The sequence below is a fragment of the Tiliqua scincoides genome, chromosome 3, assembly GCF_035046505.1.
Source record: "Tiliqua scincoides isolate rTilSci1 chromosome 3, rTilSci1.hap2, whole genome shotgun sequence".
Lineage (NCBI taxonomy): Eukaryota > Metazoa > Chordata > Lepidosauria > Squamata > Scincidae > Tiliqua > Tiliqua scincoides.
Genome location: NC_089823.1, coordinates 17771047 through 17842930, shown reverse-complemented (window position 1 = coordinate 17842930; position 71884 = coordinate 17771047). Strand labels below are relative to the sequence as shown.

The window sequence follows — 71884 nt, the reverse complement described above, 5'->3', positions numbered from 1 at the left end:
TGACACTAGTGGCCAAAATTGTGAAAACCTTGGTATTTTTGAATAATACCATCATGTTATATACCATTTGATGTTGCATTTAATGCAGAATGCAGTGAAATAAACAGCATCAAAATGTATCAAAAGTTATAGCCAAATAACCAGAAAATAAAAACACAAATGCAATATGTAGAAAAAACTGGATTTTCTTGACTCAAAACTGACCATTGAGACTGATTGTTCCAATAGCCAATTAGGTGTTATTATGATACAGTAGGAGACCAATGGGGGGAGCCTGGGGGAGGGGGTAGAGCAAGTGAGTGGCGAGTTGCCGGTGGAAGGAGGCAGATTTTCCCCCATTTTCACTTTTTAAAAAGCTCAGGAGTGACATCACTTCTGGGGCATCATTTTGAGCTTGGCACTGGGCTACACGATCATTAGCTACACCACTGAGAAAGGCAATGCTCAAATGGACAACAAGAGGCACTTGGCATCGTGGGTAGACTTGGGTTTCTGAAATCTTAAACCCACAGAAGATCAGTTCTGGTTTTTTAATTTCCTTTCCATTTTTTTTTAGGATTCATTTACTTCTTTTCAGGCCCAAAAGCCTATAAATACGACAAAGAAAAGGAAGATGTGGTTGGCGTTGTGAAATCTAGTTCCTGGGTGGGCTGCTGAAGATGTTGGATGAGCATGAATAGCTGGGAGATACTGAGAACTCAGAGCATATCAACCAGAGAACCAGCCACTCTTACTACCTGTTGCTTATTCTTCCACAGAGCAATGACAAAGCAAAGGGATGCGATTACTCAAGTCCAGAAAACAAAAAGAGTGCTGCCCATTCCAATAAATGGCCCCATGGAATTTCAGAGAGATTAAAAAATTCCTCAGTCAATAGATTTTATGGGTATGCCCTTATATGAGTTCAGTTACCTCGTAAAGGTCTATCTGATGGGTTCAAAGGTAGCAGGGGAAGAGATACATCTTAAGTGATGGACATCTTTACAACGATGCTCAATTTTCAAGTTCTCTCTCCCTCTTTTTCTAAAGAACTCTTTGATTCTCCATACACAGTTCTCAGTCTGACAGCTGCATATCATGTGTTCTGTATTGACCATTGCAGTTGCCATGAAATCTCACCGCAGCATGGTTTTTGCTTGCAGATTTCCAAACAAAGTCTTCTCAGGAAAAAGAGCCTATGGAAAAGCAGTTCCATCTAGAACAGGGGTGTCCAAAGTTTTTGGTAGGAGGGCCACATCATCTCTCTGACACTGTGGCAGGGGCCACGGAAAAAAGAATTAATTTACATTTAAAATTTGAATAAATTTACATATATTTACATAAATGAATATATTAAAGATGAACGTATATGAATGAATGAAAGTCTTGCAATAGCTCAAGGCCTATAAAAGGCCTTGCACAAAGCAAGGCTATCCTTTCCTTTGCTGCCGCTGCTGCATCACAGATGTGAAACAGCAAGCAGTGGAGGAAGCCCTCGTTCCACAGCTCATGCGAGAGGTCAAACCGTCATCTTCACGCTGAGAGCAGTTGCGTCGGGCCAGTGCGGGCTCCAACAAATCTCCAGAGGGCCAGAGGCTCATTGGAGACTGGGGGCTCCCTGAGGGCCACATTGAGAGGCCTCGAGGGCTGCAAGTGGCCCCAGGGCCGGGGGTTTGGGCACCCCTGATCTAGAAACTCAAGCCATAGTGGCCAAGTCTGGTTCAGTACTGGATTCTTTCTCCAACCTGCCACCTCTTCTCCCTCTGCTAGATAGCTGACCCTTTGCAAAGAGGCTTTTCTTAAATGTTTTCCTTAGCTTCAGATGCCTCAAGGTATACTGCTCTTTAAGGCATGCATAATGGTCAGGAAATGCAGGGCTTTCGTCATGTTGTGCTGGGACATCCTCCAGAACAACACTGGGTCCCTTCCCCACACATTGTGCACTGAGCTTTTGCATCTTCCTAAGCTTACAGGGCAGGTGGCAGTGACAGCACCTCCCTTTCTCACCCTTGGAGGGGTAAAGAATTAGAACTGCAGCTGCCACATCCTTCAGCAGTAACTCTTTCCCCTCCTACCCTTGAATTTCTCCTAAAAGCCCTTGCAATAAGGGGAGAAAGCCCATTGGCCACTGACACGAGTGGCAAAGTCAGTAGCAATGCAATTCAGTTAGCTGACTTGTTCCACCGCTGCCACTATGAAGGGGTTGCTCAGGTGGACAGGTGTGGGCTCTTGGGTCTATACCTCCCCTGATGTGATATGATGACACCTATGATATCAGAGCTAAGAAAATGGTATCCTGTTTGGAACACGCCCTTTTAACAAAATAATCACCAGAAACCCCACGGAATAGTTCTTTTAAAGGGGGGGGGGGAAGCACACCCTATGACTCACAGATTATTTCATTTTCATAAAAAGTTGGTGAATTTCACTTCAACATATTTTATCTTCTATAGTCCCTAGTTTTAATGTCCCAAGGTGATACTTGTACCAGGAGGTCTTTTAAATCATGTAATGGTCCCCTAATGGACCCTATCCATAGCTGATGGGCCCCACATAGGTGATGGGGTCCATGTGCTGCCTTTGAGAAGCCAACAAGCTGGAGAAAAGGCATACTTCATTCCCATCATTGTTCTCCTGCATATCAGAGGCATACCACTGCTGAACCTGGAGGAAGTGCATAGCCATCTTACTAGTAGCCACTGATCTAAGAATTTATGCAATCCTCTTTAAAGTCATCCAAGCCAGTGGCCATCACCATGTCTTGTGGCAACAAATTCCACAGACACATTATGTGAGAAAAAGTATTCATTGGTGAGTATTCCTCTGAAGTATTCTATCATCAGTCAAGACACTTGATCTACCACTTAGGCGTAAACAGCCACAGACTTAAAGGTTTTAAGTCCCAGTGAGTTCAATGGGAGAGTTAAGTACGTGCTTATTCCAGGGCTTTTAAGAACAGCTGATCTGGTGCCACGTATTTGAGATCAGTTTCTGACAGAAGCAGAGCATTTTGATGCTTACGTGATTGCTGTGGAATGTCTCGTATGGGGAATTCATTTGTGTTCTTTTTTGGTCTTTTTTCTGGAGACATCTAAGTACATTCTTCTGTCAGGTATTAAAAAAATAACAGGAAGTATGTCTGTTGCTCTGAAATGTGCTAAGCACATTTATTTGGAAGTGAAACACATTGAACCTAGTGGGACTTACTTCCAAGTAAACAAACATAGGATTGTCTCGCACAAGGAGTTTGTTTTCCTGTCTTATGTGGAACAAACACAGACTTGTGAATCTTCTTGGGGCCATTTTTTCTGTTCAAATACATAAATAATATGCTAAGAAATGAAGTTTCTGCCTTTAAAATTAATAGCACAACAGTGTTTTACATTGGGTTGTATCGTACCCATAGTAACTATCATTTAGCGATATGTAAACAGACCTATATGCATGTACTAGCCATAAACCTTTGGCTTTAAGTGAGTGATATGATAATAATGCTACTGTAATTATGACATGTAAAAAGGTAAGCACATAAATGCTTTTAAAGCCTGCTTTCTTCCTGTCTCTCCCTGGTCCACCTTTCTTTTTTGGCAATTAAATCTTATTCCAAGAGTTGAGAATAAATGAGTCGAGAATAAAATGGTGAATATTATAATGCCATTGTACAAACTGACACACGTGGAGTATTGTGTCCAGTTCTGGCTGCCACATCTCAAAAAGGATATAGTGAAAATGGAAAAGGTGCAGAAGACAGCGACCAAAATTATTACTGGGCTGGGGGCTCAATCCTAGCCAATTTTCCAGCACCAGTGCATCTGCAATGCAACCACGAGGTAAGGGAACAAATGTTCCCATACCTTGAAGAGGTCTCTGTGACTGCCTCTCCACCACAGGATGCACTGCACACTCCATTGGCATAGCTTCACTGGCACTGGAAAATTGGATAGGATTGGGACCTAAGACACCTCCCTTATGAGGAAAGGCTACAGTGTTTGGGGCTCTTCAGACTAGAAAAATGGTGCTGGGGGGGCAGGGACATGATTGAGACATACAACATTATTTAGGGGATGGATAAAGTGGATAGTGGGATCTTCTTTTCCCTCTCACACAACACCAGAAGCAGAGGACATCCACTAAAATTGAGCATTGAGAGAGTTAGGATAGACAAAAGGAAATATTTCTTTACCCAGTGTCTGTGGAACTCTTTGCCACAGGATTTGGTGATGTCTTCTGGCCAGGATACTTTTAAAAGGGGATTGGATCAATTTCTGGAGGAAAGTCCATCACAGGTTACAAGGCATGATGGGTATGTGCATCCTCCTGGTTTTAGAAATAGGCTACCTCAGAATGCCAGTTGCAAGAGGGGCATCAGGATGCAGGTCTCTTGTTGTTTTGTGTGCTCCCTGAGGCATCTGGTGGGCCACTGTGAGATACAGGAAGCTGGATTAGATGGGCCTTTGGCCTGATCCAGCAGGGTGGCTCTTATGTTTAATGTCTACTGCCTCAGCTATAGAATTATTGTAGACTGCAAATAGAACTGTGCAATCCTGATGAAGAATAGAAACAGCTGGGGCAACAAAAGCACAGAACATGACAGCTTTACCCCAAGCCACTGGAAGTAAAAGAGGGGTTTGTTCAACGCTACAGTCATCAAAGCCAACCACACTGAACAAACTTATTGGCAGCTCAGGCCTATGTATGTTTATTCAGAGGTGCCCCCACTTCATTTAACAGGGCTTATGCTTCCAAAAGCACCTAGTTTGAAGATAACAGCTTTAAAGAGAGTTTTCAGGGTTTCGGTCATGAGAAAAAGAAGGAAATTCTGACTACGATGGAATGTTTCCACAAACAGCTTGACTGCTGAAAACAATAGTTAAAGTACTTCCTGATCTAGGGGTTCAGTCTGTGACATGAGCCTCTTAGCATTAGTCAGATTGGGTTACAAAATGTTTAACCAGTCAGGTACCTACGTGCATATCGCAGAGCATGTCGAGAGAGTGACCAGAAATTTCTTAAGGACCCAGTCAAGTATGAGGGAAGAGGCACACTCTGTGGTTTTACTGTAGTGGACTCCTCCCCCCCCCAAAAAAAAATATTGTTCTCCATTCATAAGAATTTCATTAATAGATAGTCACATTATATAACAACTATTATTTCAGACATCTGATTTTTGAATCAGATCCTTACATCTTACTTTTGAATTGTCTGAAGCTACCTATCCAACACCCTTCAGAGATAGTAGTAGTAGTAGTAGTAGTAGTAGTAGTAGTAAGAGCTCAATGGTATTGAAACCAATGGTCTCTTCTAAGCAACCACAGAGCAAGCAGTAGCCAAGACAAATGAGCTTGACATCCCTGTGCTTACCAGCTAGTCACTGGTTAGTCCCATAAATACACCTCACCCACACTATGTGTATGATTCAGGGCCAGCCCCATAATTGGACAGTCAATGCAGGCCAGACTCGTTAAGCGGCCATCTTCTAAATAACCGGTGCAGCTGTTTTAATTCTTGTGTGCATAGTCTAGCCAGATAAAACACATATGACTGACCCTATGGCCAGGATTCATGTATGTATGAAACTGTTGTCTACTGAGTCGGATCATTGATCATTCTAGCTCAATATTGTCTACAGACTCTCCAGGGTTTCAGGACAGGGTCATTCCCAGACCTGCCTGAAGATGCCAGGAATTGAAACTGGGACCTTCTGCGATAAAACATGTGCTCAGTCACTGACATATACGTAGTATAGACCCTCCCTCAGCACAAGCTGCCACTGTTGAGCATCAACACCACAGCCCCGTGTAATGGTAGAGGGGACTTGGGAGAATCCTCAGTTCAGGCAAGCCCTAATCAGACCAAAGGCAGTCATTGACATAACAGAACATTTCATCTCCACACATCATATGCATATTTTTGACTATGAGCATTTCTGGACATGCCAGTGTTGTGAAGTGTATGTTTAAAACAAACTGTGTTTTGGAATCTTCTCCATCACATGGAAAGAGATGATGTGAAAGCTGTATTTTGGACACTAAAATGCTGCAAAGGAACACTTGTGGTCAATGTTGATCCCACATGCAAAGTCATGCTTGATGGCCTGCCCTTTCTTTCAGAGCAATTGAAAAAGAGAGCACATCTCCATCACCATACAAAAATTAGGTAATGATCATTTGGTGTGAACTGTCTCACATCTATAAGAACTCTCTTTATCTGGCAGGTACATGATTTTTGAAACAAATTCATGACATCCTTTTAGTACATAGTAAGGCTGCTTGAGGCTGCTGGAAACCTCCCATTCTTCAAAAGCTCTTGATCCTTCTATTATCATCTTAGCATTCCCATAAAATGCAACTGCTCATAAACATATTTCAACATTTCTGAAAAACCATGTGAGTCACTCTCTGGAACACCACATCAACTCCAATAAAGCCTGTGAGATACAATCAGAGAGATCAATTATCATCACGCAAGGTCTTTTTCCTGGGTCCTTTTTCCTCTTTTGTCATATTTTGGGTTTCATTGCTGTTTGCTATTACAAAATGGACTGGAAAACAGGCCTCAGTGCCAAGCACGTTACGAAATTCCATCTATGAAAACGTATTTAATTCATTTCTTATTTCAGATATTTATACCTCACATCTCAGTTTTCATTTCTGAAACTGCTTGCAACATAATGAAAGACACTGAAGCACAAAACAGACCCAAAAAAGTTTTTAAAAATCCCAACAATGTAAGCAAAAACAGAACAAAAGTTATTTAACTCTTACTTGATCAAAAAGTGTACGTTACCAGTGCTGGGTGGGTTGCATGACACCAGCTGCAAGGAAAAAAAATTAATCCTTTTGGCAGTATAAAATATACTGTAGCAGAAATAATGGGGTTTATATAATGTTAGTGATAATTTCGGTATGAACAAAATGAAACAATGGCTCAATCCTATGTGGGTCCTCTGCTGATGCAACTCATACTCCATCAGTGGAAAGCTGGGCTGCTGGTGCTGTAGCCACAGCACAAATGGCTGCCAACTGCATGTACACCACCAGAATATCCAGCCACCACCAGTAAGTTGGCAGCAGGGGTGGGCTGCGGGTGCAGAGGAGGAGGATCAGGGTTGACTGGGAGTATATCGGGGAAGGGGGTCAATATTGGTGGCGGCATCTCTGCCTAGGCCCCCTTTCTGTCTAGACATGTCACTTGGACCCACTTGGCTTGCACCAGTGAAAGAGCTTCTGCAGATCCTAGTAGACCCATTGGGGACCATGGCACAGTGGAGTAGGTAAGTAAACATTTATTTATGGTCCCTGGTCAGCCTATAGTAAGCAGTGGAGCCTGCAGCAGCACCACTATACCCTATTTGCTAGATTTGAGGATAGGATTGGGCCAAAAGAGATGTATGTAAATTTCAGTAGTACATTCTATTCATTTGGGCTAAGAAGGATCCCAACACCATCACAGTAAATACTGGAATTAAAATTAGAAGGAGGCAGGAGCTAGAAAGACCAGAAGTTTGGAAATAGATGGAGCATGGAGTTGTAGAGTGATGATTTTTGAAGTCAATTTGATCCCACTGTTCACAGATGTGGGTTAAGCCCAATTTTAAACAGTTGAGGGAAATAGAATCAAGGGGTACTACTAAGCCTTATTAAACACCTGTGCAAACAGCAAGGGCTTCATCAGATACCTGAAAGTCACCAAAGAGGGCACTAGGCAAATGGACAGGGTTCCACAACTGCCCAGTTGCAAGCAAGAAGGCCCTCTGTCTTCTTTCCACCCTCATCACCTCAGAACGTGTGAGCACTGACAAGATCTAGAACTTAGCTGACAGGTTTGTGTGGAGTTAGGAATCCTTCAAGCCTTCAGGGCTGTGTAGGAGAATGTCAGTACCTGGCATATACAGTCTTTATTGCATTTAATACCCTGCCCTTCCTCCAAGTTGTTCCTTCCTCCAACACATGTAGTTCTTCTGCCTCTTTTGCATCCTCACAACAACCCTATGGTTTAGCTTAGGCTGACTGGCCCACAGCCACCCTGTGAGTGAGGAACTGAACCCAAGTCCCCCACATCCTAGTCCAGCCGTGTGCAGCCGTGTGCAGGCTCTGAAAGCAAGCTGGTAGCCAGTGGAGCTCTTTAAGTAATGGAAAACTATGTTTCTGACTATCGGTACCAGTTAACAACCTTGAAGCTGTATTATGAAAATTGTCTTACAAATTAAAAGGATTCCCTTATGTCTACTTCACACATAGCACAAGTCTATGCATGCTTATTTAGAAGTCCTGCTGTGTATGATGGGGTTTACTCTCAAGTAAGTGTGCCTAGCATTACAGTCATGATCGACTATCCTGGATTGTAGATATAAGGTGGTACAATAAGCTGTACCACTTGAGGCTGCAGGTGTGGAATTTCTTCACATTAATAACTCCCTACAAACAGAAAGCTAACATACCCCCCTCCTTTACCAGCTGTGCTGCTATTTTATTTTATTTATTTTATCAGCTGTGCTGATATTTTTTTATATGTGGAAGCATATAAAATTGCACACACACACCCCACTTTGAAGTAGTACACCTGAGCATCCTTCCATTCCATTCAGTTTAATGTGAGGACTGGTAGGTCCTTGTTTCAATAAGGGGTGCTAGCCTTGGCAGTCTTGCTTAAGAACTTCATAAAGGACAGCAGACTTTTCATGGTCTTTTTACCATACCCTTCCCTGCATCACACCTCTCTCCATTTTAACCATTGCTAAGTCCCTCCTCTGTCATGACTTTGTTATCTCTTCCTCCATAAAGAATGTGTGACATCTTTTATGAATAGTTCCTTCTCCATGGAATCCAGCATTAAGAACATAAGAACAGCCCCACTGGATCAGGCCATAGGCCTATCTAGTCCAGCTTCTTGTATCTCACAGTGGCCCACCAAATGCCCCAGGGAGCACACCAGATAATAAGAGACCTGCAAGGCCTCCTGGGAATTGTAGTTTAAGAACATAAGAACAGCCCCACTGGATCAGGCCATAGGCCTATCTAGTCCAGCTTCTTGTATCTCACAGCGGCCCCACCAAAGCGGGGGCATCAGCGCTGTACAGCTCTGTACAGCGGCACAGCAGCAGTTCTAAAAGGGGATCTGCACCACTGTTTGTTACACCCAATATATCGTTGTAGCCATATATAGTACATCCAAATGCACAGATCTGTAAAATGTTGAAAACACAACCCTATGACTACCATACCCTATACTGCTTCACGAGGGGGGGGGGGATGTCATTTTTTCAGCCCTATGTAAAAATTATTATTCCCCAGAAGTGTCTAAAGAAAATTCAGGGCTCCTGGTTGAACTTAACAATTGAGTCCCAGTTGAGGGTTTTCTATCTAGCTTTGGTAGAGATGCATTGTTACCAAAAGGGCTGTTTTGTTTAGGGGAATTATTACACTGCCCTTATTGGAACCTTAGGGTCACAGGCTGGATACCAAGATGGCGTAATGCAGAGAAATTCCCTTTTGCTTAAAGAGGAGACTGAGAGAAAGATAACTTTTAATAAAAGAGTATAGATTTATTACAAAAGCACAAAGGTAAACATAATGCACATGGAGAAATGATAAGTGTATGTTTCTTGGTCCCAGTACTTGAATCTAGTGTACCTAGCTTTCATGGCAGTAAAGAGTATTTGGTGCATCCGGTGAAATTAGAAAAAGGAAAGGTTGTAGGGAAGGATTTTAGGGGTCCCTGGTCTGCCAAACCCAGTTGCTAACTAAAGATGGGGAGAGAAGGGGAGAAAAAAGGGGGGGGAGAAGGGAAAGAGTTCCAGTTGCAAGATAGTTACCTGTCCTGTAGCAGTTGGGGGGGGGGAAGAGTCCTGTGAAGAGGACCCTCTGACACAACACAGATGTGTTGGTCCTTGGAAAGAGAGAGCCAATGAGAGCATGTGAGAGGAGGCCCTCTCTTAAAAAAGGGTTTGCAGATAGTGCTGGTTTGCAGACACAGCAGGGAAAACATTGAAAGGATCAGTTATCAGCAAAATTCAATGGGGTCAATGGCTGACTTCCTAGATGGGGGGGGGGAACTTACACAATACAATGAATCAGCAACCCAAGAAGGCAGTTCAAGTTTGCATACAGTACTTAAACAGTGACTGGGCTAAAACAATACAATGAATACAGTAATGCAGGAGACACTTAAACAATGATTTAAGATGCCAGACTTCCTCCCAGACTTCCTATGTGACCATAGGGAGATGGTGGTTGTGTAACCATGAGCTTGTGACTTGACTTGATTGTGGCCTGTGTGCTGGGAGAAGTTTAGCCTGCATGATATTTTAGTCCATAGTAACATAATCAGATATAGAGAAAAAAAATCACAACTAAAAGGAAAAAGGGGATTTTCACGTAACAGCATTTACCGTAATAAATATTTGACTGCTTATTAGCATACCACTCTGTTTCTTGGTATTTTGTGACCAACTTCTGCAAAATCAATCCTGGAGTCTGACCAAGTCACAGGATTCTGTCTACAGTTTGGCTTTCAACATGTACCACATTTGTGCAGCAGTTTACATGCAAAGCAGACAAGGAGCAGTAGCTTTTCCTGAACTCTCTTCTTTCCAAGTCACACAAGACTGATAGGACTATAAGGGTCCTTCTGAGGAACATTCTGTCTTTCCCAATTTTGACTGGGGAGAGAGGAGGGGGTCACCACAGGCTGCACGAGACTGTCAACTTGCTGATGTTAGCAGAGCTGAGGGTATCAGTCAGTCTCACATGGGCAAATCAAGGGGGGACCACGGGTGCATGTGCCCCCCAAACTGTCATGCCAGTGGGGAAAGGCACTAACGAGGATGGAGAACAAAGTTGGGCACCAGGGGAACATCCACTGGATGGGGTGTTCAACAGAGCCAAGTCATAATGGAAGCCCAGGACTACTCAGCAGGTAGATCTGGCCTTCAAGTCTGGGTGGAAGCCCAGGTCTACCCGCCTAGCAAACTTTGGCCATGGAGGCCATTAAGTTTAATTGGGAGCCCAGGTCTACCCATCTGGTTGACTTGGGCTCTGGAGTTAAGGTAGTGCTCATGCGCCCACCCCCCTCCAACGAACACTGAATTCACCCTGATCTCACACATAGTAAAGCTGAACTTTAAGAACTTTACTGCATCAACTGTAGCCATTCCTACACAGGCAGAAGACAGAAAAAGAAACTCAAGAAAGTCTGGTCAATGCAAGAAAAGAACAATCTATAAGCATTTTAAACTAGAAACTGAACAGGTAACAGCTCCCCCTACTATTGGGGATGCCCAGAACCCCCTACTACTGGTATACCCAGAACCACTGTTATTGTGCAGATCTAGCTCACATGCTGTTGCTTTTCTAACAACTGACACACTGGTCTGGATGCTGTACTGGTGTACAATGTCCCCTGGGGTTGCTATACCTCCAGGACTGTCCTGGAGCCTCCGAGAAATAATATCAGTCCCAGGGGACCCACTGAAAGCAAACTTGGAGATTTTAACATTGCCTCTAAGAATTTCTAATATACCATGTTAGAAATTCCTGAAAAAATGAAAAGAAAAAAAAAGTGCACGAATTGCTTCAGTTAAGAATTAACAGTCCTAAGATCTATACTTGGCAGTAACCAAACAGGGCTCTAGTCTTGCTCTGTTCTGGAATCTGGTTGTTCCATTAAGACTGTTTCACCATATCTAACCATACTTTTCCTTTTAAGATGCATCTGACAAATTGATTAATTATAGTCTTACTCTAGCCATAGAATAAACAGTTTTCTTGGTAGCTAGAATTAGTCAGTGCACTCCAAACACAAACTGGCATATTTTCCCAGGGTGCTGTGTGGTTTGGAGGTTACTGAGGTTGAAGTACTTATTGCTCATTAAATGTCAAAGCTGTATCACATATAATGCAATGCAATAGCCTGGAAGGTCAGGGGAGATGCGACTACATCATTATGTCACCACCGAATATCCGGAATGCTGAGCTGCTGAAGGTAAATGACCAGGTGAAACCCACCCCTGAAATGAGGAAACAGATCAGGGAGGTATCGAGGAGAGACAGGGTTGTAATCATGGGGGACTTTAATTATCCTCACATCGACCGGGTCAATTTGTGCTCTGGTTATGAAAGAGAAACCAGATTTCTTGACATGCTGAATTGTGCTTTAGAGCAACTAGTCATGGAGCCCACCAGAGGACGGGTGACTCTGGATTTAATATTGTGTAGTACTCAGGACCTGGTTAGAGATGTAAATGTTACTGAGCCATTGGGGAACAGTGACCATGCTGCAATTAGTTTCACCATGCATGTCAGGGGACGAGTGCCAAGCAAACCTGACACCTTTGGGATACTTCTGACCAGGACTTATAGTGCCTGGTCTCAAGATCTGCTGCAGAAAACACAGTTTGTTTTGGGCTGTAAATTATATATTTTTTTAAAATGCCAAGCTGCATCATACTGTATGGGAGAGAGCTCCATTCCAGATAACAATGACATATCAAAAGAAGAGCCCTGCTGGACCAGGCCAAAGGCCCATCTAATCCAGCTTCCTGTATCTCACAGTGGCCTACAAAATATTTCAAGGAGCACACAAGACAGCAAGAGACCTGCAACAAGAGCCCTCTGTTGCACCCGGCTTCCTGAGGTAGCCTATTTCTAAAACCAGGAGGTTGCACATTCCCATCATAGCTTGTAACCTGTGATGGACAATTTGTGATGGACAACCTGTGTAACCCTGTGGATGCATGTCGATCCACAATCAAAAGTCTTGCCTCATGATTTCAGCTATCTATGCTACATTGTATGTAACCGCAAGCCAAGCGCAAGCTGTAAAGTTTCCAATGTGCTCTTTTTGCTTGAGCGTTGGGGAACAAATGATAGGCTTCTACCTTAAATGCGTTTCAGGCATCAGCTTATTGCACAATGTGCACATTTCTTAAAGGCCTATAGGTTACTCAGCTACAAAACCCAGTGTTGGGCATATAAATGAACTGTATGTACATGGAGAACGGTCCCTTGGTTTGATCTTTCAACCTAGGTATTAAAAGCTGCCTTTATGAATGTTTACGTTGGTTGAACTCTCATCTCTGCCACAGCCTCAGCAGGAACTGCCAGATTCTCTGAGGTTAATTCCCCAACACAGACATATAAACAGTAATTTAGCAGACAGAACCTCATGAAAATGTCTACTGACCTCACTGTTTTTCACAGTCCTTTGGGTTTCCAGCAAGCCTAGGTAGGGTGCCAAAAAGGCCAAGTTTGTTATAAAGAGCTGGTGGAGGTCCGAGGATACGCATTGGGATCAGGCAGCCTATAGGGAGGTAAGTAAAAGTGTTTTTTTCACTCTTCTGAGCTATCTGGCCTTCTGCCAGCCCATCGCATACAGCCCATGCTCCTACAGCAGGGTTACATGTTCTCAGCCAGTGGGGAACAGCTTTGAGCTATAAGTCTGTTTTGGTCCCAACAGTGGCATAGCTACAGGGGGTGCAAAGCACTACATTTTGCAGGTGCCTGAACACACTGTGCAAGCAGCCTCTCCCCCTCGGAGCCATTCCGGGGGGGGGGAGCAAAATGGAGGAGTTCCGCATTCAGGCACCTGCAACACTTAGTGCTTTGCACCCCCTCTAGCTACACCACTGGGTCCCAAGCCCAGTTGTAAACCAGACCGAAAAAGGTCAAGGCAATCCTTTGAGTGGAGATGCCCAGATGAGCACAAAGCCTGTGCTCTCACATTGAACTATCGACCTTCTCAGGCAAGTAGAATGTCAGATGGATCTTAGGATCGAGCAACACGGTGCTGATCAGAATTTGCCCACTGAATTGTAGTTCCAGGATCAGTTCTCAAAACCAGAGCTAGGTGGTTCATGTGTGGCCAGCTTCCACCTGCAACTGCATGGCCAGCTTCCACTGCCAGAATGTCTAGTACAACTTATCCATGTCATCACAGTGTGCGTTTCCCCACTCCCCCTAACTTGCTGCTCCTAGTGGAGGGCAGAGAAATGCTCAACATCGTAAGGTCAGGACACAACTATGTTGTACTAGGCATAATGGGGTTGTGGTGGGTGCTTAGATATACAACTGCCATTTTGAGCAGGAGCAAAATGTTATATTGTCAGAGGCAATGAGCATGCCAGTGGATGCAGGAAATGGGATTTTAGTCTAATTAGGTTACAAGCAAGATTTCTAAGTGAGCTAATACCGATAGCTTTTTGCCACATCTGCCAATGGCAGCACCAAGACAACAGTGGACAAATTCTGGCAAGTGGTGTACGTAATGCCTCTGCAGGAGGTCTACCCTGAGGCTCTCTGATAATAGGGTGCCTCTTCAGCTACCTGGAGCACCATATTCAGCAGTATTTACACCTGACAGCCACAGCCTGTGTGGCCAGGACACTCTACACCGATGCTCACCAATAATGGGTTATCTTTTTCTGTATCCCTACTATGCTTAATAATAGCTCTTCATATATTCAGAAATGGGCAAATATAGTGCTGCTTGACTCAAGTCGAATCAGGAGTCTCCGCCCCCTTTAACTCAATTTGAAAACGAGTCCTAACAGGAAGACTTTCTGAGTTGCCCAGAGCATTCTGGGGACTCTAAAAGACTCGAGTCCCCAGTCTTTTCCATTTAAAAAATCAACCACAGCTCTGTGGAAAAAAACAGATGCTTCTGGGATGTGTTGTGTGTGTGTCGGAGTTCTCGCTTCACTCCCCTATGTACCCACCCATCCCACCTGCAAGCCTATATGCTTAAACCCAAACAAAAAAAATTAACTGTTTTCCTCCACCCCCAGCCTATGTCTCTGCCTCCTGAATGAACATAATGTACTGTGCTGCTGGTTGCTGCTGCTCGGGCAGTTCTGAATGCCCAGATTCCTAATCACCGCACAAGGTCTTTTGGGTGACATGGAAGCAGCACAGCACCAGAGTATGCAAGAAGCACCCCCAAGCCGTGTCTGGGTGACTTGAGTCATTCCAATTTTTAAAAAAAGTATTTGCCCGAGTCTTTGACATGCATGACTTGAGTCTGCACAAGTCAGCAAAAAATGCATGTATTTGCGACTGACTCGAGTCACTTAACTCGAGTTCCCATCCCTGCATATATTTATTATTTAATCTGCATTAAGTAATAAGGTAAGAAATGCAAGTTAGGGAAGAAATCATCAAACAAATGGGGCCCCTCAGTTGCAGGTGTTGGACCTTGAAACAATGTTGAGTACTTTCCAAGATAATGATGAGCAGGGTCAGGAAGAAGACTCACCAAACTATACGGCCATTTCCAGTCCTGGCCTGGGAACACTAAAGAAGCTTAGAAGATATGCCCAATTAAAGGATAAGAATAGGCTAAACAGTGCTTTCCAGAAACTTCTACCAAGCAACAGAAATATACCAGGGCAGGCTCCAAGAGCAGGCTTTTAACTCTGAAAGGGCCGTGGAGGGCTGTAAGGGGCATGTGGACACCACTAACTCCTCAAGATACTATAGCCTCCCTCAATATGCCGCTACAAGTGTATCCTGTAACATCTGGTTCTGAACCAGAAATGCAGAAAGAGAGATGTGTTAGAAAAGCACTAATACTAGATACAAATTCAGTACACGTTAGAAATCTTTTCATAGGGGAAGAACACTGGAGTTGCATTCAATGCATGACAATGAAAGACAGGATTTTTATAAGAAGTATAGTAGACATCTAACAGTCAAGTGTTAACTACTAATGGTCAAAATGGCCATTTCTCACCATAGCAGCCGAGATCAAGCTGTAAACCTAGATGCCCCCCATTCAAATTTTACCACAGGTAGAAGTTCACTAGAAGTTCAGTCTTTACCAGGGGAAATGCCAGTGTACCACCAGTGCACAGATAGGCCTGCTGGCACAGAAGCCCTCCACACAGTTCAAATGGACTTAAGGCATTTTATGATTGGTTTCTTCAGCAACTGTTACCCTGCACATGCTGGATCTCGTCTGATCTCGGAAGCTAAGCAGGGTCAGGCCTGGTTAGTACTTGGATGGGAGACCACTTGGGAATACCGGGTGCTGTAGGCTTATACCATAGTCTTTCGAGACTGAAGGTTGCCAACCATTCTATCATCATTGGCTCTGAAAGTAGAAATTAAGTTGAGATGAATCATGCAGAACTACTTACACTATTCATCTTTAAAAATGTATTATTTTATATCTATTTCTGTAAGCCACCATGGAAAAATTAGATTTTTAAAGGTAGAACATATATGTATTAAATAAATACATAACAACACAAAATGCTGCTGTTTTAATTGCTGTTTAGACTACAACTTTATGCCATCTCTCATATCAGGAAAAAGAGCTCTGCATCCAGTTGAAAAGAATTCTGATGCAAGGAAAGCAAAACATCCAGGTGGACTCCTCTGTTTTATTTACTTACCCACACTCAGATTACAGATAAAAGCAGAGTAAATTTTTCTTGTGCTATCCTACGTGCCAAATGCCAGCAAGCAAATGACTGCCGGAAAAATGCTTTCTTCATCACTGTCTGATTCCTGGTCTGTTTATTGAGCAAGCAGGGAGATTTCAGATGTTGTTCAGGATACTCGAGTCATAAGACAGCCAAAAGGAATTCAAAATGGTTAAGTAGCATCATAGGAGACACATTACGACACAATGAGCCAAGTTCCTTCAGGGTGTTACAGTATTAGAGTTAGCTGATGGAGGTGCCATCCAACCAACTTGGCTCCTCTGAACAGTCATGGTTTCAAAATCCCAGCTCATCAAGAAGTCACTCAGGATACGGCTGATCACTTTAGTCATCCTTTGCTAAAACAGAAGGGGCCTTGTGAACGTTTAAGGAACTGGCACTTTTGCCGAGTCTGCATCTAAATCTTCCACCTTTGGTTCCATTTATGAAAGATCCTTCCTGCACACAGTGTTTAAAATGTGTTCTCTAGAGTGCAATTTTCAATAAATGCTTCACTACTACACACTGTACATATTTGGGCTACTATTGTTTCGTTCTAAGCCTGTTCTCCTGCTGCAGGATTTGGAGAATTCATTTTTTGTTTTTTGCAAATTAAAAGGTGTTTTGCATGTGCATTATAAACAGTGGTGTTGATAGGGGTGCAGGTCACTCCGGCTGACACACATTGGGGTGACACCACTACTCACCACAAATGTTTAAGTCTTTGTATTTTTGAATACCACCATCAGGTTCTATATCAATAAGATGTGTAATTTCATGTAGAATGCAATGAAACAAACCTTGTTGAAATAGCTCTATTCTAGCAAAAGTTATAGCCAAAAAACCAGCAGAGGTGGGGCAAAGGTACATTACCATGCCCACCTCCTAGGGCATTGCCCCACCCACTGCATGGGAGGAGGTCCATCATGGGGGTGAAGCACTGGCCTCCCGCACAGTGTAATGCAAACCCTAGTGATGCCACTGATTATAAATGAGTTTATGCTCAAGAGTTCCTTATATGGCACATGCCAGGAGTATCCCATTCGCTTCCTATAGATGGCGCAGTTCAGTGTGAGGAAAGGGATATATCCCAGGATGTGACAAAGTACATGGCATCCACAGCTTTACTGTGGATTTTTTAAATGAGTTTAAATCTGATGACATGAGTGGACAAAAAGACTACTCCTCTTTCCTGGTTTGTTGTAAAGAGAAAAGTACAATTACTCAACTTCACACAGATCGTGTACAGTTCATATGCTAGTCATGATGATACACCTTGGAGTTAAATTTCAGGGCAAGTTGGCAGGCAAAGCGTCTCTGATCTTGTTTATTTTACTGTATTTTTTATCGTCATTCCATAAAAAATGTTTTAAACAGCTTACCAAAAATTCAAATGCAACACCAACTATGTAAATAATTCATTCAAAACTAAAACCACAAGAAAAGGCATCCAGAAAGAACAACAAATAAAATGAGCAACAGTTAAAGGCCAAGACAAATTCAAAAAGAAGAGCCACATCAGAAGAGCTTTAAAATAAATAGTCAACTGAATAAAATCTTTAAACATAGCAAGATATGGGAACAGGTAGGCTTTCCCTGGGAAACTGTAATGCAGTGTAGGGGTTACTACTTTTTTAATGCTGTATGCACAACTTGATTTTTGCACTGAAGTGTTTCATACAGTGCGGTTTTCGTCTTCATAACATTGCGGTGATGAAGAAAATTGTTCAAAGCAGAGTTTTCCTTTATATGCAAGCATTAAAGGTACAGGAGCTTCTCTGTAGGTGTGTGCGCGCCAGTATGTTTTTTTTTTACTTCAGAGCCCAGTTCATTCACTTCAAAGCTCCTTTTTGGTTCATTTCACATCGATTTGGGGCCTCCACTCTTTGTGGCAGGACTCATTTAGGGGCCCAATTCATATTCCCTCCCACTTGTTTTCAGAGTTTTAAAATTAAAAAAATATCCTTTAAACTCTTGTTTGTTGCCACCTGCGTCTACAGTAGCTGGAGCCACAATGCACGGCCACCTCCTACTTTTGGTGCTATAATCCAGTTCCCCAAAGCTGGGCAGTCTAATTTGCCTGTTATACACACCATTTTATAACTATACAAATCAAATGCTGGTTGGGAAAGGCCTGAGTATCGCCCCCCCCAACCCGCCCTGCGTATCTCCATTCCAAATTACTTCCTTACAATGCAGCTTTGCAGGAAGGAAATGGACCCACTGTCATTGCTAGGCAGCATGTGGGCCACACCGGGTGATGCGCACACGGGGGATGCCACCACTACTATTCAAAATTCTTTAAATCTTGGTATTTTTGAATAATACCATCATGTTATATAACATTCAATGTGTGATTTCATGCAGAATGCAATGAAACGAACTGTATTGAAATATCTCTATTCTATCAAAAATTATAGCCAAAATTATAATAGGGTGATAATATATAGGATAATATATAGCCAAAATATATAGGGTGATGATGCATTACCATGCCCACTGCCCAGGGCATTGCTCCGCACCCTGCACGGGAGTAAGTCCATCATGGGGGTGATGTGCTGGTTCCCGCAAACCCCAGTGATTCCACTGAATGGACCGTTAAGCTTTTTTTACACATTGTTGCATGTATTTTGGGTTTTTTTTAATTACTGTATAACATTTCTATTCCACCTTTTCCCATAAAAGAGTCTCAAGGCAGTTTATAACAATAATGTGTGACAGCCCAATCCTATCCACACTTTCCTGGGAGTAAGCCCCATTGACTCTAATGAGACTTACTTCTGAGTAGACATGCCTAGGATTGGGCTGTCAATCCTCAAAGGCTAAATAAATACTAAAGGAAGTGGTCTGACTATAATAATGAAACCTTCAATTCACTAAACAGGCTACTGTATACTTTGCCATCTGTTCTTCCTGCATGGAAATTCCTTAGCATATCTGAGTAAGCAGTTTGAATCAGAGAAAAAAGATTTTGAAGGGCACTTAAAGATCAAGTCCAACTTCCTGCCAATGCAGGTTGTCCGCAACTACAACATCCCCAATAGGTGGTTATCCACCCTTTGCTTAAAGGTCTCTAATGATGGAGGCCCCACCACCTTCCAAGCCAGACAGTGCCACTGCCAAACAGGTAATACCATCAGGAAGGTCTTTCTGTTTTTGGTTAATACATTTACGGCGCAATCCTAACCCCTTATGTCAGTGCTTTCCAGCACTGACCTAGCGGCGCCAATGGGACATGTGGTGCATCCTGCAGTTGGGTGTCACTCACGGAGGCCTCTTCAAAGTAAGGGAATGTTTGTTACCTTACCTCAGAGGTACATTGCTCTTATGTCAGTGCTAGAAAGCACTGCCATAAGGGGTTAGGATTGCGCCCTTAGGTGCCATTTTTATTTCCAACACAGATATGCTTCTCAGCATTTCAGAAATGAAAACGGGTATGCTTGTAAAAGTCATGTTCTTATACAAAAGATCACTTTGTTTGACCCACTCCTCCACTGTTACATTGTCAGTCACCAAGAATGGGCAGATCTTGGGCTCCTGAGATCACTTGGATCCTGACCCATATAGGAGCAGCAGCTTGTGTAAGGCCTCCAAGACTACACCCACCTGGCTTGTCCCCTCAGGCTGTCCTCCTCTTCCTCCCACAGGCCTTAAAGCATGGCCGGAAAAGGGGTTATAGCACCATACTCCTCCTCTGTCCAGCCTCGCAGTGCTCTGGAGTCTCCCTTCCAGCTAGTCTCCAGCCCTTTCCTCACTCCAGTCCTTGTCTTCTCTCTGGGCTTTGGCTGGTCCCTCCTGCTTTTCTGGTTTTATATACTGGTTTGCTTGCCTTTTGGGTTCTAAGCCTTCTCGTCTGGGAGGTGGACACATTCCACATCTTGGTGCCACTCATCCACTCTAAAGTATGCAGGCACGTTCCACTCAATGGGCTGACAGACCAAACCATGAGGTATTTCTGACCTCTCCCAGCCTGTAACCAGCCCTGTGCCCACCAGCCAGGCTGCTTCCTGGTCAGGTAGGTCCAGGCCTAGACACATATTTTTGAAGGCCTGCCTGGCTGCTCGTTTACCCTGCAACGGTCCATCCTCCACTAACGTAAAACCCAAGAGCAGGGGTACTCGTACTTTCAGCTGCTAGGGCCATATCACTCGGTCTTGCTCTTCTGGTTACTAGAGCAGGTCAATTATAGAATACAGACGTTATCCTACTTACCAACAATCAACTTATGAACAACCATTTGGAGCCCCAACATCCAGTTTGCAGTGGATGCTGCTCAGTATGGAAGCCACTTGGGAACATTCTCAGTGTCTCCGTGGTGAAACAACATTTGGGCTTTGTGTCCACAGACCTACCTCAGATAACTGAAAGTCTGGACTAGCCTGGAGACTCAGGGCATGCAGCATTTCTCTTCTAAGTCTTCTGCATGCAACCAAGTACTAGATTTTGGCCTGGGAAGCAGCATGGTGGGATATTTTAAGTAGATTGACCTTTGCAGCAACCTGGAGGGTGTTCTTTTGGGAGTGATTGTTGGCTTGAAAAAATCTTCAAGCTCTGACCTGAAATACTAAGAAAACATTCACCAACCTGCAATATGCACTGAATGAACTATATTGTAATTGCAGCCATTGCAATGAAAAACAAAACAAAAATAAAAATGAGACTTGAACTGGAAAGGAGATAAATTTCTGCCTTTGCTGCTAGGGAATTAGAAGGGGGAGACACTGGTACCCAGTCATAACTATGCAAAAACTCTGGATTTCTTCACTGTATTCTATGGCTAGCTTTCTCTCCAGGAAAGAAAATGACCCTAATAACTTCATAAAGGAACCAAGAAGTTCCATCCTCAGATAACTGGACTGTGGCTACAGTCATTTTCTGCCTACATGGACTATGAACATAAGAACAGCCCCACTGGATCAGGCCATAGGCGCATCTAGTCCAGCTTCCTGCATCTCACAGCGGCCCACCAAATGCCCCAGGGAGCACACCAGATAACAAGAGACCTTATCCTGGTGCCCTACCTTGCATCTGGCATTCTGAGGTTGCACATACCCATCATGGCTTGTAACCCGTAATGGATTTTTCCTCCAGAAACTTGTCCAATCCCCTTTTAAAGGTGTCCAGGCCAGACGCCATGACCACATCCTGAGCAAGGCGTTCCACAGACAAACCACACGCTGAGTAAAGAAATATTTTCTTTTGTCTGTTCTAACTCTCCCAACACTCAAACTTAGTGGATGTCCCCTGGTTCTGGTGTTATGTGAGAGTGTAAAGAGCATCCCTCTATCCACTCTGTCCATCCCCTGCATAATTTTGTACATCTCAATCATGTCTCCCCCTCAGGCGCCTCTTTTCTAGGCTCAAGAGGCCCAAACGCCATAGCCTTTCCTCATAAGGAAGGTGCCCCAGCCCCGTAATCATCTTAGTCGCTCTCTTTTGCACCTTTTCCATTTCCACTATGTCTTTTTTAAGATGCGGCGACCAGAACTGGATCCAATACTCCAGGTGTGGCCTCACCATTGATTTGTACAACGGCATTATAATATTAGCCATTTTGTTCTCAATACCTTTTCTAATGATCCCAAGCATAGAATTGGCCTTCTTCACTGCCGCCGCACATTGGGTCGACACTTTCATCGACCTGTCCACCACCACCCCAAGATCTATCTCCTGATCTCCCACAGACAGCTCAGAACCCATCAGCCTATATGTAAAGTTTTGATTTTTTGCCCCAATGTGCATGACTTTACACTTACTGACATTGAAGCACATCTGCCATTTTGCTGCCCATTCTGCCAGTCTGGAGAGATCCTTCTGGAGCTCCTCACAATCACTTCTGGTCTTTAACACTCAGAAAATTTTGGTGTCATCTGCAAACTTTGCCACCTCACCACTCACCCGTCTCCAGGTCATTTATGAAGAGGTTGAAAAGCACCGGTCCCAGGACAGATCTTTGGGGTCCACCGCTTTTCTCTCCATTGTGAAAATTGCCCATTGACACCCACTCTCTGTTTCCTGGTCTTCAACCAGTTCTCAATCCATGAGAGGACCTGTCCTCTAATTCCCTGACTGTCTTCTAATTCCCCGACTATGGGTAAGACCAGGAATGAAAGAACAATACCACTGCTTCACTTTTTCAACAGCCTTAGTTCTGTCTTCTCTCACTGGCTAGCAGAATGGGAACAGGCTCCTTTCTCAGACAGAGAAGGCCCTCTGGAGCGGAATACAGCCTGCACGTTTTGCCTCATCTGGGCTTCCAGAGCACCTTGGAGCTGCTTCTAAGAAAGAAAGAAAATGATCCAGGTCAGCTAAATGATAAAATGGGCCTGGCTAAATGGCGGGGTGGCTAAAATCCAGGTAAAACTGAGAAATATGGCAGCCTTATCACTGCTGGACCTGAGTGTCATCTTGAAAATCCATATCTGCCCCAGAATACATTGCCCCAGAATATATTGTCCAGGAACACTATGGCTAAAAATAATGATCATTGCCATGAACAAACAAAAACTGCTATATTAGTAGCCACAACACTCCACCCACCTTTACTATCAAGCTCAAAGGACTAAATACTGTAGTTATCGACACAGACTTCCATTCCCCACATATGGTTGCAGTTGCAGTCTCTTTCCAGAATAAACACAGGTTTGCCAAATTACAGGAAGCCAATACTTAAATAAGGGCAACACAACGGATAGTTTGTTGATTGATCTACTGGTGCAAACTTTAATTAGTGAGGGTCAAATGTAATTGACAAGGTTAAGCGTTAAGGGCCTTCTTGTTCGTTTTTTTAAGGTATTTTGACTCTGATGTGTTATTATAAAAGAGAATGGCCCTGCCAGTAAAGCTGTTGGGGCTGTGTGCATACAGAGCCAAACTGGATAACGAGCAATTGCACTAATCAGGGGTTCAACAGGGATTAAAACTTAGCACCTTGCTCCACCTCTGCTCACGAACAGCTGATCCATGGCAACACCAATGTTCCTTTGTATGTTTTTGATAACAAAAGTGAAACCAGGAAGAAAAAAACAAGTCCTTATTATGAATATAATAGTGCATAGCTCCTCTTTTATGTTCTCAAATAATTTAACCTTTTTTTTATCCAAAGAGGAGCAAGACCCTGCGCAAGCATCCTGCAGAACAGCTAACTAACAGCTAGTTAGCTGGGGGTGGGGTTATCGATTTTGTTTTTTTTTTTCTTCCCAGTAAGCCTCCTTTCTTGCTCTCTTTTAATGCTCAGCTAGATAGACAGGCTCTCTGTCTTTCTCACTGTCCTATCCGTTATGTTGCTCCTTCAGTAAAGCTTTTCCTTTTATTATAACAACAAGCCTGGCAGTGATCTTTTTTATGAGAGATCACCTAAAATACACAGCCGAGTAGCCCAGTCCTATGCTGGTTGTTGCTGTGCAGCACAGTGGCTCTGAAATGGCTGCCACTATATCCCATGGGGCTGCTGTATCCCACAGGGCCAAGGAGGCAGCCAGAGGTCTCCTTGAGTAAGGGAACATTGGTTCCCTTACTCTATATTGGGCCCCAGCAGCCCCTATGGGTCTACTTGGATCTGTGCCAGCTACTTAGCTGATGCAGAACCAAGGATACCTGTGTAGGGCTCCGAGGCCTGGGAGGGGGGGATAGGATAGGCCTCTGCTGCTGTCCCGGAGGCACGGTGACCCTTGACCCTAGACTGTAAAGTCACTGGATAGCCCAGTATAAGTATAAGCAAAGAAAGAATCTTTTTAAAAGCAAAAGCCACACTGCAAAAGTATAGAAAAACACAGAAGAAAAGAAGCTGTTTGACTTCATTTTAAGGCAAAATTGTATTCTCACAGAGCTGCTTAGGCGTAAACACCTTGGAATGCAAATAGATAAGATTGCCAGGTAATGAGCAGATAGGTCCCAACTTGGCAGAAGTATACCCATCTTAGCAAGGACAGTCTGCCTGTGTTCGTTTAATAATAATAATAATAATAATAATAATAATAATAATAATAATAATAATAATAATACAGTTATTGGGTCCTTTTTTGGTCCTCAGATTTCTCCTCAGACTTTATTCAAGGCGGTTTACATAGGCAGGCAATTTAAATCCCTGTAGGGATTTTTACAATTTGAAAGAAGGTTTCTATCTTTCAAGAAACCACAACATTCAGATGTTTCTTTCTTGATCTGGTCGCACATTCTGGCCTCCATCCTCCCACGCTCAAAGCAGATGGAATAACTCGGCTCAGCTTGTCAGCTACTTCAAGGTCTAGCCATTCATGGTGCCGGTGGTCTCGAACTGGTGACCTTTGGATGTTATCTTCAGGCAAATGGAGGCTCAATCCTCTAGACCAGACCTCCTGCCCCAGTTTATAGTTTTAAACTGTTATTCTTCCATGCTTTCAAAGGAAAAGACACATACAGTCACATATAGGTAAAACAGTCTTTGCCCTAAAGTGTAACCAACATATATGGGGACATAGTAGTCATTAGAAGTAAGTCTTAAGCAACCTTTGCTGCTTGATTTTAGAAAAGTCTTAAGAACAGACAAAAGCTTTAACATTGCAGGAAGGCTTCACAGGTGTTTCTATGTTGACATTAGCATAGGAGAAAGACATGCAGAGGAAAGATAACTGTACCAGTCAGAATACATTGTGCCATCTCTTAATAAGGATGGTATGGAGACCTGTCAAGGAAGCCCCTAACTGGATTGATGGATGCAAGTAAGGGTCAGTACTGGATAAAATGATATTATCGCACTCCCTGCTGGTTCTTGAAAACTTTGTGATTCAATATGTTTAATTGTACCTTTTATGGGAACTGTAACCTGAAACAAGCCTATCAGATGTCTCTAAAGTTATCTATATCCTATTAAGAGTTAGCCCCATCTATGATGTCAAACTTCAGCCAATGGGAAGTTCAGATTTTCAAACAAAGGACCCAGAATGATATAAAGGGTCCAGTTAACATTGGGAAATTGCTCTCATGCTTCGAGACATTAGTCCCATGAGATGCCCGTTGCTTGCAATGAAATAAAGCCTGCAAACGATCACCCTTGAGTACTGAGTCTTGTTTTCTTGAACCCTGCAACAGTCCCCACCCACCCCCGCCTGAACTGCCCTCCCACACCCAGTTTCACCCCCTCCCTGCATTCCCCAAACTCAGTATTGTAGCTAGAGGGGGTACCAAACACTAAGTTTTGCAGGGAGCCTCCCTGCAGCATGCAAGGCAGCCCTCCCCTTCAGAGCTATGGGGGGGGAGAGCAAAACAGAAGCATATGCCTGGCTCTGAACAGGAGGGGCTGCTTATACACCACAGGGAGGCTCCCTGCAAAACTTAGCGCTTTGCACCCCTGCTAGCTACGCTGCTGCCCCCACCCTTCCCCTGCCCGGGAATGCCTCCCCACTGCTCAGTGGGATTCTCACCACTGGTAGCTCCAAGCAGTCATCCCATCATTATGGAGGCCCAGTGCCATCTGCCGCTGACCTCTCCATGTATGCTGTTCCTCTCCTGGCCGTCACAACATGCCTTACAGCACATTTCCAACAGCCATTGCCAGGGCAGCACGCAGGAGACTGGCACTGCCCGGCAATAGGATTGAGCCCTAAACCAGCTGTTTAGGGTTGCAGAACAGTTTCCTGAAATAATTAAATAATCCTTATTCTTTATGACACCGTTCCTAACATTCTTTGCCACAAGTTCCTGATCCATTTCTCCTTAGATGACAAATTCTGCTTCCTCCAATATTTTGCAACCAATATGTGTGCAGCAGTTGAAAGGCCTTGCAGCTCTTTCTTCATTGTGCTCTTTAAATGTCCTTGAAGGAGAAACATCTTTAGCTCAGACACAGATAAACCACTAAGGGCACAATCTAGGTCTATTCAGAAGTAAGTCCTATTTTGTTCAGTGGGGCTTACTCTCAGGAAAGTGTGGTTAGGATTGCAGCCTAATACCCTTTTATGATAGTAGGAGTAACATCATTCTAAATTTGTTTAATTTCCATCACAGGACCATCATATATGCTTGCTTGATTGAAGTCTATGTATGCTGGATAGCATCTTCAGCACCTAAAACTGGCTTCCTTTTAGTTCTATGAAATTTGATTTTAAGTCAGCAATGCAACGCTCTCCAGAAATTGTCTTTGAAGTTAGAATCTACTTGCCGCTAATCTTCTAATGAACTGTTTCACATGCATCCTCAGAACCTGGATGAAAGGGAAGAGTCTCATGTGCACTGCTTTTTTGTATGTGATACCTCATTCCATGCTGTTATGTTGCCCCTAGAAAAAGGAAAATATGGAAATGGAAAAAGGAAAATATTAAACATAACCTTTCCTTCCGGTGAATGAATGACAGAGCTTCAACCCAATCCTATTGAAAGTGCTCTTCTGATGGAAGCGCCTGGACCCTGACATGCCTCATGTGACATCATTGTGCTTTCGGAGGCTGATAGCAAGCACAAGACCACTAGTGCAGTCAGTGGGGAGGACAAAGGGAAAGATAGGGAAGGTAGGGGAGAAATGAGGGAGTTTCTGGGTGGGGAAGGGTGCAGGGAGGGAAGCTGAATGGGAAGGGAGGGTGGAACTGGTGGCACATGCATGCAGCAAGATCCTATCCCTCTTCCTTTACACCACCATTACACTCCTTGGTTCTGTGCCAGCAAAATAGCTGACACAGAACCAAAGTGACCCACAGGGGAAGCAGAGGCTTTCCCCAGGATAAGGGAACAAAAGTGTCCTTACTCTGAGGCGGCCTCTGCTACTGCTGCCGCATCATAAAATATAGCAGACACTTTGTTGTATTCAATGTCAGGCGGATTTAGAACTCAATCCTGAAGGCAACTAGCATCGCCAGAACAAGCATTCCGGCTGTGCTAGGTGCTTTCTGGCTGTTGCAAAAGGTGAAATGCTGGAGTGCGCTGCCTAGCTACTGCTGCCATAAGCACTGAGCAGGCAGCTCCACACAGCAGCAGATTCTAGGCACCTGCTGTCCCAAGTAAGATTGATTGAGGTGGGGTGGGCAGAATAGGTAAGCAATGGGGGTGAGAATGAGGGCAGATCAGGTCTGGGAAGGGGGCTGTTTTGGTGGCAACAGCGCACTCTGAAGCCTAACCCCCTTCCCAGGCTCAACCCACCTTCGTGGGTCCACACGAACTCGCACCAACAGTACTAATTGTGCAGGTCTGAGTGGACCTTATCCCAGGCCAAGAGAACAAATCTTGTCTTGCTCTGAGGAGGCCACCAGCACCCAAAAATCCCCTGCAGGATGCAGCAAAGTTGACTTCCTTCAATACCTCAAAAAAGCATCTGTAATGGTTTTTGGTAACTTGCTGATTTATTCAAATTAGAGCACAATCCTAATCAGGTCTACTCAGAAGTAAATCCTATTTTGTTCAATGGGCCTTACTTTCAGGAAAGTGCGGTTAGGATTGCAGCCTTAATCTTATGAAAAGTAGATGCACAAAATGCTTAAATTGGTTGCCAGTCCAACTTTCAACATATTTATGGAATTTCACAAAATCAATGGCTCTGATTTCTGTTGTTTTAATAGGTGTCTGTTTCCTATGCTGGACTGACATAAGTAAAGACTTTTTTTTTTAAGTTGCCACTTCATGTTTCTTTGTACTGTATATTGCAGAATTATAATTTCAGAGAAAAAGATATGACAGCAGCTCAGAAAGCCACAGACAATGTGACAAGATGAGTCACTGAGGGGAGGGCTACCACTAGATGCTTCTATATAAACTTATCCTCTTTGGTTGGTAGACATCACAAGTCAACAACTTCCATCTTGAAAGCAGACCCTGCAAAGAAGGTGCACTATGAAGTACATCCTAATATGTGCTGTACTTTTTCTGCCTCACAGCTTTACTGTCCCACTAACTCCTGGTCCTGAGGTACCAAGTATCAAGGACCTGAAGTTTATGGAGGTAGGTAATATCAAAACTTGATCAGCTGTATTGTACCATGTATATCAATGTCTTGCTGTTTCTCATTCCTCTTTTAAGGCCATATTTATATTTTGCTTATATTCTTGTATGTTGTTGGCAATCTTCAGTCTCGAAAGACTATGGTATCGCGCTCTGAATGGTGGTTCTGGAACAGTGTCTAGTGTGGCTGAAAAGGCCGATTCGGGAGTGACAATCCCTTCCACGCTGGGAGAAAGTGCAGTCTGTCCCTGGTCTGTCTCCCTGGCTATGGGCCTTCCTTCTTTGCCTCTTTGCCTCAGTCTGTTGGCCAAGTGTCTCTTCAAACTGGAAGAGGCCATGCTGCACAGCCTGCCTCCAAGCAGGACGTTCAGAGGCCAAGGCTTCCCACCTGTTGAGGTCCATTCCTTAGGCCTTCAGATCCCTCTTGCAGTTGTCCTTGTATCGCAGCTGTGGTCCACCTGTAGGGCGCTTTCCCTGCAGGAGTTCTCCATAGAGGAGATCCTTTGAATAAGTTGGGATAAGTTGAATTATACTCCCAAATAAGTATATATAGGATTGTAGCCTTAGAGCCCAATCCTGAGCTCACAGTGCCAGCCCAGTGCTGGTGCTGTATGCTGCAAATGTGCCATAATGCACGCCACAACACTCAACGCCAGATCAGCATTGGTGCTGGCTCAACACCAGTCCGCACTGAACCCAGTGCCAGCCTGAAGCCCCCCACACACCACCCAGAGCAACAGAGGAGCTCCTGGCGGTGGAGAGGTAAGTGACGGGCATTGTGCACAGGCATTCCAAGGCAGAGGGAGGGTGTGGAGGGGAGAGGAACCAGGGCTGGAGGGGGGAGAGTCTGGATGCCAGGCAGCTTAGGATTGGGCTGTTAGACCTGCTTAACTTCAGCTAGGTGGCTGTCTCACATGCCTTCAGACTATGCATCAATCTGAATTATGCTATTTGTGGTTATGGCAAATACATAAACCCTAACTTTTAAAAGTTATGGAGCATGTTGGTCTTATTTACCCAACACGTCGCCACATAAGACTTGAAAACAGTAGCCATGTTTCTTTATTCATGTATTGACCTTATTCATGTATAAAACATTGGGGGGGGGGGTGTCTTTTCAGAAGGCGTTTGACACGGTCCCTCACCAAAGGCTACTGAAAAAACTCCACAGTCAGGGAATTAGAGGACAGGTCCTCTCGTGGATTGAGAACTGGTTGGAGGCCAGGAAGCAGAGAGTGGGTGTCAATGGGCAATTTTCACAATGGAGAGAGGTGAAAAGCGGTGTGCCCCAAGGATCTGTCCTGGGACCGGTGCTTTTCAACCTCTTCATAAATGACCTGGAGACAGGGTTGAGCAGTGAAGTGGCTAAGTTTGCAGACGACACCAAACTTTTCCGAGTGGTAAAGACCAGAAGTGATTGTGAGGAGCTCCAGAAGGATCTCTCCAGACTGGCAGAATGGGCAGCAAAATGGCAGATGCGCTTCAATGTCAGTAAGTGTAAAGTCATGCACATTGGGGCAAAAAATCAAAACTTTAGATATAGGCTGATGGGTTCTGAGCTGTCTGTGACAGATCAGGAGAGAGAACATAAGAACATAAGAACATAAGAACATAAGAACAGCCCCACTGGATCAGGCCATAGGCCCATCTAGTCCAGCTTCCTGTATCTCACAGCGGCCCACCAAATGCCCCAGGGAGCACACCAGATAACAAGAGACCTCGTCCTGGTGCTCTCCCCTACATCTGGCATTCTGACTTAACCCATTCCTAAAATCAGGAGGTTGCGCATACACATCATGGCTTGTACCCCATAATGGATTTTTCCTCCAGAAACTCGTCCAATCCCCTTTTAAAGGCGTCTAGGCTAGACGCCAGCACCACATCCTGTGGCAAGGAGTTCCACAGACCGACCACACGCTGAGTAAAGAAATATTTTCTTTTGTCTGTCCTAACCCGCCCAACACTCAATTTTAGTGGATGTCCCCTGGTTCTGGTATTATGTGAGAGTGTAAAGAGCATCTCCCTATCCACTCTGTCCATCCCCTGCATAATTTTGTATGTCTCAATCATGTCCCCCCTCAAGCGTCTCTTTTCTAGGCTGAAGAGGCCCAAACGCCGTAGCCTTTCCTCATAAGGAAGGTGCCCCAGCCCCGTAATCATCTTAGTCGCTCTCTTTTGCACCTTTTCCATTTCCACTATGTCTTTTTTGAGATGTGGCGACCAGAACTGGACACAATACTCCAGGTGTGGCCTTACCATCGATTTGTACAACGGCATTATAATATTAGCCGTTTTGTTCTCAATACCCTTCCTAATGATCCCAAGCATAGAATTGGCCTTCTTCACTGCCGCCGCACATTGGGTCGACACTTTCATCGACCTGTCCACCACCACCCCAAGATCTCTCTCCTGATCTGTCACAGACAGCTCAGAACCCATCAGCCTATATCTAAAGTTTTGATTTTTTGCCCCAATGTGCATGACTTTACACTTACTGACATTGAAGCGCATCTGCCATTTTGCTGCCCATTCTGCCAGTCTGGAGAGATCCTTCTGGAGCTCCTCACAATCACTTCTGGTCTTTACCACTCGGAAAAGTTTGGTGTCGTCTGCAAACTTAGCCACTTCACTGCTCAACCCTGTCTCCAGGTCATTTATGAAGAGGTTGAAAAGCACCAGTCCCAGGACAGATCCTTGGGGCACACCGCTTTTCACCTCTCTCCATTGTGAAAATTGCCCATTGACACCCACTCTCTGCTTCCTGGCCTCCAACCAGTTCTCAATCCACCAGAGGACCTGTCCTCTAATTCCCTGACTGTGGAGTTTTTTCAGTAGCCTTTGGTGAGGGACCGTGTCAAATGCCTTCTGAAAGTCCAGATATATAATGTCCACGGGTTCTCCCGCATCCACATGCCTGTTGACCTTTTCAAAGAATTCTATAAGGTTCGTGAGGCAAGACTTACCCTTACAGAAGCCATGCTGACTCTCCCTCAGCAAGGCCTGTTCATCTATGTGTTTTGAGATCCTATCTTTGATGAGGCATTCCACCATCTTACCCGGTATGGATGTTAGGCTGACCGGCCTATAGTTTCCCGGGTCCCCCCTCTTTCCCTTTTTAAAAATAGGCGTGACATTTGCTATCCTCCAATCTTCTGGTACTGTGGCTGTTTTGAGGGACAAGTTGCATACCTTAGTCAAGAGATCTGCAACTTCATTCTTCAATTCCTTAATAACCCTTGGGTGTATGCCATCAGGGCCCGGTGACTTATTGATCTTTAATTTATCAATGAGGTCTGAAACATCTTCTCTTTTAACCTCTATCTGACTTAACTCCTCGGTTAGGAGGGGCTGTTCGGGCAGCGGTATCTGCCCGAGGTCTTCTGCCGTGAAGACAGATGCAAAGAACTCGTTTAATTTCTCTGCCATCTCTAAGTCTCCTTTTATCTCCCCTTTCCCTCCCTCACCATCCAGAGGGCCAACCGCTTCTCTGGCGGGTTTCCTGCTTCTAACATATTTGAAGAAGCTTTTATTATTCCCCTTAATGTTGCTGGCCATGCGTTCCTCATAGTCTCGCTTGGCCTCCCCTATCACCTTCTTACATTTCTTTTGCCACAGTTTATGTTCCTTTTTATTCTCTTCATTAGGGCAAGACTTCCATTTATGGAAGGAAGCTTCCTTGCCCTTCACAGCCTCTCTAACTTGGCTGGTTAGCCATGCGGGCACTCTCCTGGATTTAGTGGAACCCTTCTTTCTTTGCGGTATACACCTCTGCTGGGCCTCTATTACTGTTGTTTTAAGCAGCCTCCATGCACTCTGGAGAGACTGGACTCTTTTTACCCTCCCTTTCAACCTCCTTCTAACCAGCCTCCTCATTTGAGGGAAGTCCGCCCGTCGGAAGTCAAGGGTTTTTGTTAGAGATTTGCCTGGTATTCTTCCCCCAACGTGCACGTCAAAACGGATTGCAGCATGATCACTGTTCCCCAATGGCTCAGTAACGTTTACATCTCTAACCAGGTCCTGCGTACCGCACAAAATTAAATCCAGAGTCACCTGTCCTCTGGTGGGCTCCTTGACTAGCTGATCTAAGCCACAGTCATTTAGCACGTCAAGAAATCCGGTTTCCTTATCGTGACCAGAACACAAATTGACCCAGTCAATATGAGGATAATTGAAGTCCCCCATGATTACAACCCTGTCCTTCCTTGTCACCTCCCTGATCTGTTTCCTCATTTCAAGGTCCACATCAGATTTCTGGTCTGGAGGACGATAGCACACCCCCAGTATTACATCGCTGCACAAGCCTGGTAATTTAACCCACAGAGATTCTACGGTGGAGTCGGACCCACCTTCAATCTCTACTTTGCTGGATTCTATCCCTTCCTTAACATAAAGGGCCACCCCACCTCCAACATGCCCCTGCCTGTCCCTCCTGTAGAGTTTATAGCCCGGGATTGCGGTATCCCACTGATTCTCCGCATTCCACCAGGTTTCCGTTATGCCCACTATGTCAATATTTTCCCTTGTCACCAGACATTCCAGTTCTCCCACCTTTGCTCGTAGACTTCGGGCATTCGCATAGAGAGAGATCTTGGGGTGGTGGTGGACAGGTCGATGAAAGTGTCGACCCAATGTGCGGCGGCAGTGAAGAAGGCCAATTCTATGCTTGGGATCATTAGGAAGGGTATTGAGAACAAAACGGCTAGTATTATAATGCCGTTGTACAAATAGATGGTAAGGCCACACCTGGAGTATTGTGTCCAGTTCTGGTCACCGCATCTCAAAAAAGACATAGTGGAAATGGAAAAGGTGCAAAAGAGAGCGACTAAGCTGATTACGGGGCTGGGGCACCTTCCTTATGAGGAAAGGCTACGGCGTTTGGGCCTCTTCAGCCTAGAAAAGAGACGCTTGAGGGGGGACATGATTGAGACATACAAAATTATGCAGGGGATGGACAGTGGATAGGGAGATGCTCTTTACACTCTCACATAATACCAGAACCAGGGGACATCCACTAAAATTGAGTGTTGGGCGGGTTAGGACAGACAAAAGAAAATATTTCTTTACTCAGCGCGTGGTCGGTCTGTGGAACTCCTTGCCACAGGATGTGGTGCTGGCGTCTAGCCTAGACGCCTTTAAAAGGGGATTGGACGAGTTTCTGGAGGAAAAATCCATTATGGGGTACAAGCCATGATGAGTATGCGCAACCTCCTGATTTTAGGAATGGGTTAAGTCAGAATCCCAGATGTAGGGGAGGGCACCAGGATGAGGTCTCTTGTTATCTGGTGTGCTCCCTGGGACATTTGGTGGGCCGCTGTGAGATACAGGAAGCTGGACTAGATGGGCCTATGGCCTGATCCAGTGGGGCTGTTCTTATGTTCTTATGTTCTTATGTCTTGAAAAGGGTATGTGGGTGAATGACCTCCTTCCCATATCTTATTTTCTGAAGGTTTCTAACCCCAGGTTCTTTTCACTTCTCTCAACCCACTACCACTATCAGGACTGGAAGAATGGAACTGGAGCAACTGAGCATGAGGACATGATGAGGGGCAAGGCTCATCTCCTCTCATCCATGCATCTCTAGGAAAATGGAAAAGCCCACTGAGAAATTTCATTTGTCTAATAGCAACTTGACCGGTTGCCCTTGAGAATCCTCAAGTGCTTCACCTTGAAATTTCGTTTTGTGAGAATGTTCAGTGCAAACTAAATAAAACTCCTCATCCCCTACTTTATTCATGAATGGAGTTGACATGGCTTCCATTATTATGTCTATTTTGGCAGCAGGGGTGGGGAGGGGAGATTGGGCTGTAAGAGACTGAGCTGTGAATTTCCCCAGTCAATGTTGAACCTTTGTCATGAGCTCACTAAGGGCCCAATCCTATCCAGTTTTCCAGTGCTGGGGCTGCTGTGCCAATGGGGCATGCACTGCTTCCCATGGTGGAGGCCTCCTCAAGGTACGGGAACATTTTTTTCCCTTACCTCAGGGCTGCATTGCTGCTGCACCAGTGATGGAAAGTTGGATAGGATTGGGCTCTAAGTGACCCTAGGTACGCTACTCCCTCTCAGTCTCAGCTGCTATATGGAGATAGTAATACTTACATGGTTGTGGTAAGGATTCTGTCAAGATGGTAGAGTTGAAGCATTTTACACACACCCAGAAAGCACGTACATAAGAGCATAAGAAGAGCCCCACTAGATCAGGCCAAAGGCTCATTTGGTTCAGCTTCCTAGATCTCACAGTGCCTCCCCCCCCCCAGATGTCTCAGGGAGCACACAAGATAGCAAGAGACCTGCATCCTGGTGACTTCCTTGCATCTAGCATTCTGAGGTAGCCTACTTCTAAAATCAGGAGGCTGCATATACCTCTCGTGGCTTGTAACCTGTGAACAAATTTCCTCCAGAAATTAGTCCAATCCCCTTTCAAAGGCATCAAGGCCAATGCCATCACCGCATCCTGTAGCAAGGAGTTCCACAGACTAATTACACTAACTACAAATGCAAACAATTCTTAAATATTATTCTACAGTGGTAATTTTACTTCATTATCTAGGTTTACCTCGACAAGTACTTCCCATCCTTCAATAAAGCAGCTGGTCCTAACCTGGAAGAACGAATAAAAGAAATGCAGAAGTTCTTCCATCTAACTGTAACGGGAAAAATCAATGAAGATACTATGAAAGTGATGGAGCAGCCTCGGTGCGGAGTCCCAGATGTCACCAAACAGCACAAATATGTAGCACGATGGGAAAAGAAAGTGCTGACTTACAGGTGGGTTACAGTTCAGCTTTTTGGAAATAACAGCTGTGCTTTTCCTGAATACTAATATTTTGTTGTACTGCATTGTTCAAAGGGATTAATCATTAGAGCAGTGCTTTTCTTAAATATTAACATTTTATTTTACTGTTTTGCTCAAAGGATTAACAACTATACCCCTGACCTGCCTCGATTGAAAGTGGACCAGATAATAGAACAGGCATTCAGGGTGTGGAGCAATGTGACCCCACTTCAGTTCAGAAAAACGTCAAGACCTGCTGATATTGAAATTTTGTTCGCCTATGGTGGTAAGCTTACCTTTTATTTATCACCACAAATAGGATGGTAGGGTTGAGGGCAGGGCCTAGGAGAGGGGGTAAAGGGGGTAATTTGTACTCTGGACCCAGGATCAGTAAGGGGACCCAGGAGACAAAAGAGGGGGCCCAGAAATTCCTAGGATCTTACGTTTTCCAGTCTCACCTGAACTCGCTGGTTGCCACAGGCAAGTAGTGGTAACTGCTGCTGCAAGCCACACACACCGGGCCTAGAAATGCATCCATGACCCTCCTTAACATAGTGTCAAATCTGGGAGCAAACTGGCCTGCTACAGTCGCTCTTCGGCGTGTGGATCCGAAAACCATGAAGGAGTGTATAGGCGCTCAGGAACGCAGTTGCGGGACTATAGCTGCTGCGGAAGTTCATTTTGGTGCACACGGGACACTGTCCATTCTAGTGTGACCCTAAATACAATTATGCTATATTTTTGCAATGGATTTTCTATATTTCAAAGATTTTAGAGAGACGTGGGACTGTGTTTGGTTTTCCAAATAACTTTATCTAGCTGCCAATGCTGCATGGTCAGGTAGACCTGGGCTCTGCATCAAGAAGTCTGGTAGACCTGGGTTCCAAAGACTATTCTGGCTGTCAGCACCTTCCCTCTGCCTTATTTTGCCCCCTGTTCTGCCTGCCCCATTGCCCCCTTCCCCTTTGAGAAGGGGTCCAAAAGAAACTTTGTACCCCCTGATAAAATTCCTCTCAGAGGCCCTGGTTGAGGGTTGAACAGGGCAGAGAAGGGGAGGGCAGCAATGGTGGAAGGGTGTTTGCAAATTGGGCCTGGGAGCGGAAAGGGGCACATGCCATATCCAAACACCTTTCCCAGGTCTGATCCACCTGCATGGATCAACGTGGACTTGCACTAGCGATATCAATGGTGCATGTACAAGTTGACCCATTGTGGCTACTGCTTATCCTGGGGCAAGGGGTCAAATGGCCCCTAACCCCAAGGAGACCTCTAGCAGCCAAAAATCCCCCCCCCCCGGATGCAGCAAAAGTCATGCCAGTCACGCATGACAAACAAGGGTCCTTCCCAGACCAACTTAGAGATACCAGGGATCAAACCTGGGTCCTTCTGTATGCAAAGTACAGGATCTCCCACTGAGCTCCAGCCCTCTACTATATTATGGGCAGTAAACTATTCAGTGAGTGAAGGGACTATCTAAGAAACCCAACTGACATGCAGATATTTTCAATAACTGTTTCCTTTCGAACATAGCTCATTCTGATGGTGTTCCTTTTGATGGAAGAGGGCAAACATTGGCACATGCTTTTTTCCCTCGCCCAGGCATTGGAGGAGATGCCCACTTTGATGAGAGTGAGCGGTGGTCAGAATACAACAGAGGTAAGCCATTCCTTAAGAAGTGTATAAGTAACAGTCTTATCAGGTCAGACCACCAGTCCATGTGTCTTCTCTAACACTGGCTTCTTCTAAAAGAATATTTATGAGTAGAATCCTGGGTAGAATATATGCTTCTTTCACTGCAATCCTATACATACTTTCCTGGGAGTAAACCCTATTGAATACAATTGGTCTTACTTCTGAGTAGACAAGCATAGGGTTGCATTCTAAGTTGTGTTGTTTTTTTATAGTTCAGCATTATCTAAGCTCCTTTTCAGAAATCTCATATATACAGCTTTATATATGGAAGAAAATTGTTAGTCCATGGGATAAGATAAACTTAACTATTAGATTTCTGAAGAAAAGCAAGGTACCATATGTACATTTATACACAACACTCAACTTTATCCCTTTTCTCTTTTTTCTTCTTTTGTGTTTTAGAGGTAAACCTCTTTCTTGTTGCTGCGCATGAATTTGGTCATTCCTTGGGACTAGAACATTCCAATGTCCGTGGTGCCTTGATGTATCCGACCTATTCCTACGTAGACCCAAAAACTTTCCGCCTCCCAAATGATGATAAGCAAAGAATACAGAGATTATATGGTAATTTCAGTGTTAAGATTCTGTTTCTCATGAGAAGTTACATTTGCCCCCCCCAACCAATTTCACTGGCCCCAATCTAGCATAGGAGACCTGTGCTCAGATTCTGCATGTAGATCTCCTCTAGCCACATACATAGCTGCATCTACCAGCACATTGATAGCATTGTTGTCTAAGGTGGTGCTCATCACCTGGTGTGTGTGTGTGTGTGTGTGTGTGTGCACAGTGTGGAGTAAGGGAATGAACGGGAGCTAACAAGACATCTGTCCAATGATGGTATTGTCACATGCAGCACACAGTAATAGGTGGTGCAAAGCAAAAGGTCACAGTAATTGGAGCAAAATTGGCTGCCACAGGAGTCTGTTTTTTAATTGGGACAACGGAGGTTGTTACTGATAATTTAGTCCTAGATGAAGGCTCATAGATAGATAGAAAAGGTGCAATGATAACCGGTACTCTAGGGCAGCAGTCTCCAAACTCAAGTTTGCTCACTGGAATAGCCCTCCCCGGCAGGAATGGAGCTTACCGTTCTGCTGCGCTGCTAATTATCTTTCACCCCAATCTTCTTCCAAAGTCACTCTGACCAGCTGTTTCCACTCTGATATTGGAGCACAAAGCCTGCTGGGGCAATGGGCAACTGAAGCAGCTGCCCAGTGCAACTTTGGAAGAAGCTTGGGGCAACAGATAAGGAACATAAGAACATAAGAACAGCCCCACTGGATCAGGCCATAGGCCCATCTAGTCCAGCTTCCTGTATCTCACAGCGGCCCACCAAATGCCCCAGGGAGCACACCAGATAACAAGAGACCTCATTCTGGTGCCCTCCCTTGCATCTGGCATTCTGACATAGCCCATTTCTAAAACCACGAGGTTGTACATGCACATCATGGCTTTTGGAAGCATAAGCCCTGTTAAATGAAGTGGGGGCACCTCTGAATAAACATATATAGGCCTGAGCTGCCAATAAGTTTGTTCAGTGTGGTTGGCTTTGATGACTGTAGCGTTGATCAAACCCCTCTTTTACTTCCAGTGGCTTGGGGTAAAGCTGTCATGTTCTGTGCTTTTGTTACCTCCGCTGTTTCTATTCTTCATCAGGATTGCTCAGTTCTATTTGCAGTCTACAATAATTCTATAGCTGAGGCAGTAGACATTAAACATAAGAGCCACCTTGCTGGATCAGGCCAAAGGCCCATCTAGACCAGCTTCCTGTATCTCACAGTGGCCTACCAGATGCCTCAGGGAGCACACAAAACAACAAGAGACCTGCATCCTGGTGCCCTCCCTTGCATCTGGCATTCTGAGGTAGCCTATTTCCAAAACCAGGAGGATACACATACCCATCATGCCTTGTAACCTGTGACGGACTTTCCTCCAGAAATTGATCCAATCCCCTTTTAAAGGCATCCTGGCCAGAAGCCATCACCACACCTTGTGGCAAGGAGTTCCACAGACCAACCACACACTGAGTAAAGAAATATTTTCTTTTGTCTGTCCTACTCTTCCAACACTCAATTTTAGTGGATGTCCTCTGGTTCTGGTGTTATGTGAGAGTGTAAAGAGCATCTCTCTATCCACTCTGTCCATCCCCTGCATAATTTTGTATGTCTCAATCAAGGAGCAGTGCAGTAGAAGAATAAGCTTCATTCATGCTGGAGAGGGCTTTCTCCAAACTACAGCCCGATCCAGCCTTGGGCTGTAGTTTGAAGAAACCTATCTTGGAGGTTGTGAAGGTTTACAACTCCATAACCAATGGCAGCATCTGCCATCTGACAAAACAAGCTAAAATGTACTTTTATTATGGACATATTTGGTGGTCCCACTGCCTGCGGCTCTCAAGCAATCCAAACATTTATTTGACTGCAATCCTAAGCCCTTATGTCAGTGCTTTCCAGCACTTTCATAAGGGCAATGCAGCTTTGAGGTAAGGGAACAAACATTCCCTTACTTTGAGAAGGCCTCCGTGAGTGACACCCAACTGCAGGATGCAGCACAGGATTGTGCCCTAAGCCATCACTGACTTTCCTTGACTGTCCCAGGGCCCAATCCTATCCAATTTTCCAGTGCCGGTGCACCTGTGCCAATGGGGCGTGCACTGCATCGTGCGCTGGGGAGGCATTCACAGAGGCATGGTATGGGAGCATTTGTTTCCTTACTTTAAGGTTGCATTGTGGGTGTACCGGTGCTGGAAAATTGGACAGGATTGGGCCCCCAGTTGCAGTTCTCTTGTGTGGCCACATCCTTGTGTGGTTTCTTATTTCTTTAGAGAAATCTTTTTTTTAATTGTCTCCTCAACAATATCTATATATCTCTTTCACAGGAATGAGAAAATGAAACCCTTGAAGAATCATATTTTGAAGGGGAAAAAGTGATGTATTATTTTTTTATGCTGGTCGTATTTGTTTTTGAAGAATTTCTTTATCATCCAGTAAAGTGTCATAAACTCAAGTAAAATTTGGTGTCGCAGCATTTTATGTGAGCCCTCAGCACACGTATTAAGCATTATGACCATATAAAGCTCTTAGAGGGTGCTTTCTTGGGGCAGAGTTGAAATTCTCCCACTTTATGTCCATCTATACAACAAACACATCCTGAGATTGCCCAGGTGATCAGTTTATAGCAGGGCTTTAACAACTGATCAGCAATTTCCCAACCTTTTTCATCTCACAGCGCACTGACATTATCAAGGCACACCATCAGGTTTTTTACAATTGACAAGGCACACTGCAGTACCAGTGGGGGGGCTCACATCCCCCAGTGGCCCTACTTATTAGTGACCCCCTCCACCAAACTCCTGCAGCACACCTGTGGACTATTTGAGGCACACCAATGTGCCGCAGCACACTGATTGAAAATTGCAATAATAGGTAGAGACCCAGAGAGATCCTAGGTGGCACTACAGGGGACAATATGGCACCCCCCAGGACAAATATTTCTCTAAGGGTGCAATCCTAACCCCTTATGTCAGTGCTTTCCAGCACTGGCATAGCGGTGCCAATGGGATGTGTGCTGCACCCTACAGTTGGGTGTCACTCACGGAGTCCTCCTCAAAGTAAGGGATTGTTTGTTCTCTTACCTTGGAGCTGCACTGCCCTTATGTCAGTGCTGGAAAGTACTGACATAAGGGGTTAGGAAACCACCATGATTCTCACTTGAAATGTTCACTACAATATACATATACAAGGGTTGAACTTAGTATCAACTGAAGTAAGGAAATAAGTTAATGTTTCTATGTTAATCGTTAATGTATAGCAAACATCAATACAAACTGTTTTCCCCTGCTCCTGGCAGTTTCAGGAGGGCGGCAGAGGATGGATGGAACTCATCCCTCCTCCCTTGTGCAAACAGAACGTCTACCAGTCACAGAAGTCCTAGCTAGAATCCAACCCTGCAAAAATGCAGCCGTCTAACAACACCAGAGCCACCATGAATATTGAATGCTGTTTCTATTCTATATTGCAGTGTTTCTCACACTTTTAGCACCAGGACTTGCTTTTTAGAATGGGAATCTGTCAGGACCCACCCGAAGTGAGGTCATGACCGGAAATGACATCAACAAGCAGGAAAATTTTTAACAATCCTAGGCCACACTTACCCAGGAGTAAGTCCCAGTGACTATCATTAAGAGCATCTACACAGTAGCCTGTTAAAAGTACAGATCTGTACTTTTGCAAATGCAGTCACATACCATGGCAGTATCAAGTCTAATTAAAATAAAATAGTGAAATGAATGGGGATCCACCTGAAATTGGCTCACAACCCACCTACTGGGTCCCGTCCCACAGTTTGAGAAACACTGCTATTTTGGATATCAGCATTTGATATGTCAACCATCTGGACATTGTTGTTAAAAGGTGGGATACAAATCAAATCAAAACAAACAATTAAATTCCCCATGTATATTTCTGCAATACAAACTCACCTGTTCGTTTGGGTGATAATTTTGTTGTGAACATAGAGATGCACACATTTGCAGTTATCACACATGGAAACCTACACACAGCTCCCGACATTATTTCCTTCTTACGCAGAAGGGCTGAGCATCAGGGAACCCTGCCATGACCGCGGCGCATCTAAGCACACCTTTGTTTTGATGGAAAGACAACAACAATTCACCATTGTAGAGTTTTGTTAAGTCATTTCTCCTAACTGATAAAGATGTTAAACAGCACACAGATCAGTGAACAGATCACGGCAATAATTAATAACAGACTATTGAATGATTTAAAGTTAGACCATTAACCATTAACTTCTTTAAAATCGCCGAAACTGAATGGTGCATTCTTTATTCTTTATAAAGCAACTTCATCACCACAACTTCCTCATGAAGGAGGGGTTTTCCAAGCTCTCTCACAGAGTTTCAGAGAGCTTGTGAGAAGATAAAACTGTCTGGTTTTTGCAAGGTTGTTCAAAGGTTATCGATACACAAGAAATGGTCACTGCTTGGCTTTCTCTAAAGCACTGATTTGCAACCTGTGGTCCGTGGACGACAGGTGATCCGCAAGACCCTGAGAAGCTATCTGCAAAGAACCAGGAAAAGAAAAATCACCTTTGAGCACTTCAAGTGTTTTGCCAAGCAATCTTTCACAGACCACCAAAGAGGGTGAAGACCACCCACAACCACAACCGCTTAAGGTCAGCTGAGGCTGTGGGCAGTCCATCCTCTGTCCTCTCTGATGGTGTGTTGGGAAGAGCTTGGGAGACAGACCACCAGAAAGGGCAGAGGCCAGACCACCCATAGCTGCATGTGGTCCATGACAATTCCAATTTTTGCCTCAGTGGTCTGCAAGCTCCTGAAGCTTGGGAACCACTGCTCTAAAGGAGGTGTATACCCAATGAAAACACTGAAACTGAGGTTTTATTAATGCATATATTTCACGGCTTATATTGAGTCAAGTTGGTTCATGACCAGAATGGCTCTGATGGCGAGTGGGAGGGGCCACTTACCTGGCACGTTGCGACACTTGCAGTATTTATCATTTTGCCCACCCCTACTAGCTATGCTACTTCAAGGCATTAGATTGACAAACACAAAAACTTGCTAGCCTAATAGCCAGAGATGGGGACTTGAGACTTGAAGTCTTGAGTTGTGACTCATATAGACATGAATCCTGACTCTCTTGTGTGTGTGCTTGCTTGTTTACCCCCCCCCCCCCGATCGCTTCCTGCATTGCCCCAAAAGACCTCGTGAGCAATAAGAACATAAGAACAGCCCCACTGGATCAGGCCATAGGCCCATCTAGTCCAGCTTCCTGCATCTCACAGTGGCCCACCAAATGCCCAGGAAGCACACCAGATAACAAGAGACCTGCATCCTGGTGCCCTCCCTTGCATCTGACGTAGCCCATTTCTAAAATCAGGAGGTCGCACATACCCATTATGGCTTGTAACCTGTAATGGATTTTTCCTCCATAAACTTGCCCAATCCCCTTTTAAAGGCATCTAGGCCAGATGCCATCACCACATGCTGTGGCAAGGAGTTCCACCGACCAATTACAGTTGGTAAAGAAATATTTTCTTTTGTCTGTCCTAACTCTCCCAACACTCAATTTTAGTGCATGTCCCCTGGTTCCAGAGTTATGTGAGAGTGTAAAGCGCATCTCTCAATTCACTCTGTCCTTCCCCTGCATAATCTTGTATGTCTCAATCATGTCCCCCCTCAGGTGCCTCTTTTCTAGACTGAAGAGGCCCAAACGCTGTAGCCTTTTCTCATAAGGAAGGTGCCCCAACCCAGTGATCATCTTAGTCGCTCTCTTTTGCACCTTTTCCATTTCCACTACGTCTTTTTTGAGTTGCGGCGACCAGAACTGGACACAATACTCCAGGTGTGGCCTTACCATCGATTTGTACAACGGCATTATAATACTAGCCATTTTGTTCTCAATACCCTTCCTAATGATCCCAAGCATAGAATTGGCCTTCTGGAATCTGGAAGCAGACATGGGAGGAGGAGAGTGAGTGGTTCCAAGAGGCGGGGATGGGGGTTTGAGGGAAGGAGAAAGGCTTTTTTAGTTTGTTTTTTGCTCAAGGACTTAACTCATTTGTTCAAATGACTCTGGAGTCAAGTCAAAATGACTTGAGATTTTTCACAAGTCGCGTTGTGACAGTGCACGCGATGATGACTCGTGAATCGCGGGGTTGCTGACTCAAGACTTGGTGCTATGGCTCTGGAACATCTCTTCTAATAGCTATACTTGCAACCTGGGTAGAAGGAAGACAGCAGTAGCATCTGATCAGTCATATTGGGGGGAAACTTTCATGGTCTCCCTTCTGACATGAACCAATTACTATAAGTAGAACTGACAATGACATAATGTGGGGCTGGTGGTGATTATTCCCTACCAAGAGAATAATCTGTCAGAACCAGACAGATAGTCTGTCAATCCTTTATACAGGGGGATAATCATAACACTAGAATTCGGGGGTCATCCAGTGCAATTGATCAGCAGTTGATTCACAGGAGACCAAAGAAAGCACAGGTTCATAACCTAATAATTTGTGGAATTTTCTGCCACAAGACCTGGTGCTGGGTACTGGCTTTGATGGCTTTAATGGGAAGGGGGCAGAGATGGTGGCAGAGTCTGCAGCCATATCCTGTACTCCCTTCCTGGCCGGAAACCCCAACATGGGCCACTTCGAGTCTGTGTCCGCTCAAAAGCAGGTGCAGATCTGAGGAGACTCATTGCTGCCGGCTGCATTCTACCCGGGTAAGGGTGCAAATGCTCCCTTCCCCCAAGGAGACTCTGGCTGTTGCCTCAGCACCCATAGGATACAGTGGTGGCGATGTTGGCACTGCTGTTCCTCTGGGCACCAGGGCACAATTGAGCTGTATGTGCCCTGGTTACCTCTGTCTGACACTCTGCAGAGCAGTTGACAGTCAGCCGAGACAAGATGGACAAATGGCCCATATCGGTGTAAGACAGTTACTTATGTTCAAGGTATACAAGGGGACCCGCAGATGGTGGGATAAGCAAGCACTATATGGGAAAGGAGCACTAACATTGAACTAGTTGGCAACCTTCAGTCTCAAAAGACTATGGTATCGTGCTCTGAATGGTATTTCTGGAACAGCGTCTAGTGTGGCTGAAAAGGCCGATTCGGGAGTGACAATCCCTTCCACACTGGGAGCAAGTGCAGTCTGTCCCTGGTCTGTCTCCCTGGCTATGGGCCTTGGCCTGTGGGCTATGGACTATGGCTATGGGCACTAACATAACTTTTATTTATTCCACACCATTCAGGGCCCAATCCTATCCAACATTCCAGCATTGGGTCAGCCGCAATGCAGCCCCGAGGTAAGGGAACAAATGTTCCTATACCTGGAGGAGGCCTCCTAGACTGTCTCCACAACACAGGAAGCAGCGCATAACCCATAGGCGCAGCGGCACTGACACTGGAAAGCTGGATAGAATTGAGCCCTTAATTGTGAAGTGTGAAGATGCCCTGAGAGAAAAGCTATTACATAACAATGCCAGCCAGGCCCTTCCAGCTTTGCAACAGTTTGTTAGGCTGTGGATTTTCAGACAAAAGACTTTCAACAGAAACCTTTTATACAGATCATCAGTGTGACACCTTGTGCAATTGTAACCGCACCATGTACTGTCAATTATGAACAAGTCACCTGCTCTCTAGCCATGAGAGCAGTGAGCTGAGAATGTTGCAATGGATCTCAATGGCAAACAAATATTGGGCAAGTGAAAAAAGGTAGGGTTGTACAATAGACTTCTTGGCTGCATTTTGAGAAGCCAACTTCCCTATATCCTGTGGTTTTAGCAGATGAAAGAAAAGATGGGATGGAGGGGAAACAAAATGCCTCCTGCTCTGGTATGACATCAGCGGAAATGTCAACAACCAAAAAAATAGAAATCATTTAATGCTTCCTCCTGATTACTTTGGAATTGTGACACTTGGAGGAAAAAAAATGCAAAAATATGTGCAGACATGCAGGTGAATGCGATTAAGTGAGTCACCTGGATTTTTCACATCACAATATATAAGCCCACTGTCTTGGGCTTCGAGACATCAAAGGCCAAAGATTTTATCCTCGCAAGACAGATAACTTTCACCATGAGGCACATTGTGTTCCTCTGCGCCGTGATCTTGCTGCCCTGCAGCCTTGCCTTGCCTTTGCCTCTCCCGCTGATCTCCAGACCTGCACTTTCAAGGCTCGAGGATCTGAAATTCATAACGGTATGTATGGAGCCATCAAAATGGGATCTGTTATGCTGGATAGCTGGATAGCAGCTGTCCCCTGAGCAAAGAGGAGCCTTTTAGAGTCGTGATCCATTTCCATTTAGTAGGAAGAGGATCACCACTGTCCCTATTTACTCCAGCATAGTATCTATCTATCTATCTATCTATCTAATTTATTTATTTATTTATTTATTTATTTATTTATTTATTTTGCTCTGTGAACTGCTTTGTGAACTTTTTGGGTTGCATATGCTGGTATATAATTATTTGCTGTAGTAGTAGCAGCAGCAACAACAACAACAACAATGGACACAATCCTAACCCACTTTCCAGCACCAACATAAGGGCAATGCAGCACTGAGGTAAGGGAACAAACATTTCCTTACTTTGAGGAGGCCCCCATGAGTGACACCCAACTGCAGGATGCAGCACATGTCCCATTGGCACTGCTATGCCAGTGCTGGAAAGTGGGTTAGGATTTGGGCCAATGTGTCTCAGACTGCATGTTCATCATTGTGCATTGTGTGTACATAAGGTGCTTTGAGTCCTCCAAAGATAACTATATACATGCTAAACTTGTTGAAACTCAGTTTTTTCCAAGAGCCACTTTTCATTCAGTTCTTACAAATGCATAATTCAGGTTTTAATGTACCGTACGGGGGTGGTGGTGGTGTATCCGTGGATCCTGTACCCATGGATTCATTTATGCAGATCGGGTCTGCTAGCAGAAGTGTGAAGGAGAGAAAAATGGTGGGCTAGAGCATCACAGAAGCCGCCACATCACCAGGTAAGGGGGACAGCCGGTGACATGCTACCTCAGGCACCAAGAGGTCTTGAGTCAGTTTTGGGTGCATGTATGTGCCACAGCAGGAACATAACCCTAAGTAACCAGCATCCAAAAACAAAAGACACCATATATAACTCATATAATGAATCAACTATTTCTTTAGTCAGGTAACAGACCTAGACGTTACTGTCATACCTTACACGATTGTTGCATGAGGAGGTGATTGAGGTTGTGTATCCAAATCCCTTTAAATACGCTGTGTAAATTATGTGTTATTGCTATTTAGGTTGACTTCTAAGTCAGGTTGAATTTAAGTACAACATGCTATCCCCCAGAGCATTTTGGATCGCGGCAGGAGACTGATGGCCTTCCAAAGCTCTTCTATTCTAACTTGACCGTTCTGCTTCCATTAATCCTGTCTTTTCTTTAAGGAATGTATATGTTGTTTAAATATTTGTTTATAAGCTGCCTTTATATTATTACTATGATTAATACTATTAAACTGGAAACAAGTGAAAAGAATATAGAAGAAAAGAATATTTTCACTTTTTAAAAAATTGTTTCTGGAAACTAATAAAAGTACTTTTATGAGTATATCTCTATCTGTGAAATGTTGGAAAATTTGCTCATAAACATGCTGTCTTTTTTTCCCCCACCATCCCCTTCTTTATTCAGGCTTATCTTGACAGGTTTTTTCCAGTTGTGGATAAAGTCATCAAGCATACCCTGGAAGAACGAATCAAGGCAATGCAGAAATTCTTCCATTTGAAAGTAACAGGAAAAATAGATGTAGAAACTATCGAGGTCATGGACCAGCCTAGATGTGGAGTCCCTGATGTCTTGGAATACAGTACGTTTCAAGGATCACCAAGATGGCGTAAAAACTTGTTGACTTACAGGTTAGTTGTGTTTCTTTTAGATGAGGGTGGGCCAACTTCCAGCTTTGGCCCTGTACCTTTAACAGTTGTATAGAAGAGGGAATGTCAGCAGGTTCAGCTTGTCATCTCACAGATAACAAACTGCACCTGCTGAAATTCTCTCTCCCACACAATTGTGAAAGGTCCAGGATCCCTAAAGTTGAAAGTTCGCCAACCCCTCTTTTAGATAATTGCCAGTGGCGTCACTAGGGTTTGCACCACCCAGTATGGGAGGCCAGCGCATCACTCCCCCCTGATGGATCTCCTCCCATGCAGTGGGCAGGGCAATATCACAGGTGGTGGGCATGGTGATGCACCATTGTCCCAACCCCCCGCTGGTTTTTGGCTATTACTTTTGATAGAATAGAGATGTTTCAACGCGGTTTGTTTCACTGCATTCTGCATGAAATTACATATCACATGATATATAATATTATTCAAAAATATCAAAATTTTAAAATTTTTTGTGTTCCCCCCTTGTGCATATCACCTGGTACAGCTGCACCCCCCGCCAGCAACGCCACTGCTAGCTGCTAATAAAATGGCAGCTCCTAAATGTGATATATATTATATTTGTTGTTCAAAGGATTAATAACTACACCCCTGACATGTCTAAAGACAAGGTGGACAGAGCCATAGAGAAGGCCTTGCAGGTGTGGAGCGATGTGACTCCCTTGCAGTTCAGGAAAACAACTGGACCTGCTGATATTGAAATTCTTTTCGCCTCCGGGGGTAAGCCTGTCTAGCTGGTTTGGTTATGCTCATTGATTTTCATATTTCTCTCTCACACCTGTTAGGAGAGTCGGACACAGGCAATTAAAATATTCCTACCTATTAAAAACCTGCTTCAAATGTATTAAATCTTGGATTAAATATACCCTTTGGAAAATGCTTAAGATTTGGCATTGGAGGAAGAGTGCATCAGAGTTAAATCACCAGCACTGATTACGCCAGGCAGCTCTATCCTACTTGGGCTTATCCTGAAAGATCTCACCATCCGGCTGCGTTAAGTCCTGGAGTGATGACACAAAAGTTGGCACAAAACACACAAAACACAAATCTGTTGTGTTGTAGGCCATGATCACGAAAGCAATTGATAACTACTGACCCTCCTCGTCCCTTACTGCTGCCAATAAGTCAGTGGGTCAGAACAGGGGAGGATCGTGGGCAGTTCAAGAGGGAGGGGGTGGATGTTGGGGGCAGGGTTTAATGCACAGATCAAGTTGGGTGGTCTGTACTTTTAACATCTATAATTCCTCAAGGAGCTAAATACCTGGTCCCCCAAAAAAGGCCCATGCAGAGAAGATGGATTGAGACTTGTTGCTACTGTGTATGTCAGGGGTGCCCAATCCCTGGCCCTGGGGCCACTTGCGGCCCTCGAGGCCTCTCAATGCGGCCCCCAGGAAGCCCCCAGTTTCCAATGAGCCTCTGGCCCTCTGGAGATTTGTTGGAACCCGCACTGGCCCGACGCAACTGCTCTCAGCTTGAGGGTGACTGTTTGACCTCTGTGAGCTGTGGGTTGAGGGCTCCCTCCACTGCTTGTTGTTTCATGTCTGTGATGCAGTAGTGGCAGCAAAGGACAGGCCAGCCTTGCTTTGTGCAAGGTCTTTTATAGGCCTTGAGTTATTGCAAGACCTTCATTCAATCATATAAGTTCATCTTTAATATATTCATTTATGTAAATCTGTGTAAATTATTCAAATCTTAAATGTAAATTAATTCTTTTTTTTTTGCTGGCCCCCAACACAGTGTCAGAGAGATGATGTGGCCCTCCTGCCAAAAACTTTGGACACCCCTGGTGTATGTAATAAGAACAAGCTGTTCACTTCAAGATGCTGAACACAACATTCGTAAAGATGGGACCCTTGTGCACCATTAATATCTGTATTTTCCTTTCCAGCCCATGGTGATTATGCTGCTTTTGATGGAAGAGGTGGAACTCTGGCCCATGCTTTTCCCCCTGGATCTGACATAGGAGGAGATGCCCACTTTGATGAGGATGAGACCTGGTCAGAAACAAACAGAGGTAAATCTACTCTATAAAAAACACCTGGTCACCTTTCTTTCTGATTTACAGTTCTGCCATGTATTCATTTTATTAGGCATTAACAGTAGTACATGGGCATGCAAACCACAATATATTTTGATGGCAGTCCTGGGGGAGGGTTGGGGAGGAAAAAGCCTCAGGCATCACACCTGTGGGCCCTGTGGAAGTGGCACCATTCCGCGGGCCAGCAAATCCCCATGCTGCATGCCCAGGTGCTCCAAAAGCCTTCTGAGGACTCTTAAACAGTACTTCCGGTTTTCATCGAAAAACTGGAAGTACTGTTTACCAGTACTGGAGGCCTCCGAAGACTTCTAGAGTACTTGGGAACATCACGCAAAGCTCCAAACAGCTGGATAAGTATCTTCTGGGAGGAGCAGTGTGTTGCAGTTCTGTGTCTGGGGCAGCACACGGACTGCAACTGTTATGTTTTCCCAAACTGTGCAGTATTTTACATACTACTGTTTGTGAAAGAAAAATGCTGAACCAACCATGCCTTACTAGGACAGACAAGCATATGTGGGAAGAATGTAATGCAAAGATAGGTATATTTCTGCAACCATCAGTTGCAGATGGTGCAGCTGTTTCCAATGGAGTGGCTAAATATAGCTAACCTTGGAACCCTTCCTCTGTGATTCATATACATATAAGGTGAATCATGCTCCATAGAGTAAATGAGAGAAATAACCTGATCCTATTTCTTGGACCAGATGAACTGCATTCTAGAGTGGTAAAAGAATCATCCTAGTGTGGGAAAGGAACTTGTGGTTGTACTTGCACAGCCTCTGACAATTATCTTTGAGAAATCTTGAAAGCCAGGGGAGGTGCCACTAGACTTGAAGTGGGCTAACGAAGGGGGAAAAGGAAGACCCAGGAAATTACAGACCAGTCAGTCCGACTTTAATACTGAGGAAGTTATTAAAACAAATTATAAAATATACCGTCTGCACATATCTGGGTAACAACTCAGTATTTAATAACAGCCAACATATCAAAAATAAATCTGGCCAGACAAATCTCATCTCCTGTTTTGATCGGGTTACTAGCTCACTGCACAGTTGGGGATGCTCTGGATGTAATTTATCTTGACTTCAGGAAAGCATTTTACGAGGTTCCTCACAACACTGGGCAGCCCAATTCAGCACAAATTCCCATGCAGTGGTGCAGCAGCGCGAGCACAGCCAGCACTGTATCCTGAGCAAGAATTTCAGCCGCTGGATGTCTCCTCAGGGCAGGGGGACATTCTTTAAAGAGAGGAGATTCCAGTTGGACATCAGGAAGAAATTTTTGAAAATAAGGGTGGTTCGGCAGTAGAACAGGTTGCTCAGGGAGATGGTGGATTCTCCCTCATTGGAGACCTTCAAGTAGAGGTTCAACAGGCGGCTGCTGGAGGTGCTCTAGGAGATTTCCTGCTACAGGCAGGGGTTGGACTGGATGACCTGATTAGTGACTTCCAACTCTTTGATTTGATCCAGAATTTTCAGAAGTCCTATTGATTGCAATGGAACTGACATCCTAGCAAGTGGCTTAGGACTTTAATGTTTGGAACTGCAGGTCACCTCTTCAGAAATAAATGACAGACCTATTGATCCATTAGTATTGTAGTCCACCATGCAAGTTAAATCCACACCAAAGGAGGGAAATGCAAGATTCCATATGTTCATTTTTGTTATGTTACTAATATTAATTACCCATTTCCACCTTATGCCCATTTATGCACAACACTCTGCTTAAAGCTTTTTCTTCTTCTTCTTTTGTGTTCCAGAAATCAATCTCTTCCTTGTTGCTGCACATGAATTTGGTCATTCCTTAGGACTGGGTCATTCAAATGTTCGTGGTGCTTTGATGTACCCTACCTATTCCTATGAGAACCCAAGGAACTTCTACCTTCCAAAGGATGATAGGCAAGGAATTCAGCGATTATATGGTAATTTCACTAGGAAAAGTTATTTTCTTATGATAAATTAGGTGGGTGGGTGGGTGGGTGTGTGTGTGTGTGTGTGAAATTAGCACGAACTGCATAGCAATATTATATTGAAAGATTTTTATAAAGAAGCAGTAAAGTGACCTTAAAAAAACTGCTAAGACAAAACAATTTTTTGTAAGCCCCTAGCTGCCAATGGGTCTCCCCAAACCTATGCCAGCTATTTAGCTGGTATATGTCCAAGGAACCTTAGGGAGTGTATCAAACTGAGAAAAGGGAGATAGGACCATGGTGTGCACCTTGGCCACTGAGATTCTTCCCCTCCCACCCCTGCCACCACCTTACCCACCTTGGCACGGGCTGGATGAGCCACTGAGAACCACATGAGGCATCCAGCCATTTGTGCTGGCAGTTCTACTGTGGCATGACAGTGTCACAGCTTTTACAACAGTGGTCCAAGACTTCGAGCAGTGGATCATGAAATCTACTGCCATAGGCACTCAATAAGATTGGGTTGTTAAGCTAACCAACAGTTCAGTCTTATCTAATGCTGGCTCAGCGAGGCCACTGGATTCACACTATAACCTGTGCTGGAACTGAGCAGGCAGGAAGTCTCCTGGGGTAAGGGAACATTTGTTTCCTTATCCCGTATTGAGCCCCAGCCTGCTCAGTGGGGCTACTCAGGTCCGCACAAGATAAATCGCTGGCATGTAACCAAGTAGTTGAGTGTAGGGCTGATAGGCCCAAGACAGGAGATAGAATATGACAGAGGCCTCCTCCACTGTGCCTGGCCCCTCTCAGGCCTGAACTGCCCACTACCTGTCCTCCTCCTTCCCCAAAACACCCCTTCCCGCCTCCCTGTTGTCCGGTGCAGTACTCACCTGCCCAAAGGCTGCCAGGCGAGATATGGCACCTGCGGGATGGTGCTGGCCTTCCTGCTGGTGCCACTTACTCCCCACACTTTATGCCACTTTCACAACACCCAGCATCGCTGCTTGCCCAGCATAGCATTGGGAAGCCCATCAGATACATGAAGTATATCTTTGGTTGGCTGACACATGCTCATGATCTCACAGAGGAAAACTGTAAACAATTCCAAGAAATGAACTGCTTAGAGTTTTCCTCTAAATTCACCCTGCTCAGTCACAGCTGGGGATAGTCAGGGTGCCTACACAACACAAGAAAGGTTAAAACACTTAGGTTTTGCATTGAAGACATTCTTGCCAGAAATGATTTCTGTGAGCATTTTCTCATTTCTTTCTAAACTGCAATTTTAGTTTACATTTGTCCCTCTTTCTCGCATACAGGGAAAAGGACCAACTGAACAACCTCACGGAATATTCCAGAAGAAATAAAATAGCCCTATTGTGTACTTATATTCATTACCAAAAAAAGTATGCTTTTTAAAATAAAAACAGCAAAATAAATAAAGCAAAACAGCAATAATTTATGGAATTGGAAATGGTGAAGTGAAATGATACACACAAAATTGAAGATTAACCTCTATAAAATGACTAATTCGAAGGAGAACAGGAGCTACTTCACAAAGGTTATTTTAAAACATTATCTCAAAGATAGAGGTTGCTGGGCAGGTTAAGATCCCCAGTAAGCTGAGAGGCTTCCTTCTGTGGCACCCCATTCTTTGCCAGCCTGTAACTTACCTGAATAGGCAGAGATGGAGTAGTCTTTGAGTGTCGTCTCACTATCAAAATTACAATTTTTCTAATGACATCTCATTCCTGTGCCTGCTCAGGAACACATAGGAATGGACCCACATGTGTATGCAGACAAGCGCATTAAGAGATCTTTGTCCATTGGTCATGGTGCGCTTAGAGGGAATTATATATGCGTGAGATGAACAAGAGAGGAAACCAGAGGATGCAAATCACAATAAGCAGTTTCTTCAGGGTTTCTTCACAAAAATAGGTGAGGACATGGTCTACCTGACAGCAAGTTGCACCAGAGGCACAGGAAGTCTGCCCCAAACCCTTACCTCCAAGCAGGGTGGCGATGGTGGTAGTAACACCCTGGTCCCTTTAGGCTTTTTTTTTTCTTCCCTCACATATACTATTTAAGTGAAGTCATAAGGGCCAAATCTGATGTTTCTCACAGGTCATTCTTTCATATTTAGAATTGTGGGTTCCCTCCAGTGCTTTGCCTAGAGCAGTGTTTCTCAGGTCAGATGCCATCACCACATCCTGTGGCAAGGAGTTCCACAGACCGACCACACGCTGAGTAAAGAAATATTTTCTTTTGTCTGTACTAACTCTCCCAACACTCAATTTTAGTGGATGTCCCCTGGTTCTGGTGTTATGTGAGAGTGTAAAGAGCATCTCCCTATCCACTCTGTCCATCCCCTGCATAATTTTGTATGTCTCAATCATGTGTGTGTGTCCCCCGCGCCTCTTTTCTAGGCTGAAGAGGCCCAAACGCCGTAGCCTTTCCTCATAAGGAAGGTGCCCCAGTCCAGTAATCATCTTAGTCGCTGTCTTTTGCACCTTTTCCATTTCCACTATGTCTTTTTTGAGATGCGGCGACCAGAACTGGACACAATACTCCAGGCGTGGACTTACCATCGATTTGTACAACGGCATTATAATATTAGCCATTTTGTTCTCAATACCTTTTCTCATGATCCCAAGCATAGAATTGGCCTTCTTCACTGCCGCCGCACATTCTGTCCATCAAGATGTTCAATGGTCCAGTTTTACGATGCAATGAAACCACAGCTCCATGAATGACAGCAAGTAATTTCGAGAAGTGATCGCCATGACAAAGTGACAGTCACACTGAAAGGACAAATTCTGGAACTACCAGTACTCAGGTTCTCGGGGCATTCAGTAGACTACAAAGAAAACCCGTAGATAGATGCTAGTGGAAATGGGTGAGGTTAATAGGAAATATACCTGAACGCAGTGGCATCACTAGGGTTCATGTCACCTGGTGTGGGATGCCAGCACATCACCCCTATGAAGGACCTCCTCCCAGGTAGTAGGCGGGGCAAAGCCCTGGGTGGTGGGCGTGGTGATGCACCATTGCCCCAGCCTGCTGGGTTTGGGCTATAACTTTTGATAGAATAGAGATATTTCAACAGGGTTTTGTTTCATTGCATTCTGCATGAAATTACACATTGATTGGTATATAACATGATGGTATTATTCAAAAATAGCAAACTTTTAAAAATTTTGGCCAATAGTGGTGTCACCGCCATGTCCAGCCCATACACCCCTTGCACCCCATAGCAACGCCACTGCCCAAAGCAGGGGAAAACCAAGACATTCAAGAATTATAAAGGAAGGTTGAGAAGCACTGAAGGTTTGCTCAAGGAAGGAGGCCAAGGGTAATCTAAGAAAGGCAAGGATGACTGAATACTGTCAGGAGTGAGTGATGTTGAATGTGCAAGTTCTGAGCACATTTTTTGAAGCCAACTTCTGTTCTCTGGCAGCAGGGCTGGGATAGAAAAAAAGCTAAATATAGTGATCCTGCCGTAGGAGGCAGGGAACCACTTTCCTTACAGTCATCCACATTCATCAACACCCAAGTATAGAGTTCGCGTACATATACTGACAGGAGCAACCTCCTTCGCATACACCATAAGCCAGCTCAGAAACATTCAGTGATGGTTTGATTCTCCCCAGCAGTGACACAGAAAGTTAACTACAGTGGCTGTTGCCAGAGTCTGCCTAAAATGGATCTAGGGGCTGGAATGTTGGGTTTTGATAAGATGAATTTTTCTCTGGATTTGAAGTGAAACTTCCATGGGAGTCCAGCTTTTCTTCTTTCTGCCGCCATTGTTTTGGTATTTGACAGGGCCATTCCAGATGGCAAGGCCCATGAGAATGGGGTACAGGGGGTAATGTGTATCCAGGCCCAGGGTTAAAAAGGGGGCCCAGGTGACAAGGAAGGGGCTCCAGAAATGTCCTGGGATCTTACATTTCCCTATCTCACCCAGATTCACTGCCCACATGGGATGCTGAAGTTGCCACGGTGGGCATGCAGCAGAAGCTGCTGCCGCAAGTCATATCTGCTGGGCTGAAGAATGCATGCATGACATTCCTTAACACAGTGTCAAAGCTGGGAGGAAACTGGCCGGCTACAGTAGCTCTTTGCATTGTGGATCTGCTAATCATGAAGGAGTGTATAGGAGCTCAGAGACACAGCTTGGGGCTATGTTTTGGTACACACAAGACACTTTCCATTCTAGTGTGAGTCTAAATAATGATGATGCTAATTTTCTGCAATTATTCTCTATATTTAAAAGATTTTAAAGAGACTTAGGAGTGTGTTTGCTTTTCTGTATTACTATATCTAGCCGATGACACCAGGTAGACAAGGGCACCACATTGGGAAGCCCAATAGACTTGGGCTCCAAAGACTATTCTGGCTATTGCCACTCTCCCTCCCCCCCCCCCGCTCCATTTTGCTTGCTCCCCATTGGGAAGGGACCCAAAGAAATTTTGAACTCCCTGATAAAACTTATCTCAGCCCTGACAGTGTATTCCAAGCATCAAGAATCCTTTCTTTCAATAATCAGGTAGAAAGCAGAGTTTACTATCATTCGCTCAGGAACTTACTCCATATCTCAGTCATCAAAGCTTTTTGGGACTAATAGCCCCATGGGAAAAGGTTGGAAGAGTAATCACATCTTCTGAGCAAAGCAAGTCCACAGCCCTCCTCCCTGCAGCTGGGATAATTCAATTCTCAGAACAACTTGCTGTGTACCTAGCCCATAATATACCAGATGAGAATCTCTTTTCTCTTTTGAGTGAGCCATTAACTTATTGTACTGGAGATGTTATTTAGTGTTCTGTGATGCAAAGGTAGGAACTAGCTAATACGAAAACAAGCAGTGAAAAAAAATCACTTTTTTTATTAAGATTTAATAAAAGACTGTCCATTTTTACCCAGTGTAGGTTTGTCCATTTTATCCGGCACCACTGTGGCTAACACTGATAGAAGGCCAACATGAGAAGCAATAAGGCTGTGTGACATCACAACTGCTAACCTTGTAGGAATAAAGACTCTGGAGGAATATGATGCTGAAAGTGTCTGCTCAGATATGTGCTGAACTGATTCCTGGTCAAATGGGAACAAATTATCTTCTATAGTACCTCCATGCCTTTCTTGAATTGGATCAGATGAGTCGATGTAATCATATGGGTGTGGGTCTCATAGGCGTGTTCTACATTTTCTCTTGCCTGTCTCGGTCCTTTCCAAGGTGGTTAGGGTGGAAGCAGCCAAAGACTGCTCAGACTGCCATCCTTGATGTTGCCCAGCTGGAGAAATGGTGGCCACCCTATCAGAATGTTGTATTGCAGGCAAGGGAGTGTTGGGGCACGTAAGGCAAGAATAGGGAAGACTTGCAGGGCTGGCTTTGTTTGCCTCTGTCCAAGAAAAGTGCCAGTCTAAACGGACACAAACTCCTCCCCACAACTGCAGCAAGAACTCCATGAAAACAGTTGCATTTATTGCTTCTCTTTTCTACCTTGCTTTTTTTGTTTTGAAATAGTTGAAAATGTTGATTTGTATACTTTCAAATCAACTTTCTCACTTTCATTTCCTCCCCATTCCACTCTTCTATCTCTGACTCAGGTTACAAACAGATCCGAGTTTTTTTTATCATTCTTCTGATCTCTGCCTGTTTTCCTTCCTTCCTTCAGGTTCTACTCTCATCCTCCCTTGCACAGTTTTTAGCCATCTACCTCAGTTTTATTTCTTCCTTTCTACTTCCCACCATCTCTTTCATATTCCTTCTCTATTCCACGATCACCCTTTTCTGCCACTTGGCCCTTTTATTCCCTTTCTCCTTTCCAAAATTCTCCCTAAATTCACCACCATCATTCTCTTTTATTTCTCTCTTCACATTTTGGTGAACTGACTTTGACCACACTGAGGCCCAAATCCTAACCCATTTTCCAGCACTGGCATAGCTGTGCCAATGGAACGTGTTCTACGTCCTGCTGTTGGGTGGCACTCACGGAGGCCTCCTCAAGCTAAGGGAATGTTTGTTCCCTTATCTCAGAGCTGCATTGCCCTTATGTTGGGTTAGGATTGCGCCCTGACCTATCTTCTTTCAACATTTTCTTTCTTGCCTTACCAGGCTCAATATGCCACCACATTCCTGTGTTTTATTCCTTTTTTCTATACCACAAAGCTCTTCTCCCTCCCCCCATACAATTAGGCTCAAGCAGTCCATATAGCTCTCTTTTATTACTATCTTCCTTCTTACAGTATCAGGCTCAATCTGGGGCCACATGGCTCTATTTTCTTCCTTTTTTTCCTGTCTTTCAGTATCAGGCTTAATTTTGCCACTACCTACCTGTGTCTTATTCCCCTTGTGTTATCAGGATCAAAGTGACCACACTGAAGTATCTTTTCTTCTCTCTATTCTTTTTACATCATCAGTCTCTATTTGGCCACTAATTACACAGGCCAACACACATTTTGCTTCCTTAAACGTTACACCAACTCCTGGGTATATTTGGAGTGCTGATTCCAAAAATGGCATCCGTTTTGCTCTATCACGTCTAGTTTGGGAGACATGGCATAGCTTGTTTAGTGAATGGCTCAAGCAGCTTCCTCATGAGGAAGCCTACACCATTGCTTCCTCATGAGGAAGCTGCTTGAACCATTCACTGATGAGGCTATACTGTATCTCCAAAACTAGATGTGATAGGGCAAAACGGATGCCATTTTTTGAATCGGCACCCCAAATTCATATCAAAGCACCATAAAGTTTGGGAAAAACTATTCTGACCCTCAATTTTGTAGGCCCATGTTATCTCTCCTTTAAGCTTCTTTATCTTTCCCACCAGTTAGCTCCCTTTTATTCCTTGTTTTCTTTCTTTCATTATTGGGCCACTTCTTACCTGGTCTCATTCCCCCTTTTCCCTTCCCACTGAGCTTTCCTTATTCCAAAGTTTTTTCCTGAGGTTATCAGGCTCTCTTTTCCCACACTTAGCTCTCTTTTATTCCTCCTTCTCTTTCTTCCCTTATCAGGATCAATTACACCAACACTTACCTGTGTTTCATTTCTTTCTTACCTACTCAGTTCTTCCTCATTCCATGCTACTTGCCTATTTTATGAGGCTCCATTTCTCCACATTTATGTCTCTTTTATCCCTTCTCTACTTTTTGTCATTATGAGGCTCTATTTGGCCACCACTTTGCTCTCCCTTTTTTGTTTTTGTTTCCCCTCTCCTACATTATCAGGCTCAAGTACTCCACAGAAAGCCCTTTTTTATTGCCACACTTTCCATACCTTTCCTGCCCTTGTTATAGCCTCAAATTAGCCACATTTACTGTAATGGTCTTTTATTCCTCATTTTCTTTCTTACCTACTGAGCTCTCTCTCATTCTCTGCTTTTTCCCCATGTTATGAGGCTCCATTTCTCCATACGTCTCTTTTGTTAGAACATAAGAACATAAGAACAGCCCCACTGGATCAGGCCATAGGCCCATCTAGTCCAGCTTCCTGTATCTCACAGCGGCCCACCAAATGCCCCAAATACTTGTTGCTTCTTTTTATATTATGAAGCTCTATTTGGTCACCACTTAGCTCTCCCTTTTTCCCTCCCCACTGAGCATTCATTATCCCTTCTTTTTTCATACTTTACCTGGTTCAGATTGGCCAAGTCTTAGCTCTCTTCCTTCTTTTCTTTCTTACATTACCAGACTGAATTTGGCCAGCTTTGCTTTCTGTTATTGCTCCTGATATTATCAGGGTCAGTTGGACCAACACTTACCTGTCATTCCTTTTTTCATTATCACCTTATTCCAACATATCTTCCCTACATTATCAGGTTCAATTTGGACACAATGAGCTCTGTAGTATTCCTTATTTTATTTCTTACATGTGCAGTTCTGTGTGGCCACACTTAGCTCTTTTGTATTCCTTCTTTTCTCTTTGCTGTCTGTGGCCACTTCTTACCTGTCTCTTTCTTACCTGTCTCTTTCCAACTGAGCACTCCCTCTTACCTCCTCCATTACCCTATGTTATCAGGCTCAGAACCCAAACCTGTGGGTTGTGAGCGTAGCACTGGGGCTGCAGTGCCAGCCCTGGGTGTTGTAGAAATACTATATAGCACTTTTCGGCATGCAGCAAGTTAAGTGTCACAGGCAGGAAGGCCTGCACCATCCCATGAGTGCCACATCCTATGCGGCAGATTCGAGTAGCCCCACTGAGCAGGCTGGGGCGCTACATAGGGTAATGGAACAAATGTTCCCTTACCCCAAAGAGACCTTTATTCTTTCTTTTCTCTGTTTATCAGGTTCCACCTGGTCCCTACTAACTTGTATTTTATGACTTTTTTCTTTCCCTTCAAGCTCTCATTTATTCTCCCTTTCCCCCTACGTTTTTAGGCTCAAGAATGCAACACAAAATTCTATTTTCTTCCTTCTTTTCTTTCTTACATTATGTGACTATAGTTGGTCATCACTTAATGCTCTCTTATCCCCGCTCTTTTCTTACATTAGAAGGCTTTATGTGGCCACTACTTACCTGAGTCTTATTCCCGTTTTTCTGGGATGAGAAGGTCCAGCATGGCTTGAGTCAAGCTGAGTCTAGAGTCACCATCTCCCTGCGACTTGACCTGAAAATGAGTCATAATGGGGGCAGCCATTCATTCAAATAAGGTTTCTTCCGCCCAGATAACAATGGAACCATGCCATGTGGTAGAAACCATAATCACTATGAACTGCCTCCCCTGCCTCGTCCCCCTCCCTGGGCTTCTGAAGCCAATTATAAGGCTCCCTCCCTCAGCCAAAGAAAATGCCAAACCTCTCAATGAGCATCCAATGATTATCCATTCCTTCATTCCTATCAGACAGCCCACTTCTGCCCCCCCCACTTGGCTGCAAAAAGAAACATTAACCCTTCCCTACCTCCCACCTGGAACCACCCTGCTGCTCACCTGATCAGAATGATGGCCTCAAGAGGTTTTTCATGCCATGAAAACAGTAAGCAAGCACACCCAGACACAGGCAGACCTGAGACTGCATGCATGGAGATGAGTTAAGAGGGTTCCTGACTCAAGTGTTTTTCCAAATCTTCCAAGCATGTGACCGACGAGTTACCGAGTCAATGAGTCAACGAAAAACATGCATTTTCACGACTTTAATCTGAGTCGAGTTCCCAACCCTGCCTTTTTCCCCTTTCCTCTAAGCTCTCCCTTATTCCAACTTTTCCCCCCTACATTATCAGGTTCAACATGGCCACACTTAGCTCTCCTTCCTCCTTTTATTTATTACATTATCAAGTTCAGTTTTGCTACACTTCTTTTTATTCTTTCATTTATTTTTATATTATGAGGCATTATTTGCCCACCACTTAGCTCTCCCTTATTCCTTTTCTTTCTTTCCTACTGTGCCCTCTCTTATTCCTCCCCCCCCATTCTATCAGGCTCAACTTTGCCACTACTTACCTGTCAGCCCAATCCTACTCAAGGTTGGTGCAGTGGGGCCACCAGGTCTATGCTGTAGCCAGTGGTGGATTAGAGTAGGGGGGAAGAACATTTGTTCCCTTGCCCTGTGTAGCATCCCAGGCTGCTCAATGGGGTATTCGAAGCTGTGGCAGCTTGGCACAGAACTTAGCTATTTAGCTGGCACAGAACTGAATATTCCCATGTTGGGCTTTCAGGCCCAGGAGGGGAGTTAGGATGCGGCAGAGGCCTACTCCACCACCCCACTCCTGTTCCTAAACCACCCCCTGCCCGCCCTACCCTGCCCAGGAACACCCCCTCCCTGCCTCCAGAATGCCTTTTCACCACCCTCCTCCACCTGTCTGCTGCCTGGCACAAGGGTCGGGCAGGATGCAGCACCACTTACTTTCTGGGTGTCAGAAAGTGCTTTACAGCACTTTTATAATACTGCCCAATCAGAAGACTGGACTCAGAGGATGTAATCCTAACCACACTTTCCTGAGTAAGCCCCATAGAACAAAATAGGCCTTACTTCTGAGTAGACCTGGTTAGGCTTGTGCCCTGAGTTTTTCTTTGTTTTGTTACCTGGCTCAATAGGGCCACCACTTACTTATATCCTATTGCAGCCATTTTCAACCTTTTTCAGCTCATGGCACACTGACAAGGCACTAAAGTTGTCAAGGCACGCTACTACTTTTTAATGACATTATTATGTTACAATTAATTTAATTAATATAACTCAGGGCACAAGCCTAACCAGGTCTACTCAGAAGTAAGTCCTATTTGTTCAATGGGGCTTACTCTCAGGAAAGTGTGGTTAGGATGGCAGCCTTAGATCATTACATGACAATGAAAGAAATTCCCCAGAAGCTTGGAGAGGGAGGTGTATGTGGTTTCTGGACAGGTTTTGAGGCAGGTCTGTTCAAACTGTTGTGCTCTGATATGCCAGGAAGTGGCAAAGAGATGAGACTGAGCACACTGGAGAAATAGAAATGTGCTGTGAGGGACAGTGAGGAGAAGTGGCTGAAACAAGTGCAGGATTCACTGGGTGGGGGGCGGGAGAGAGAAAGAAAGGGAATGGGAGACACCTTCTGAACTTTGGAGGGTGGTGAAGAGGGAGGGGAGGGGCAGAAAGAGAGGGGTTAACTGCAGTTATGATGGGGGATGTGTGTGCAGGAGGGGGGGAGGTGGGGGGGAAGAAAAGCATCACTTGCCTGCTCATTTATTCAAGAAAGAATGCAACCAAGCCTCTGTACGTCTACTCAGAAGTAAGCCCCATTACAGTCAATGGGGCTTACTCCTAGGTAAGTGTGGATAGGATTGTGGCCCAGTGCCCTTCCTGCCAAAGCCTTGCCAGGGGAGGCAATGCAGGCAGGGTCGCTTTGGGGCATTGCAGACAAGGAAAAGGGTCTCTCCAGGATCCATGCCAGCCAGCTGCTTCTGGTTCCTACCTGCTTCCACCTTCAGGCTCGCTCTCGCTCTCACTCCCTCCTTCCTCTCGCTGCTTGCCCTCACTTCCGCCCGCTGGGAGCTCTTCCAGGCTTCTCCAGCTGCCTGGCTGGCTGCAGAATCAGCGTGTGGGGCAGGCACCGGCAACAGCAGGAGCATTCAAGTCCCTGCGCGGCTGCCCCTTTCTCTCCTGCTGAGGTTCCAAGCCGCCACTTCTCCCCCCTGCGCAGCTGCTGCTGCTGCCACCGCCTGACTCCTTGGACCCGCGGCACACCTGAGGCAGCCTCACGGCACACCAGTGTGCTGCATCACAGCGGTTGAAAACTGCTGTCCTATTGCTTTTTCCCTTTGAGCTCTCCCTTATTCCTTTCTGTTCGAAATCAGACTGACTTTGGCCACACTGAGCTCCCTTTTGTTCCATGTTCTCTTCGTTACATTATGAGACTGTAAATATTCACTTCATATTTGGGTCTTTTTCTTCCACCCACTGAGCTCTCCCTTATGTCACCTTTTTTTCCCCCAAGTTAACAGGCTTAATTTGGCCAAACTTAGTTTTCTTTTGTACTTTTCTTTCTTACATCATGAGGCCTAAGTGGCCAATACTTACCTGTGCCTTATTCCTTTTCTTTCCTACCACTGAGCTCTATTACTCTTCCCCACCCCCATGTTATCATGCTCAATTTGGCCACACACTCCCTTTTATTCCACTTTTTCTTCCTTACTAATGTAAGGCTCATTTCACCACCACTTACCTGTCTTACAGACCAATCCTGAGCTGCCCAGGGCACGCAGCAGTGACGACACCAAAAATGGCTGCCACTGCATCCTATGCGCTTCTAGCAGCCATAGGCAGCACCTCGGGAGAAGGTGGACTTTTGTCCCCTTCCGCCAGGTAAGCACAGTAGCCCCGCAATGGGGCTACCCGATTCACCGGCAACCAAAAGGTTGGTGGTGAATCAAGTGCCTCCGTGTTGGTAAGCCTGAAGCAGAGGCTTTGGATCTGGTGGAGCATCACTCTGCCTCCCTCCTCCCCACTCCCTTCCCCCCGCACACCTCCTTCCCACCCTCTGCCCACCTCCTGGAACACCTCCTCCCCACCCTCCGTCCGCCCTCCACTCCCCCCTCCCCAGAACAGCGCCTCCCCATCTCCCCCCATGCCCCTGCTAAACTCTCCACTGCTTGGCAGTCTGTGCGACAGTCGAGCAGCGGAGGTTGGGCACCTGCCCAGTAATAGCCCAGCGCTGGCCAGTGCTAGGCTACCACCTGTGCTCACCTGCTGGTAGGACTCGCAAACATGCCTTATGGCATGTTTGCATCAGTATGCGCCGGCAGTGAGCCGGCGCCGGAGGCCAGGATTGGGCTCTTATTCCTTTTTATTAATTCCCAACAGTGACTTCTCCCTTATTTCTCCTCCTTTTAGCCCTACTCTATGTACATTAGTTCAATTTGGCAACCAATTAACTCACCCTAACTTCTTCTTTCCTATACTATCTGCCTCTGTTTGGCCACCACTGACCTGTGCCTTAGTCCTTGTTTTCCTTTCCCACTGAGCTCTCCATTATTACTCCTTTATTCACACAACATTATCAAGGGCAAGCTGGCCACACTTGGTTGCCAACCTTCAGTCTGGAAAGACTATGGTATAAGCCTACAGCACCTGGTATTCCCAGGCAGTCTCCCATCCAAGTACTAACCAGGCCACACTTAGCCCACTCTTATTCCTTCTTTTCTTTCTTACCCTATCACACTATTTGGCCATACTTGGTTCCTTATATTCCATCTTTTCTTTCTTAGGTTATCTTAGGCCATCACTTACCTTTCACGTATTCCTTTTCTTTCCCACATTTTCCACATGTTATAAGGATCAATTTTGCCACACAACTCTTTTATTGCTTTTCTTTTTTACATTATGAGGCTATATTTGGCTACTATTTATCTGTGTCCTGTGACATTTTTTTCCCTTTCCAACTGATCTCTTAAATATCTCTACTTTCTTACATTTTTCAGTTCAATGTGGCCTGTACATACTGGTGTATTATTACTGTTTTTTGGAGGGGGGTATGTTATATGACTCAATTTGGCCACTACTTAGATCTCTTGTATTCCATCTTTTCTATCTTAAAATTATCAGGTTATATTTTAATTATTAGTATTTTATGTTGTTAAGAGCCTATGTTATGTTTGCCCATGGGGCAAAAAGGCGGGATATAAATTAAATAATGATGATGATGATGATGATGATGATGATGATGATAGGATGCTGTGATGGGTCGTATGCATGTTCAGTTGTATACTATGAATGAATTGTTATTTTTATGCTGGTCGGTGACCGTAATAAAACTGAACTGAACAGGTTATATTTGGCCACTACATACATGATTCCTTTTTTCCTTTCCCATTCAGCAGTAATGAACTTACCCTGCGCCACTTCCAGGGCAAAGATCTGTGATGCTGCCCCCCATACTTACCCAGCACGATGAAGCCTCACGCAACTCCAGGATCAACTGGAGAATTGTTCTGAGGTTTCCCCGTCGCCTTAAACAGTACTTCCGGCAAGCTGGAAATACTTTTTCTGATTGCATCAGGAGCCTTGGAAGGCTTTCCGCATGGTCCTGGAATCACACGACGCTCAGTGCCTAGGGCATTTTTCCCATTTGCCCCGCCCCAGGTCCACCGCAGCCACTCAGCCCCCCCCCCAAGCATAGCTCTATTTTATTTGTTCTTTTCTATCATATGTTATCAGGCTCCACTTAGTAACTACTTACCTCTGACTTTTTTCCTTTCGCACTGAGTTCTCACTTATTCCCCCCTTCCCCCTTACCTTACCAGCTTGAAATACTCCACACAACACTTTCTTTTATTTCTGCTTCTCCTTCTTTCATTATCAGGCTCTGTGTGGCCACTGCTTACCTGTGTCTTATTCCTGTTTTTCCCTTCCCAGTAATCCCTCCCTTGTTCCACACTTCTCCCCCCCTCCGCCGCCAATGGTGTCCAACTCAGTTTGGACACACTTAGCTCCCTCTGATTCCTTCTTTTCATTATCAGTCTCTTACACTATTAGGCTTTACTTGTTCACTACAGATGGACCCTCGTTATCCGCAAGGGTTCCGTTCCTGGACCTCTTGTAGATATTGAATTCTGCATGAAAACAAGTCGTGAATTTAGGGCACCGCTAAGCTCCAAGCTTTCTGGCCAAGCCTTTCAGCCAAAAACCAGAAGTGTCCTTCTAGGACCTCCGGAGGCCATTCCGAGGCCCATGGACGCTGTGCGCAGCCTCCACAGGCCTCAGAAGATCCTCTGGAGGCGACTGGAACAGAGTCCAGTCACCTCTAGAGGTTTCAGGTTGGACCAAAACAGGAGAGAACCCACACTGAGCCAAATCCACATATCCAAAATCTGTGGCACAACTTCTATTTGCCTGTGTTTTCCTCTCTCTTTCTGTTAGCTCACCTTTGTCCCTTCTTTTCCTTTTTACATTATCAGGCTCAACGTCTCTTTCTTTTTTTTGCCCCTTTCCTTCTTCAATTTTGGTTTCGCTTCCCACTGCTTTCATTCCTCCCCCCAACACACTTTCCTTCTTTAGTCCTCTTACAACTTACTGCCACCTACCTTCCTTTTATTCTTTCTCACACATTTTCACAGTCCTTAACTGAACCTCTTCACCCCAGCACAGTGTCTTTACTAGTGGCTGATCGCTGGTGTTCTTCTATATCTCTTTAGATTGTGAGCCCTTTTGGGACAGGGAGCCATTTAGGGTGCAATCCAAACTGTTCGTTATTTGACTTTGTCTGTAAACTGCTTTGTGAACTTTTTATTGAAAAGCAGTTTATAAATACTTTTAATCATCATCATCATCATCACCCCCATGGGAGACTGCCGTGTAGTGGTGGTGAGGCTTGCATGCTTCAGTGAGGCAAGGGGCTAAGCTGGACAGGGCCACCCAAACCAGACAAGCCTCTGATGAAAAGTCAGACTAACATCCCAATCCTGAACTGTCCAGCATGCGGGGCTGCCGTGGTGTCAAAAATAGCTGCTGCAGTATCCTGGGTGTTCTGGGCAGTCGGAGAAAGTTCTTTGTCCCCTTCCCCCAAGTAAGGGAAGGAATCCCACAATGGGGCTACCTGACTCTGCAGCAGCTCTTCAGCTCGCAGAGAATCAAGAAGCCCATCCCCCTTCCAACCCCTCCCTCTCTCACCACACCTTCCCCCTGCCCACCCCGGAACACCTTCCTGCCTCCCCCTACGTGCCAACTTACCTCTCCGCCACCATGCACTTCACACAGCTGCCGGCGCTGTCCCAGCATGGGTTTGCACTCCAGCGCTGGGCGAGCTCCAGCACTGGGCTGGCGGTAATGCCCACCAGCATGCCTTATGGCATATTTACAACAGTGTACGCCAGTGATGAACCACTGCACACTGCTCTGGCTGTCCTAAATGTGTCCCAAACTCATTCCTAGTATTGTTCAAAAAACGAATACAGAGTCTATACCGGCTCGGTTATCAACCGAGTCAGCAAGGGCCACACCAAGGAAGAACTGCAGAAGTACTGGAAATAGTCAAACAGTCAATAACCTAACCTACCTGACTGTGCAAAAATTTCTTCATCATCATAACAATGATAACAATAATAATATTCAAGTTGGCCACATATTGCCTCTATATCAATCCTGCTTCAGTTCCCTATCATCTGCCTCCCTCTTATTCCTTCTTGTGCTTATGTAGTTGAAATATTTCTACTAGAGCCTGGCAGCCACAAAGGGGCCAGCAAGGTGCCTTTCAGCAGATATTAAACAAAAGAGCAGTATTTTTGTTCATTTTTCTGATGATCAAGGTTTCCTACCATCAATTCACCTCCTATCCCCGGCTTCCTTTCCTTTCCTTTACATAGCTTCAGTTTCCCACCATCTGCCTTTCTTTTCTGTTTTATTTTGTCTTTCCTTCTTTTTTCCATCCTGCCTGAATTTTCCACTTTCTACCTCATCTTTATTTTTTCTTCCTTTCTTTCTTGCAAGTTTTTGACATGCCCTCTTTCTTTCTCTTTCTTCTGCTTTTATTCCCACAGCCCTACATGTTTTATTGTCCATCTATCTTTTTCTTTCTGCCACTGTGTTCTGTTTTGCCCTTTCTGAATTTTTCCCTGTTTTTTAGTCGTCCTCTAGTTCATGTGCAGTACAATTGTATCTTGTGCTGGAACAGGGAGGCCAGGAGGCCCGCGCTGTATCCAGCACAAGATAGGGCCCCAAAGTGGCTCAGCCACTAAGGGGGAATAAGGGGAAACTCTCCCCCTTACTCCCGGGTAAGCCACTGAAGCCCCTATGGCTCTCCTCAGACTTGTGCCACCTCCTGAGGTGGCAGAAGTTCGAGGAGAGCGGAGCAGCTTGAAGCCACTCTGCATTGCTCGGTGAATGGGGTTGGGATCCAGCAAAACAGCTGAATTCCAGCCCCACCTTCCACTCCCCACCCACCTGCCCCTGGGACTGCTCTCTGCCCACCCTCCCCCTGCCCTGGAACACCCTCCCGCCTCTTCCTCCCCACCCTCCCCAGACCTCTGCGTCAGCTGAGCTTGGCCAATGCAACCTATCTGGAGCAAGCCGGCACGGAGGCTGGATGCAGCCTCTGTGTTCCACCATGCGCTGGCGCAGGTGTTCCCAAGGAGGCACAAACATGCTTTATGGCACGTTTGCACCCCTCCCAGTCTGGCACTAGCGACTTGTGAGGTTAGGATTGCACATTTAATGCTCTTTTTTTGTTCCCCTTACTTTTGGGGTGAAGTTGGTTTCTTGGGCAGAGGGAGAACAACATCTAAGCTTGCCATAGCCAGGCTGTGGGAATTTCCAATTCTTCCTAGATTTAAGAAAATCCTCATTTCCCACTTGCTAGTCGGCGGACTTAAAGTCTTCATATTACTCCAGCTGTGACATCTGAGGTATGGCAGTCAGGTTCTGGATATTGGCTCATATATGCTTCTTCTTGTTCATCAATATCTTTATATGTAATTTGGGGAGAAGAGAATTGAAGAGGCTTGTGCTTTTCTAAAATTTGATTTAGGAAAGGAGCTAGGAGGATGGGTCACCAGACAAGTGAAGGAGGCTGGGCGATGCTGGGTTCGAGGGGTTGTGCTGGGGTTCCCGGAGCAAATGACAATGGCTACTTCCGTACTTGCCTCCTGGCCTTCTCAGAAAGGGCCACATTTGTTCTATGGCATAGTTGGGATTTTGGGAGACAGTGACTTGGGGCGTGGGTACCTGGACCCAATTGTACATGACCTTGATCATTTTATTGGCCCTTACATATTGGTATCTTTCTCCCCTATAAATACCATATGGCCTGAGGACAATCCAGATAAATGTTGCAGTGAAAGGCAAGGGAGGTTTGAAGCCTAACTTCTGTTGCATTTTCAGTCAGGGCCTCCCTATGCATGCTCCATGTCCTGGGGAAAAACGTTTCTATTGGCTTCAATGGGTATATGGCATGCATAGAACCCCCTGGTTTGGATCCAGATAATGGCTGTAAGAAAGGGCTAAAGGTGGGCAGTCCCCTCCACAGTCCCAGACGTGATCAAAAGACTAGAAGGTGGGGTGAACCCTTCTCTTTGAATATCTTAATAACCTGTGTCCAGGGATTTCCGTTTTAGGTCTTGAAATCTTCTGCTCTTTTTCTCTGTTCAAGCTATTCTTCATGGACCTGGGGACTGTACTTAGGGCCACTCAGCAGTGCAAGGCAAGAGATGCGGCGTGATGGTCTTCCAGCTTCCTTAATTTACTCGCCAAGACAGAGAGCCCCAGAGGAGCATAGCGGATGATTCTGCTGACGACGAGCTGTTGAAGGGCAATCTTCCCTGGGGAAACTTTCTCCATCTCTGCTTGAAATGAAAGAAGTATTTGCCACAGTTGTGATCCTGGCCCCTTTGCTGTCGCCCCCTCAGGCCAAAATAATTTCCAATTTTTTCAAACATACTAGAAGTGACTTTTTTGGTCAAAAACCAGAAGTGACCTCTGGAGGCCTCCGTAGGCCTACTGGGGACTAGGAAGGCTGCGCTCTAAGGCCCTTTAAAAAGGCCTTAAAGTTTTTGTTGTTTTTTTAAAGATGGCAGGGGGGAGAGAGTAATGGCACTGCCCCCTGCAATGTGGCACTCCAGGGCATTTGCACCACCGACCCCCCCCCCAAAGGTATACGCCAGATTTGCTGCATCTTCTCCACAGTATGCTTACCTTGTCAGTTTCCACAAGGTGTTCTGCATTGGGGCCTGCTCCAGCCAGCCCTGTAGCAGGATGCTGAATGTTCCAAAAAGGAAGCCATCATATGGCCACTTTCCTTAGCCTTTTCCTTCTCTGTCTGGGGCACACAACACCACCTGGCCAGAAGGAGTATTTGTCGCAGTGCTGGTGAGAGTCGTCCTGACTAAGGTCACCCTCAGGTCTTGAGAGGACAGGAAGGTGCATCTTTAGAATCAGTCAGAACCATGCTCTGTTCCCATTTCAGGAAAGGCTCTACTTTGCTGACTGGGTGGAAGAAAAAAAGGGGACATTGTGGGAAGAGGGATAGTGATCCAGGCACTTGTACATCTGGCAGTGAGCAGGGGACTGTGAAACCCCACCTGTAGGACAGCTACTCTTCAGTAGAGATCTTTGGCTCCAAACACATGGTCAGATCAGCAGTGAAGCTTCATCCATAGCTGAGGACTCCCTGGTGAAAATGAAATGGGAACAAAGTTGAATTTTTAGATGCTTAGGGGTAAGGGAAATTAAGTGCTCCTCTCTTGTCCCTCTGAAAACCAACATTTCCCAATTATTTTCACTACTACTACTACTACTACTACTACTACTACTACTACTACTACTACTAAAATTGTTAAACTGCCTGTACAGAGGCCAGAGCAATGAGCCTTCCCTTCTCATGGGATACTAGCTTCAAACCCTCATCTTCCTTTCAGGTACATTCCTGATTTGGATAAAGCACATTTAACTGAAATGCCACAAAATCTCCTATGCTCTCTCCTCCAAAGAAAACTGAGTGACAGCAGATTTGCCACTGAATCTTCTCATTGCTCAAGAAACTGGGGAGCCCATCATGGTGCAGAAGCCTCTTTCACCACCACCATGCCTCACCTGGTGGGATTCTGAAGGTGCCCACAAAGGAAGAGGTCAAATGCCTTGAAGCATTTAATTTGGTCCCAAGCATCACTTTTCAGATAACTCTCCCCTGGCTGGGAAGAGACAACTTCCTAAGATTGCTTGAAGGGAGATTCAGAACATAGAAACCATTAAGGAATCTTTCTTAGATCTTTCAATATGTCATCATCGTTCAGTTAGTACAGACAGGAGGAAAAGAATGAGATACCTGCCAAAAGGCACCCTGTCTCCTGATCATCACAGCCAACATTATTATTAATTCTCTATGATAACAAATAAGAATCACTAATACTCTCTTCATCCCTCTCTCTCACTAACTAAATCTCTTTATAATAGAAAAGATAAAAATTAGGGTAAATTAGGGTAAGCCAAGAAAGACTTGGTCTTTCTGATCTGGTGAGAGTATTGTTCTGACCAACTGACAGTTGAACCAAGGGTCTATGATGTCAGAGTATGATGTCATAAGAGGGCCATCACACTACCAGGAAACACCTGCAGAATCAGAACAAAGTGGCTCCATTAGTCTAGCACCTTGTTCTGCACAATGACCAGTCAAAGGCCTCTGGGGATCTCAGAAACAAGGTGTCAAGGCAATAGCAAGTAATATTCAGAGGCCTTTGAACTGAGAGGTTCTGTATGGCATTCATGATTAGTAGCCATTGATAGGCCTCCATGAAATTGTCTCCTCCCCTTTTAAAGTTATCAAACTAGTAACCATCACCACTTTTCATAGCAGCAAATTTCAGAAGTTGAGTTTGTTTCTTGCCTTTTATTTATTTTATCTGTTTCATTGCCTTGTATACTGACCTTCAGTACAAATCATCAGGACAGTTGGCAACACTCGAAAATACAAGGTACTTCCCCAACAATAAAGTTTGGGGACATAATGAAATCTTTGGCTGGTGCCAAAAAGACATTACACGTTGTGTGATTAACTCCTGTCTTCTGAATCAACGGCCATCAATTTCATTGGGTCACCCAGAATTATGAGAGCTGGAGGAAAACTCTAGCCACTTTCTCCTTAGCATGTGTCATGAATCTCTGTGTTTCCCTGGGGTCCCCACCTCGTTTCTGTGCCTTTTTATCTGTTTCCCCGTATGTGGGGCAAATTTAACTCACCAGCAACTTCTGTGCATTCAGCTACTGGGAGCACCACAGGTAGATTTTGTCCCTTTGTTCTGTAAGTGCCGTAATCTCCTTCTCTTCTGTTTGGGTCCGACTTCCTGCCAGGGACAGAGATGTGCCAGTTAGTTGGTTCACAAAGATAGAACACACAGTCCACTTTCTCTTTCTGCCCTGTGAGTGCTGTTCTCCGAGACCCACAAAATGGGCTCTTGGCAACTGGAATGAAGACCACTCAGTTCCTGGTGGGCTTGCAAGTTTTAAGTTTTGGCTATCATGATGTCACCAGTTTACCCAATTAGTGGAAAGGGACAGAATGTGTCTACTCCATGGGCGGCAGACAGGTATCTAGGTAATCCCTTTCCACTAATTGGTTAGCTGGTGACATCGTGATAACCAAATCTTCAAACTTGCAAGCCCACCAGGAACTGGAATGAAGGTGCCCAAGAACCCACTCTGTAGGTCTCAGAGAGAAGCACTCACTCACAGGGCAGCAAAAGAAAATGGGCTGGGAGTTCCAACTTTCACATAATTACGACAGGGAATGCAGAGATCCGTCAGGCTGATTCATTTCAA

At 44.9% G+C, this 71884-nt stretch overlaps 3 protein-coding genes and 1 pseudogene across 3 annotated transcripts in view; all 4 read left to right on the top strand.

Annotated features, from left to right (window-relative positions):
* The window catches only part of MMP20 (matrix metallopeptidase 20), a 21636-nt gene extending 20979 nt beyond the window's left edge, over positions 1-657 (top strand). The window contains exon 10 of the mRNA XM_066620309.1: positions 557-657. Coding sequence (XP_066476406.1) covers positions 557-657 — 101 coding nt within the window. The remainder of the gene's footprint in view (positions 1-556) is intronic.
* A 15234-nt stretch (positions 658-15891) lies between these two features.
* On the top strand, positions 15892-16011 carry LOC136647113 (5S ribosomal RNA; annotated as a pseudogene).
* Positions 16012-34895: 18884 nt separating this feature from the next.
* On the top strand, positions 34896-43998 carry LOC136644051 (matrix metalloproteinase-18-like). Its single transcript, XM_066619546.1, has 5 exons — positions 34896-35068; positions 35216-35361; positions 36606-36731; positions 37170-37331; positions 43844-43998. Exons 1-5 carry the CDS (start codon positions 34923-34925, stop codon positions 43996-43998), a joined length of 735 nt encoding a protein of 244 aa, XP_066475643.1. The 5' UTR covers positions 34896-34922.
* A 1391-nt stretch (positions 43999-45389) lies between these two features.
* On the top strand, positions 45390-51231 carry LOC136644049 (macrophage metalloelastase-like). The gene is made up of 5 exons (XM_066619544.1): positions 45390-45512; positions 46978-47201; positions 47806-47951; positions 49120-49245; positions 51029-51231. The coding sequence occupies exons 1-5, from the start codon at positions 45390-45392 to the stop codon at positions 51229-51231; spliced, it is 822 nt and encodes a 273-aa protein (XP_066475641.1).
* Positions 51232-71884: the final 20653 nt, after the last annotated feature.

Coding starts and splice junctions, on each gene's coding strand:
- LOC136644051 (XM_066619546.1), top strand. CDS start 34,923: ATGCAGAAGTTCTTCCATCTAACTGTAACGGGAAAAATCAATGAAGAT. Junction 35,362..36,605: donor AATTTTGTTCGCCTATGGTG/GTAAGCTTACCT, acceptor TTTCGAACATAG/CTCATTCTGATGGTGTTCCT. Junction 36,732..37,169: donor GTGGTCAGAATACAACAGAG/GTAAGCCATTCC, acceptor TTTGTGTTTTAG/AGGTAAACCTCTTTCTTGTT.
- LOC136644049 (XM_066619544.1), top strand. CDS start 45,390: ATGAGGCACATTGTGTTCCTCTGCGCCGTGATCTTGCTGCCCTGCAGC. Junction 47,952..49,119: donor AATTCTTTTCGCCTCCGGGG/GTAAGCCTGTCT, acceptor TTTCCTTTCCAG/CCCATGGTGATTATGCTGCT. Junction 49,246..51,028: donor CTGGTCAGAAACAAACAGAG/GTAAATCTACTC, acceptor TTTGTGTTCCAG/AAATCAATCTCTTCCTTGTT.